The sequence below is a fragment of the Hevea brasiliensis genome, chromosome 6, assembly GCF_030052815.1.
Source record: "Hevea brasiliensis isolate MT/VB/25A 57/8 chromosome 6, ASM3005281v1, whole genome shotgun sequence".
Taxonomy (NCBI): Eukaryota; Viridiplantae; Streptophyta; class Magnoliopsida; order Malpighiales; family Euphorbiaceae; genus Hevea; species Hevea brasiliensis.
Window position 1 is genome coordinate 13,421,382 of NC_079498.1, and position 72,089 is coordinate 13,493,470.

General features: G+C 33.3%; 3 protein-coding genes across 3 annotated transcripts; 1 reads left to right on the top strand and 2 right to left on the bottom strand.

Annotated features, from left to right (window-relative positions):
• The first annotated feature begins 20,016 nt into the window (after nt 1-20,016).
• On the top strand, nt 20,017-43,437 carry LOC110634170 (plant UBX domain-containing protein 11). Its single transcript, XM_021783103.2, has 10 exons — nt 20,017-20,181; nt 20,541-20,640; nt 20,745-20,797; nt 20,907-20,988; nt 21,567-21,632; nt 21,735-21,802; nt 30,553-30,771; nt 30,871-31,390; nt 38,608-38,877; nt 42,820-43,437. Exons 2-10 carry the CDS (start codon nt 20,541-20,543, stop codon nt 43,062-43,064), a joined length of 1,623 nt encoding a protein of 540 aa, XP_021638795.2. The 5' UTR covers nt 20,017-20,181; the 3' UTR covers nt 43,065-43,437.
• Nucleotides 43,438-43,720: 283 nt separating this feature from the next.
• LOC110634171 (isoeugenol synthase 1) lies at nt 43,721-46,416 on the bottom strand. The gene is made up of 5 exons (XM_021783104.2): nt 46,203-46,416; nt 45,978-46,112; nt 45,627-45,855; nt 44,023-44,226; nt 43,721-43,949 (listed from the first exon to the last, which is right to left on the bottom strand). The coding sequence occupies exons 1-5, from the start codon at nt 46,392-46,394 to the stop codon at nt 43,750-43,752; spliced, it is 960 nt and encodes a 319-aa protein (XP_021638796.2). The 5' UTR covers nt 46,395-46,416; the 3' UTR covers nt 43,721-43,749.
• Nucleotides 46,417-57,376: 10,960 nt separating this feature from the next.
• Nucleotides 57,377-59,192, bottom strand: LOC110664249 (isoeugenol synthase 1-like). The gene is made up of 5 exons (XM_058148414.1): nt 58,946-59,192; nt 58,723-58,857; nt 58,372-58,600; nt 57,828-58,031; nt 57,377-57,707 (listed from the first exon to the last, which is right to left on the bottom strand). The coding sequence occupies exons 1-5, from the start codon at nt 59,135-59,137 to the stop codon at nt 57,508-57,510; spliced, it is 960 nt and encodes a 319-aa protein (XP_058004397.1). The 5' UTR covers nt 59,138-59,192; the 3' UTR covers nt 57,377-57,507.
• Between the last annotated feature and the right edge of the window lie 12,897 nt (nt 59,193-72,089).

A 72,089-nucleotide genomic window follows, 5' to 3' on the forward strand; every position in this document is an offset into this window, starting at 1 on the left:
TAAGCGTCTTCATTGTTCAATGTCTAGTTGAAGTGGGTTGGTCTCAAATCAAAATTTGTGTCACTAGGAGCATGTTTGTGAGCTCGGATCATCCGGGTAATGGCTGGAACGGTTCCAATCTAGCTGAAAAGTTGCAATTCCCCCCTTTTTTTTTTCTCTCCTCATTCAGCGTGAATTCAGTGACAATTGGTGATAAGGTTGGTTGAAAAAGCTTCCCCAAGCCAAGGCATGTTAAACGAGATTGGTGGCATGGCCGGACGATGACAGGCACAATCGAAAAATGATTGGATTCTTCCCTGTGGCCAACGTTGGGTTTTGGGGAAAATGGCGCTCTTACGGCATCTAGTGGTTGGGAAGAATGCATCAAAGGTGAGTAAGACTGTCGGAAGTGTTAGCTTATAATGGGTTGGCCCTTGGCCAAAGAAAAATAAATGAAGGGGGAGAGAGAGTTATGCGTGGGGTACTGTTTTCGAAGATTTCATCTTTATATATATAATAAAATAATTAATGTAATATATAAAACTTTAAAATTAATAATTATATATATAAAATCATGTACACATTTAAATAATGTATAATTCACTTATATTTAATCTATTTATATCTAAAATAATCTTATAATAATTCAATTATTTAAACAATGTTTTAAACACTAGAATTTTGATATATATATAATATCATGAATTTAAATTTTAAATAAAAACTAAAATGCTAATTTTTATCCCTTAAAATATTTATTTAAATAATTAAACAATATTGACTTAAATTCCCAAAATAATAATAATATTATTAATATAATGCTGATATTAAAATATTTTATATAAAAATAAATTAGGTTGTTACTCGTGTCGTCCACCTCTGTCATTGTGTGTGCCTTTCTTCTTTCTTCTTCCTTCTTCTCTATTGTTCAATCTGTTCACTGTCTCCTCAACAATTTGACGTGCTTAACTTTAATCTTGGCAATTGACATCTTGATAAGAGCTATTGTACACCACAAGTTGTTAAGGTAGAATCATGTAGGAAATAAGCCACTTAAGCAAAACTCACCCTTGAAAATCAACTTGTAAGGGGAGGGTACACGGGGACTTATTAATCTCTCACCAAAGTTACTCTTTAGAAATGTGGGATTGTAACAATACCCCATACTTGGAGAATCAATATCTTCATTGATCACGATGATGTTGATCACGACTATGAATCATTATGCACCACAAGTTGCCAAGGTTAAACTATGATAGGAATAGGCCACTTAGGTAGAATTTACCATTGAAAATTGGCTTGTAAGAAGAAGGTGTCTAGAGACTTATTAACCTCTTATCAAGGTTATTTTTTAGCAACGTGGGATCATAACACATCTTGACTCTTGTTGTGCGCTTGTGACATGCAATCTAAGCTGGGACTTTCAACAAGAGTGTATTTGTGTTTGTTTCAATTTTTATGCATGTTGAGATTGAATTTAGGATTGATTGAATTTGATCTTTAATGTGAATTTCTGTGGTGCCACTGTGCATATTGTTAATTGCTTATTGCAATTTCTGGGTTGATTTTAATGCTGGATGGAATTGCTAATTAATAAGGATAATTTTTTTTAAAAGGAATAAGGATAATAGTTGATTAGTGATACATTCGAAAACTGATGAATTGAACTAATTTGAAATATTTCGGTTTAATTCAATTGGGTTCATTTAATACTTTACTTTGAATTGATCTATAAATATTAATGATTCAGTTTCTCAATTTTATCAAATCAGACTGATCAATTGCACACTCTTAATTCCATTATATAAATTGGCTTACACATTATTCTTTAAACACCATAATAGCATAAAGAGTTTTAAGTTTAATATTGGACTATAACATATATAATTGTACCTGACAACATCACTATACTTACTGAATTACAATTAACTTTTATTTAAATTAAATAAGTTAAAATTAAAAATAAAATCTCAGAAATTATTCTTTTAATAGATATTTTGCTTCTTAATATTTGTAAAGTCAATAAATAAAAATTGTTAAGCAAAGGAGGATAATTAGGTTTGATGCTTATGATACATTAATTTAAAGAAAAAAAAATTCCACTTAAAACGGTGACTTATTCCATATAATGCTAATAAATTATGGTAAAAACTATATATTTATATCAAAATAATGATTTTAAGTAAAATTATTCTTCTAGGCATGTTAATTTTGTAGAAAATAATTTATATATAAAAAATATTTTTTATAAAATTATTTTTAAATGAAAATATTTTATATTTTTTAACTGTAATGTTGAACTAATGGGATTTATTTATATTATGCATATATGAATATTTTCATATTTTAATAATATTATTAACATATAAAAAATAACATTATCTATTGAAAAGAGAAAGTAATTTTTCTTAAAAATAGCTTAGTTCCTAAGTAGTCATCCAAACATTAAAAAATATAAAAAATATTTTTTAGAAAATATCCATAAATTAGTATATAAATTTATAGGAATTGTAGGAATAAAATTGGAATTACTACGTTATATTCATAATTATTCTTTTAAGGTTGTGTTTAAATTAATGATTTAGATTTAAAATTTAGATTTCAAATATTAGATTTAAAATGTAAAATTTAAAATTTATAAATTTGAAAATACTTTTTCTAATAAAAAGAATCTTAATTTTTAAATTAATATTTTACGACATAAATTTAAATTAAAAATTGTAAAATTTCTTTCTAAGCTTGAAATTGTTAAATTGTCATAACATTTAATTAAAAAAATGATAATTCAATTTAGCATGTCATACTATTGAGGATATTGAGATTTGCTAGATATAAAAAATATATATATATTGAGTGTATAATTATAATTTAATGTAAACATTTTATATTTAGATATATAGATTTTTTTTGGCTTAATTTAAAAAATAATTACGTTAATTTTAATCAATAAAAATATTTTTTTATATAAAATTTCAATTAAAAATAAATATAAGATATATTTTCTTTTTAAATATAAAGTTTAATCAATGAACTAAAAATGTTAAACTACTTTTTAGTTTTTTTATTTTAGTGAAATTAACTAATTGGTTCCTATATTTTGAAAAACATATTTCTAAATAAAAAATAAAAATTTTATTGTGAGAAAACGAAATCTAACTTTACATTTTTTAATTGTTAAAATATAATTTCTTTCAATTCTCTTAGTATTATTTTTGTATTTTCTCTGTTGTAAATAAATTTTCTTAAATTATCACCTTAATTACTTAGAGGTCTAAATCAAGTAATCCTTGATTAAGTATAATTTCCTAATAGAGTAAATATAAAAATAATTTGTAGTGAGTTAAATGAAAATACTTGAAAGATTTTAAAAAAATATATAATTTAGATTTACTCTTCACACACTAAAATTTTTATTTTTTTATCCAAAAATATATATTTTTTTAAAAATAAATGGTTCAGTTAATTAATTTTTATTAAAATTGAGAGACTAAATAGTAGTATTTTTAAAAATACAAGGACCAACCAATTCAATTGATTTATTTCCTTTGTTACCCTTAATTATTTTTTAAATTAAATATTAATATTTATACTTATAAATAACAACTATTTTTAACATATTAAAAATATCTTATGAAAAATTATTATCAATATTATTATTAACATCCAAAAATCTAAATTTTACAAATATTTTGAGTTATTGTTATTGTAAATTTTTTTTTTCCAAAATTAAGAAAAACAACATAATAAATTTCTTAATATCAATTATAAAAATGTCAAATAATAATTTTCGATATTATTAAAATTAAATTCTTAAAAAAAATGACATATGTCATTAAATTATAATTATTATTCTAATTTTTTAATAATTTTTCTATTCTAATTATTAAAATTAAATAAATTATATATATACCTTGCAATATCTTAGTGAAGACTCAAAAAATTTACATATTTTAAAAAATAAAAATGTGATATTTTTGAATCTAATCAGGTGTAACACATGCCCATGTGAGGCGCATGGACCTAACACATGCCGAACTTTTATCCTTGCGGAAAAGACCTCAAAATCCACTCACTAACAAAGACTAATTAATTAATTAATTTTGATATAAAATAATTTTTATTAAAATCATTTCTTATAAAAATCTCATCAAATTTCACCATATTTTTTTTAATCAATTTTCACAAGAAATTAATAAAATTAAATTATTTTATTATTAAAAATTAAGAGATAGAATTCTTGTAATTTTAATTTTCACCCACAAAATCATCCACCACAAATACACCAATTAGATTTCCATTAGACCAAAAAAAAATTGATTAAATTATAATTTTCAAACGGAGGAATAGATTTATTTTTCTATAATCAATTAAAGATTTTCAATATAAAATTTACGGAATTTACCTTAGGCTTCTTTATTATTATTTATATTAAATTTTTATAATTTTAAATTAAACTATATTTACTTTAAATATATTATATAAAAGACTATAAATAGAGCCAACGAAGATTAATTTTAAGACTTAATAAGTGTTTTCGTTAAGTTAAGAGTTCAAATCCTATTAATTATTCTTTTTGGTAAATAATCTATCAACTTTACACTTAAAATTTTTTTTTTTAATTATAAATAAAAGTTATTTGTTTCATTTTTTAGTAATTGAATTTTATATTAATTAGGCTTTAATACCAACTTCAATATCATTATCTTAAAATTTATTTATTTTTATTTATGATACGTTAGTGGTGCCTTATCCTAATCTCTATTTAATTGACTTTTCATCAGGTATTTGGTACGCAGTGAGTTGGAATATACAAGCCTAAGGTTGGTAAGAATACAATGGTGTGGTGCTCGCGGCAACGGATGCATTTATCATCCACTGTCCATTGATGTGATATATGATTTTTCTTTTTTTTTTTTAAAAAAAAACCTATATTATGAACCGATTATTCTATATATGTTTCTCTATACAAAATATTTAATTAGTTATTTTATATAGATAGACGTACATGAAATAATAAGTTAATCATAAAGTAATAATTAAATTGTTTCGAGTTTTGTTAAATTTAATTTTATCTATTTTTTAAAAATATTTATTTTTTCAAAATATAACTATTTTTTTTACTTAATTATCATTTTATGATTAATTTATAATTTTATGTCGACAAAAAATTACAAATGTATTATGTAATTTCTTCATAATTAGAGGAAACATCACAAAAGTGAAAAAGAATGGCAACAAAAAAAAAAATACAATAGAGATTATGTCATTCAAAATGATAAAAATAAGTACAAAAGTGTTACAATCCAAATTTTAGTGTCATGAGCAACATATGATTATTTTTTTTGTTTTTAGTGGAGGAAATATCGAATTGGGTGGCCCAAATTCATTGTGCCTTGCAACCGGAAACAACATATGATTATTGACTGAGATAAGACAACATATTTTAGTTTAGTATCTAGTGAGAGCTTGTTTCTCTTTAGTGAGGGAGTCATCATTCCTCTTTTTTTTTTTTTTTTAGTTCTCTTTATTTTCGATGTTTTCCTCACTAACCAAAGGGTGACGTAGTTGATGTTTTAGAGAATATCTCCAAGGGTTTCCCCCCATTTAGCTAGCAATTCAAGAGAGGTGATGGGTCTGAATGAGATGGAGGTCACCAGTCTCTAGCTATATGAGAATGAGATGCCTAAACTTTGCCATGCTGGTCCTGGTCATCCGACACATCCATTGTTTCTCTTTTTGTCTTTACAATAACTTGATCCTAGCTTACATGCTGTCCAGGGGACGAGATGAGTATAAAGGTTGATTTGGTTGGGCAGGCTATTAGTTTTGATTAGCCCCTAAGACCTTTAAATTGTGCTTTCGGAGCATGTGTAGTTCCCACGGGCAAAAGGCCTTGCAATGCTAACAGCAGCAGGGTGCTATCTAATTCTCCTTTTGCAGGGTCTTGGCTTCAGGTCAAGTACTTGTATGCAACTCTAGGCTTTACAGTTGTTAGGGTCTTGAATCCTTCTTTTGATGGGCTTGGGTTTTATTGATTAGTTCGGTTCTTACAGTTTGGGTTTCCAGTTTGCAACCATGGTTTAAATTTGTGAAATGCATATTCGTTAAAAAAAAAAAAAAAACTCATACCTTTTTTATTCGGCTAATTATCATTGACTAACTAGTGACAATTCTCTTAGGGTCTCTTTGATTTGGCTTCAGTCTTGCATGGCTCTTGTGCTCTTCTCAATGTGTGCAGATCCCTCAAACATTGTCCATTAGAGATATCGAATGTGCTAACTAAGAACACTTGAAAGAAGATGATTATTCATACTTTCATTGAAAAGAATAATTGCAATTTATACAGGAGAAGAATCCTATATAAGGCAAACCTGAATAATATAGAAATACAAACAGGAAGAAAAGATGCTAATTACAGGGATATGACAGCAAACAATTCTGATTAGGAAGATCTTCTCAATAGGAAATACGTGCAAAAGGGAAATATGTTAATTACAGGGATATGATAGAGGATCTCCTTAATACACCCCCTCAAGATGGTGGTTGATCTGAAACACCAATCTTGGAAAGAAAACGCCCAAAGTCAGAGCGTGGAAGAGCTTTAGTAAGCACATCCGCCAATTGATCTTGACTAGAAATATGAGAGACACGAAGTTTACCCAACTGAACTAGTTGACGAACAAAGTGGTAATCGATCTCTAAATGTTTCATACGAGAGTGAAAAATAGGTTTGGTAGTTACATAAGTTGCTCTAAGATTATCACAATAAATGACTGGTGGCTTAGACAATGGAACAGCTAGCTCCAATAGAAGATTGCGAATCCAGCAAAGTTCAAATGCAGTGGCAGAAATGGAGCGATATTCCGCTTCTGTCGATGATTTGGCAACCACACGTTGCTTCTTAGAGCTCCATGAAATAGGATTTTTACCCAAGAAGACAACATAAGCTGAAGTAGAAGACCGGTCATCTTTATCGCCACCCCAGTCAGAATCTGAGAAGGCATGAAGATCCAGAGAAGAATGACGATGAAATTGCAGACCTTTGTCAATGGTGACAATAAGATAGCGAATAACTCTTTTAACTGCAGCCCAATGATTAACAGTAGGAGTAGCAGAAAATTGAGCTAGCTTGTTTACAGCAAAAGCAATATCTAGCCGAGTGAGCCCAAGATACTGTAGAGAGCCAACAATTGTACGATATTCAGAGGGATTATCCAATAAGGCACTGTCATTGAGAGACAAAGAGTTACCGATAGCAAGCGGAGTAGGAACTGGTTTTGCACCAGTCATTAAAGTCCGATCAACTATGTCCTCAATATACTTCCGTTGAGAAAGAAACAAACCACGATCAGTTCTAACAACCTTCACACCCAGAAAGTAATTCAAAGAGCCAAGATCTTTAATAGAAAATCGATGCCCAAGTTTGCTAATAAACTGATTAATAAACTGATTATCATTACCTGTCACAATGAGATCATCAACATAGACAACCAAATAGAGAGTAACACTAGCAGTGGAGTAAATAAATAAGCAATGATCTGAATTGGACATTTTAAAACCCAAAGAGAATAAATAATCTCGTAATTCTGAGTACCAAGCCCGAGGTGCCTGCTTAAGACCATAGATGGCCTTGTGAAGCTTACACACATAATTGGGTCGAGAGACATCAACAAAGCCTTTTGGTTGAGCCATGAAGACATCCTCTATGAGCTGCCCATGAAGGAACGCATTATTAACATCAAGCTGCCGCAAAGGCCAATTAGCAGCCACTGCAATGGACAAGAGTACACGAACAGTAGTATGCTTGGCAACCGAAGAAAATGTTTTAATGTAATCAATTCCAGGCCTCCGAGTGAACCCCTGAGCAACAAGTCTAGCTTTATACTTGTTAAGAGTCCCATCTGAATTTTCTTTAATTCGAAAAATCCACTTAGAACCAATTAAATGCTGAGAGGAATCTGGTGGAACAAGAGACCATGTTCCTTGACGCATTAAAGCTTCATATTCATTTTGCATAGCAGACCTCCAGTCCGGATCATTAAGAGCTTGAGTGACTGTTCTGGGCTCTCTTTTGGTTTTGTGAAAAGGGGAAGTGGTGGTTATTTGAGTGGTTAAGCACATCTTCTGAATTGGTTTTCTAATATTGTTTTTGGCTCTTGTAAGCATGGGATGGTTATTTGTGGGAATGGAGTCACTTGACAAAGGAATTGCAGCTTCAGTGATGGGTAGGGATTGAGACTGTGTAGGAGTAGGAAAAGAAGTGGGTGGTGAATCTGCAAAAGAGGAAACAACATATGGGGAAGAAAGCAAATTAGTGCTCATACCTAATAAATGCTCAGTTGTATCAGAAGAATTATTAATGCTGCTGGGCACCACAGTAGACAGTGAAGGAGTGGAGGAGCTAGCCAAAACAGGTGGTATCGAATGAGAAAAAGGTAGCACATAGTGAGGAACCCAATCTTGCACAACATTTTCATGGACCCAAGGTTGAAAACATGTCAACTGAGCAAATGGAAACTGATCCTCAACAAAGTCCACGTGACGAGAGACAAAAATTTTAGAGGAAGAGGGATCTAGACACAAGTAGGCACTCTGATTTTGAGAGTAACCCAAGAAGACACACGGCCTTGAGCGCGGCTCTAATTTGTGTTTGGAGTATGGCCGGAGCCAAGGGAAACATAGACAACCGAACACACGTAATTTTTGATAATTGGGTAAAGACCCAAAGATGCGCAAATATGGTGAGTCATTATTTAAAATAGGTGTGGGCATACGATTTATAAGATAAACGGCAGTCTGAAATGCATAGGACCAGTAAGAGAGAGGCAATTTTGCATTATGCAACAGGGTAAGTCCTGTTTCTACAATATGTCGGTGACGACGTTCAGCCATACCATTATGTTCAGGAGTGTGTGGTGGGGTAAGGAAATGGGAAATGCCATGTGAAGAAAGAAAATCACGTAGATGAATGAATTCACCCCCATTATCAGAATATAGAGAAATAATTTGACGATTGAAGAATTTTTCAACAGTGGCTTTAAATTTTGGAAAAATAGAAGAAACATCAGACTTGGCCTTTAATGGATATAACCACACATATTTAGTAAAATGATCAACAAAAATTAGGTAGTATTTGTAACCATTGACATCAGAAAGAGGAGCAGGTCCCCACACATCGGAATAAATAAATTCCAAAGGGAATTTTGATTTTATTGAAGACTGACCAAAAGATAGTTTGTGCATTTTATTGCATTTACAAGAACTGCAAACAAAATTGGATGACCTAGAAGGAACAAACACTTCTAAGAATTTCAAAACTTGACGGACAATAGGGGACGATGGATGACCAAGCCGACAGTGCCAAAGAGAGAAATTAGACAATTTTGTAGAGAGTGCAAGAGAACCTTTATTTGAGGAGAAAGAACAATGCTGAAGAGGCCACTCATAAACTCCATCCTTAGGCTTTCCCGTTACTAGAGGTGCTCCCGTGCTGAAATCCTTCACAACAAAAGAACATGGTGAGAATTCAACTGAAACATTATTGGTAGAGCATAATTGATAAACAGAAATAAGGTTCTTTTGCATGTTAGGAACACATAAAACATGTGATAAATGTAGAGGTCTATGAGAAGAGGGTAAGGATGTGGAGCCAGAGTGAGTCACTCTTAAACTTTTACCATCACCAAGCATTATATCTTCGGCTCCATCATATTCTGAGTGAAGGGATAAATTTTGTAGATCATTGGTCACATGATGGGATGCACCAGAGTCAATTAACCAATCAGTTGTATTGTTGGTAGAAGCAAAATTTGCCCGAGGAACATTGGTAGAAGAGGAAGATGGTTGATTCCCAAGCCAAGGAAAGATTGCCTGAAGTTTACGACATTGCTTTACAACATGACCAGGCTTGTCACAGAGTTGACAAACAACCCGACTTGTATTCTGTCTATTGTTGGAACGTTGATTTCCAGACTGAGGTGCACGATTAGAACCAGTAGATTGACCTTGACCATTGGAAGGTCGTGGATTTTTGTTGATGCGAGTAGCAGAGGAATTATTGGAGCGAGTCACTGCATTGACGGTGACTGGACTGGAAACTGAGATGGATTTGCGTTGTAAGTATGCTTCATAATCCACTAGCTTTTCGTAGAGTTCGTCAAATGAGACTGAAGTATCTCGTGTACGAAGAGCATCTGCAATACCATTGTATTCGGAAGGCAAGCCATGGAGCACATGAAGAGTGATATCATCCATGGTTAAGGTAGACCCTGCAGAGTTTAAGGTGGTGACCAAATATTTAATGTTCTGCAAGTAGGAAGTCATGGATTGAGTTCCTTTTTGCGCATTGGCAAGAGATTCCTTTAAGCCAAGTAAACGAGCACGAGATGGCCTTGCATATAAATTATGCAGTGTTTGCCACACTGCATATGTGGTGTCTGATGCTAACACCTGTTGAACAATATCAGATGATAATGAAGCTATAATAGCACTGCGAAGCAGTTGATCTTGACGATTCCAATAATCAGACACCAATTGGTGTGCTATTGGTGGTGAAGTAACATAGGAGGTGAAGCCATAGCCAATTAAAAGAGATCTCCATTGTGTGTACCAAGAGTGATAATTGGTGGAGGTAAGTTTAAGAGGGGCTTGAGCATTAGAATTAATGGATATAAGAGCTGATTCTGGTGTGGTTTGATTTGAGGTTGGGAATGGGACAATTGTGGAGTTACCAGTAGCGTTGGACATTGGGATCTGTTGGGAGACAGAAGTCATTGATGACAGTGGTATGTGGGATAGATGAAGGAGCAAAGCTTATGTTTGAATTGGGTATAGAAAGTTGTGGGAAGAGCTGATGTGATAAAGAGGTTGGAGAGATAATGGATGGTGAAACAGAAGTTGTGACAGCAGTGATTGTCTCGGTGAAGGTGGCAGAAATGGTGGAGGTGTTTGGATTGGATGATGGAGGTTGAGAAGGGTTGATGTTGGCCATGGCTTTGGAAAAAAAAAAATTTGATTGTGCCGTTTGGCTAGAGCTCTGATACCATAAGAACACTTGAAAGAAGATGATTATTCATACTTTCATTGAAAAGAATAATTGCAATTTATACAGGAGAAGAATCCTATATAAGGCAAACCTGAATAATATAGAAATACAAACAGAAAGGAAAGATGCTAATTACAGGGATATGACAGCAAACAATTCTGATTAGGAAGATCTTCTCAATAGGAAATACGTGCAAAAGGGGAATATGTTAATTACAGGGATATGATAGAGGATCTCCTTAATACTAACCTCCTTGCTGCTACCTCCTTGTCTGTTCTTTTGCCCTAGCTGGGGGGTTGTTGGGGTTAGGCTTAGGCTATTTGATAAGCTAGGTGTTTAGGATCTTTTGTTTTGAGCGTTGAGGTTGGGATAGTTTGTAGGCTTGGATTTCATTAGTTAATTTGTGCCTTTGTGCCTACTGATTAGGCTTTGATACTAAGCGTTTTGTAACTAGGTTGTAGTCCATATATTGTTTTCTTATTCTAATGAATGCACTACCTTTGATTAAAAAAAAAAATTAAATTCAACCCTCTATCCATTCCCAATTCCACTAAACTTATGCACACAAGTGTGTGTACATATATAGTGTAACTTTGTGAAACATTTTAAGGTCCTGTTTGGTATTCAGTTTCAAAGTCTGAAACTGCATTTCTGAATAAAAGCACTATTTTAGATGCTGTTGAGAAAAACAGTTTGAAAAAAGCTGTTTTGTTATTTTAGTGTTCTTATGACTAAAATTGATCAAATTTAATTTTTAATTATTTTTTAACACTCTCTAACTAGTATATTTAAAAAAAGTGATTTTCTCAACAGCAGTTTCAACAGTAATGCTAAACAGGTCCTAAAAAATTATATATGTAAACAGGAGCGGAGCTAGTAAATTGAATCAGTGGGGTCAAAAAAAAATTATTTTGATTAATTTAGAGGAAAAGACACTATTGTATATAATAACAAACTATCTAATGATAAAAAAAAATGTAATAATATATATAAATATGTAACAATAATTGAGCAAAAAAATCATAAAATAATAAATTTGCGCTATAATCTTAAATTTACAATTGTTTTCCATGATTTCTCATTTTATGAAAGTATTGCTTGATTGCTTTATTATTAATGATATAAAAAAACATCTTTCAATATGTGTAATCAAATATCAACAACTGATCTGTCACTTGATTATGCAACGAGTCTTCACAATTTTCATTATTGAAAATACTCTCTAATACTTGCAATAATTGTAACAGGTAATATCAATGCCAATTTTACTAGCCAACAAACTAACAATATATTAGATTTTTTATATATTTAGATTTTTTAATATATTAAATTTCAATTATTAAAACAATAAGTAGAATAATTATTAATCTAAATGCTAATTATTATTATATAATAAGTACATTAATTATTAGAACAATATTAGAATGATATTAAGTCTAAATTTATTAAATATAATAATATTTTAAATATTTTGAATGGGATAAAAATTATTTTAATGAATTTGCGGGCAATTTTAGTTATATATATATATAAAAGAATTTAAAAAAAAAATTGAGTGAGTCAATTGACACCACTCATTACCGAGCAGATTAGTCCTTGCATGTTAATATAGTCTAACATACAAAAATAAAATGTTCATTTCGATAGGGAAAGGTAAGAATTATACTATTAAGAAAGTCAATTTTAATATTCTTAAAATTTGAAAATTGCATGTGAAAATAATACTAGAATTTTTTTAAAATTGTGTGAATTTGGACTTAGACTTGGGTGTCATTATATTTGAAAATTAATTTTAATGACTTTTGGTTTATAGGTTTTGATTCATGAGATAGGCAAAAGCAAGAGAGCTTGGCGAGGAGGGAGGGAAGGAACTTGTCATTCGTGGATCGCATTTTTGAGATTGTTAAGTTTGTTTTAGTCAAATCATCATGGAAGAGAGAGGGAGGTGAGAATAAGAAAGAGATACCAAAAAGGATAAATTTTAGGATCTAATACTCCATTTATTGAAAAATAATTTATATATAAAAAAATATTTTCTTTGAATGTATTTTTTATTATTTAATTGTAATGTTAAATTAATAATACGTATTTATATCATATAAATATAAATATTTTTATATTTTAATAATATTATCAAAGTTTAAAAATTAACTTTCTCTTTTAAAAATAAAAAGTTATTTTTCTTAAAAATGATTTAGTTTTCCTTTAACAAAAAGAATATTTTATATTGATCTATTTTCTTGAGTGTCCCAAACACTAAAAAACTAGTTATTTTACCAACGCATTGCTTGACTTATTTATTTTTTATTTTAATATATAATTTAATATTTATTTTTATAAAATTTTATATTCCAAAATCATACAGTAAATTTTTGTTAATGATAAAATTCTTAGCTAATTGTATTAAATACAATTAAAATTTTGAATAATTATATCCTATTAAAATTAAATTTTATTTTTGTTTCTAAAATAATTATCAACTATTTTCTCTAAATATTCTTTCATAAAAATATAACAATATAATATTTTTAGAGTATAATTGCATTTAAAAAAACCATATATTATTAGAAATAGTTGCCCATATAATAACTATAATGACAAATATGCTAAAAAAATCTTAATAATAATAATAATAATAATATTATTATTATTATTATTATTATTATTATTATTATTATGTCAAACAATTTCTTAATTTATAATTTGTTTTTTATTCTTCTCTCTTTTTTTTGAGATCTTAAGTTTGTTCTTCAAAAATTGAATTTTTTTATATTTCTCAGCAATTATTAATCTTTATTGTTTAATTTTCCTATATAATATTTTGTTTTAAATTTTTTTTATATAAATCATTGAAAAGTTATCCAATTAATGTTATATTTCTTTATTCTAGTCGTTTGATTTTCAAACTCCATATCCTTTATAAGAATGTTTATTTTTTAAAATATTGTTTATAATTACGCACACAACAAAAAAATTTGAAAAATAGTTTATTATTATAAACATAAACATAAGGGATTTGAAAAATAAAACATAATAAATAATTATAAAAATAATTATAAAAATTTAAGAAAATATAAAATAATAAAATTATCAATATAAGAAGGTAAAAAAGTGAAAGATTTTAATAAGTCATATACTTAATATTCAAAAGAAATGATGATAACTCAGGATATGGTAGGCATACAAGATGTTGACAGCTTTGGATTAATGGGAATAGTTGGGTAAACATTGGCTTAGCACGACTAATTTACTATTGCAAGATTTTGGGATGGCATCCTCTAGAAAGGATCTATTGAGACATAATGTGGGTTAGGTAAAATTCGATCTTCTTATTGGAGGATGACTCGCATTTATAGAATTGGAGGATGACTCGCATTTATAGAATTAGAAGGCCAATATTTACTTGACATGTGTAAAACTCCCAAAATGGCCAATCTAAATCATGGATATTCGTTTCGAAGTCAAATTAGGTGTCTCTATAGTACTGATAGTGCTAACATGCTAGGGTTGATAGTGACTAATTAATTAATCAAGCCAGCATGTTTGCCTATCCAACCTATTTGAGTGAGATAGGCATATCTGACGACTTGTTAATATAGTTGATTTTCCTTCTAACTAGTCGGAGGGTCAAAGGCTTAGAAGTTAGGTCCCACTCTGATTTCAATTATATCTTTTCGAATTTAGTATCAGTCTTTATGGACTTGGTGATTTAGAGTGCCCTTACAACATGATTAATTCTGAAGTTCAAGCAGGTCCATAGTTCGACCTCTTCATGACTCATGACCTTACTATGCCCGTCTCGATAAGTGTTCAAGGTCTCCTACCTCTTTGGCCAAAGTTCGAGTACTACTACATCCCCTTTTCTAGTACCGAGTTTCCTTTCAACTTCTTACACAAAATATACATGTGTCACCTAATTAGGGACTCTCTTATGCTTTGATCTATCAAATAAGGAATAAATTTATTTTCTAGTATTAATAAATAAATTATTTAATAGCAACTTATATAAATACCATTTAATTTTGAATTTTAAATTTTGATAAATAATTTGTATTATATTTTAAATTAGTTCATGTTACCAATCAAAGGATAAAAAAAAGAAAAAAAATAAAAATGTTACAACTTTGTACGAAGTAAAATGAATATACAGAAAAAGAAAAATGAAGACTTAAATTTTAAAATTAAAGATGATAAATTAAATTTTGAAGTAATCATATTTATGCAAAGTATATATTATTTGACAAATCATTAAGCTATGTAGATTACACAATGTGATATATGATAAGTTTTTAAGTACATTAATAAGCCTATACAATATTTTGCATTTTTTTAAAACAACATTTATTTTTTTTTTATATATAAATCATTAAAAAGTTATATGGTTAATGGTATATCTCTTTACTCTATTTATTTGATTTTGAAACTCTATATATTTTATAGGAATATTTATTTTTTGAAGTATAGTCTATAATTAAGCGCACAATAAAAAAATTTAAAAAATAGTTTATTATTATAAATATAAACATAATAAATTTGAAAAATAAAATATAATAAGTAATTAAAAAATAATTATACAAATTAAAAAATATAAAACAATTAAATTATCAATATAAGCGAGTAAAAATATAAGAGATTTTAATAATTCATATCCTCAAAATTTAAAAGAAATGAGAAATAAATTTATTTTTTAGTATTAATAAATAAATAAATAATTTAATAACAACTAATATAAATATCATTTAATTTTAAATTTTGATAAATAATTTGTATTATATTTTAAATTAATTTATGTATATCAATCAAAGGATAAAAAAAAGTAGAAATAAAATGTTATAACTTTAAAAGAAGTAAAATGGACAAAAAGAAAAAGAAAAATGAAGATTTAAATTTTAAAATTGAGGAGGACATATTGAGTTTTAAAATAATCAATATTATGTTATTTATTAAATTATAAGTTATGTGAATTATAAAAGGTGACTCATGACAAATTTTAAAATATATTAACTAGTCAAAAGGCTTAATATATATATATATAAAACAATCAACATTTCATAACTTAGAGATACAATTAGCTGCCTCTTCCTGGCTTTCCCATGATGAAAAATTATACAGTGAAATAGTGATATTATATCAATATTTTTTATGGAATGAAAAAGCAATAAGAGATTGACAAATATACAAATATAGTTAGTAAAATTTTTTTAAAAAAATAACTACGTGGTGGTTGCAATTTTGTAAGACTCACCACGTATATATGTTTATTCACTATTAATTTACCATTCCATGTCGGCTATATTACTTGGAACAACCAATGTACCGTATAATCTCTCATGATAATGGGCGTTTCAAAAATATTGATGACACAGATGAGCATTCCAGTAGCCCACATGGAACTGTATCTCTGTATCTGAATGTGATTCGGTTTCAAACAATGGGAGTTGCTTTAGTGAGTCTGAAAAAGAGAAGACAGCCAATTCTGCCCTCTCCTCCCCCTCTAAAACCCTTTTTCAGCTAAACCCTACCTAAGGTAATGGATGCAAAGATCGATGAGAAAAGGAATGAAGAACCAAATCGCTAGCAGGTGATAATACTATTGACGATTTCATATATGCTTGTTATGTTTCATCAGTTTCTTTCTCTCTTTTTCAAAGAGAACAATAAATGAGAGAGTAGCTTAGCTATGCCATAGAACTGCAAAAAAATTAGTAACCCAAAAGAATGTGACGAGTCTATTTGTTTGACCAATAGAAAAAAAAATTCAAGAATTGAGCTACTTAATTTACCATGGCTTTGATATTTTTTTCCTTTGTGGCAAAAACTAGTTTGTTTACCTTTAGATGATTTCTTGACATTTATCTGGTGATATGGTGAAATGAAACCCAACTTCTTATGCTTCTCTTCAATGTTAATCATGATTAGGTGAGCACTATTCGGTTTGAACTGAATAAATCGAACAGAATCATCTTAATTCGATAATTTGGTTTGATTTTTAAAGTAATTTGGTTCAGTTTGGTTTTAAATTTTAAAAATTTCGGTTATTTCGATTTGATTTGGTTTTGAAAAGAAAAAAATTGGTTGAACCGAACCAAACTGAATTATTTTATTGATTTTTAAATTATTTTATTTTTATAGGAAATTTATGTATTATATGTATTATTATTGTTATATATAAATTGTTTAATTTCATTGATTAATGGTTATTAGGTTCAAATCAAAATCAAAATCAAACCAAATAACTTAAAAATTCAGTCTAAACAAAAAAATAATCAAAATAAAAAAACCAATCAGTTCGAACAGAACCAAACCAAATTAGGAAGATTCGGTTTGGTTTGATTTTTTTATACAATTCGATTCGGTTTGATTTTTAAAATATAATAATTCAGTTAATTAGGTTTTATTGGTTCAGTTTCGTTCGATTTGAACCGAATGCTTAGCTCTCATGATATTTGGATGCTCTTATGGGTCATATAATGTATAATGTTTAATTAGAATGTATGAAAATAGATATGTGAATTATCCCTGAGCAAATCAAAAACTGTAAACATGGAACCAAATTATGTTATAATATTCAAAGTTTGTGTGTTTCTACTTGTGGGTTTGAAAAGTTATGTAAGGTTTGATCCTTAAATGAAGAGTTATAATATTCTTTTGTCCTTGGATGCATTAAAATCAAGTAATTATGTTTTCGAACTGAATCAATAACTTACTATTAAGGGTCTGTTCTCGGGCATATTTCCTATCAGAAAGGGAAAATTCCTTTTTCTTAAGAGCAGTTTCTATTTACAAATTCCTTGTTTTGAGATTATATTTGCATGGGCATGTTTTAATTTATTATGTATAAGACTACATTGATTTGATTGCCAGATGCCACTGAGTTCTCAGCCTTTTGGTTTTCATGCTTGCATCAGTTTAGCTCAATCCAAACTTCACTGGGATTCCTTGTCTGTGTTAGATAATAGGCTACAGAACAATGATATACTAGGTAATGATATTTGACACTATATCTGTCACGTAAGGAATCTATGAAGCAATGATTAAACAAGGACATTTTTGGTATGCTTGGAAGTGCAATGCGAAGAGGTGACAGGTTGTCCAATGATTTGTTTCGTTGGGCGTTATTTCAAGTTTAGTAGTAGATCTTGAGTTAAATTGAGATTGATAATCACTGCAGGTCTCGGATCTAAAATAAGTATATATATCAATGGGGTTTTTCCTATTTTCGCGGCACTGTTGAGAGACAGCAAACAACTCTCCCCTCATCAGCTCCACCTCTCATTTTTGCTGGATGTTTAATGTGTAGGTGTGTAAGATTGAAAGAAATCTCTGTAAGTCAATGAGTCGATGAGTTTTAGTTCAGTAGTTCTTGAATCGCCTTTGAGTTCTACTATTTGAAAACATATATAATATGTGTCTCAATTAATTATAAAAATAAATATAAAAATTGAAATGTGAGAGTAAAAAAAAATATATATATTCTATGTCTCAAAGGTTCTATGAATTAACCTTACATCTTCCTTCTCAATTTGGATTTAGTAAACCCTCCATGGTTTTTTTTTATATATATATTTTTACTTATTATTTGAATGTTGTTGCTTATTTTTTGAGTATGGGAATATCAGAATATATATTAATTAATTATTTGCATAAATAATAAGTTAAATTGAAAGAAATAAAAAAGATATATATATATATATATATATATATATATATATATATAAACTAAATAATATAAATAAGTTCACAAAATAAGTCACGTGTTTAATAAATTAATTTAAAATTTTATCATTTGTCATTTTCTTAGTACCATTGTTTCTAACATCTGCTTACATATATGCAACTTGGCAAAAAAAATTATCTATTTAAGTTGATTTTATTGAAAAATATAAAATATTTAGAATTTAAATAGAATAAAATATTTAAATTTTTATTTTAATTAACTTTTTATTTTCTTTTAATTATTAGTTATAAAAAAATATTTATTGAACAAGAAAATGATTAGATAAGACTTAATTAGTTGAAATTTTATTTTAATTTATCTTTTTTAATTATAAATTTAATTATTAGTGTTATATAATATTTGACTTAATAATTTTATTTCAATAATTATTGATATTAGATTAAAAAACATATTTACCCAAAAAATAAGGTAATAAAAGTTTCCATGGGATACCCATTACCAATTTGAATTATAAAATCCAATATGTTATTAGATTTTCTTTTTACTAAAGAAAATAAACTAAAGATAAATTATTTCAATAATACAATATAAAGGTTATAATATAATACAATTAAAGAAAATTATTGGTTGGATCAAGTGCATGTACATTTTTACTCACATAGATATGAATCCCAATTTTAATAGCTAGACTATGCAAGTAATTTTTTTTAAATATTATTAATAATAAAATTAGCTTGCTCATTAAAAAAACTACATTTTTATGAGTATTCGATGCATTATTTAAAATGTATTATTTAATTTACTTATATTATTTATATATATATATATATATACAAAGTAGAAATATTTTCGATTTGTGCTGTCACATAGCGTTTTAAGAAAAGAGCTTGCTTCTCTTTGGCAAAGAAATATTTGGAACCTATTTGCTTGCACTAGAAGCATATGCTTCTTCTGGAACTCCCTCACCTTTGTCCTTAGATAGCAATTGCCGTCAATGATTTTGAAGAGGTTGTTCATAAGCAAGGTGAAGAAGCCCTCCATTTCTTTTTGTCTAGCTAGGCTCATTGCCTTCATAAAAGGGAAGGAGAATAAATGTAAAATTGATGGGCTTAATTAGATTTAAAAAATTTTAAGAATTTATATAACTACTATAAAATATGTAGTAGGAGATTATTAAAGAATAATTATTATATTTACTTTTTAATTTTTTTTATTAATATTATTTAAATATAAAATTAAATTAATTTTTATTTTGTTAATATTACTATTTATGTGAGAGAAACTAAATTAATAACTACTCTCTCTAAAAGTGTTATAACCGATAAGAGTAAATTTAAGCTTGATTTTTAAACCTTCTACTGTTATACCTTTTGATTTACAATTTCTCCTCTTTTCTTCTCTATATACAAACAGAGGTTGTACTCTCTCTCTCTCTCTCTCGCAGATTTCAGAAACAGATTCCATTTCTAAATCGAGCAAGGTGGGAACCGCATATAAATTCTTAACTAAGAATTTTGAAAATAATCGATTGCTTGAGGGTTTTGAAGTTATGGTTTTTTTACTTGAAAGTTCATGATGTAGGGTTTTATATTCTCTGATTGTGTCCATTGAATTGATTGGGATATGCGTTTCGAATTCTAGTCATCATTTGATTGGTTGCAATTGGAATTTTATGATTTATTTTGTTTTCTTCGATGTATTACTATTTGTTAAAGTGAATTCCTCTGTTACAGTGAACGATACTTGCTTCTAGTCGTGGAAGCTTTGGTTTTACGTTATACAGTAATTGTTTATTCACTTTAATTTAGCTGAAATTGATCTTTGTGTCGTGTTATATAGATGGAACATTCGTTATCTGCGCTTGTATACAAAGGTTCTATTCCTAAAGCCATTCTTGAATCCAAGAAGCAGAAGAAGCTCTTTGTTGTCTATATTTCTGGTAAATTCTCTTTAATTTGGAATTTAATTTCTTTTTTTTTTCTGGGTTAATAGCAATTTTCATTTTTTATTGTTTGTTTTTGTTTTCCCGTTTTTGGTTTTCAGGTTCAGATGAAAAGTCAGTTGAATTGGAAAAATCCACATGGACTGATTCAAAAGTAATCAATACAGTTATATGCTTTTTGTCTTTCTAATCTGACCTCATTTTTTCTACATGCCATATCTGTGTCCTTTTTGGCTGGTTCTTATTTTGTGTGTTGCAATCAGGTGGCAGAGTCACTGTCAAACTACTGCATTTTCTTGCATATCCCAGAATCAAGCACTGATGCTGCAAATTTTCGTGCAATATGTATCCTCTGTTGAATTGTTCCTACTTTTTTCAAACCCTGGTCATTCTTCCTCAGATGCTAATATGTTTTATGGTGATCTAAGAACTAAGATTGAGCTGTGCCAATAATAGTAACTTGCCTGCTTGTCTTTTTAGTCACATTATGTTGTACTTCTTCATGCTATTTGGATGTGAAATCTCTTCCAATTATGTTTTACTCATGTGATGTATGGACAAGTTAGATGAGTAATTAGGCATAGTAACTATAGACAAGACATCACCAATAAGAGCGAGGACATTGCCTAGGGCAACATAGGTATGAGTTTCGAGTTTGAGAAAACTCATTGAAGTGGTTCTCTGAAGCACCCAAGTACAATTTCATATTATCCCCATTGCCATTTTTCTGAGGTAATGGCATCTTTGCACATCATTTCTTTTTTCAGAAGTAAGTTTGGCATGGTACTTCTTTTATACATTTCCTTAGCATGTCAATTTACACCAACTGATACTGTGCTGTCATTATTCTATTTTACTTGTTTAGAACGTAGTTTTTTCAATCTTTGAAAGCAAGAAGGTATCCTTACACAAACTTGTTACAGATCCACAGAAATCTGTCCCTTCTATAGCAGCTATTGGGTACAATGGAGTTCAACTTTGGCAAAATGGTATGATATTTATATTATAACCTATGTTTTAAGCAAACATAGGATCTGGCACATGACAATATCCCAGAAATTTAATTATTTTATTTTTGTGTAATCCTTCAGAAGGAATTGTTAGTGCTGAAGTTCTGGCTTCCAGCTTAGAGAAGGCATGGTTGGGTCTTCATATCCAGGTATACCAGTATTGGTTTCTCTTAATTCACATGCACCTACCATGAACTCTCTGTAATGCTTAAGGAGCCAAACCTTATTTGGATACTATAGAAATGTTCAAATGTTAAGCAAAGGTTCTTTCACCTAAACCACCATTCCAGGGGTTTGAGGGAATTGCAAAGATATTGTGTGACTTTGCCATAGCGTGTTGCATTCACTAGTATCTAGTTGTTTTGATTTTATTTTTATTTTTATTTTTTTTAGAGATTGATCTTCCCTTAGTTAAGTTTCCTTGTTATTTATTTTTCAATTTGTTTAATAATAAGTTATAACATCCCTTAGTCTAAAAACTATTGCACCCTTTTGAATGTTAAGAATTTAAGAATTAGAAGAATAAGAGAAAGGAAAACCATGAAGACTACATCTTTACTATCTTTTCATCTATTTTTGATGGAATAGAATGTCACATATTTATATACAAAAATCCCTAAAATCATTCCAACTAATCTCTAAAATTATACTCTTTAGTTATACTTTACTAATTAGGAATAGAAATCTCTACCTATTCAGGAATATAAATCTTACACTAAATAGGAATATAATATATTGAAGCTTATGTAACTCTCACTAATAAAATTGTGAGTATTAGAAGTCTTGTCTCTATGACATGAAGGTTTTCTCTTGTTTTCTTTTGACGAGTTTTCCTTGTTTTGGTCTTATTTCTTCTCATATTTTCCTATGGATCATCTGCACCTTTCTAATCGCCTGACAGAGGAGGCCTACGAGAATATGTCCATAGCGGGGGATCCAGAAGTTATTTTGGATCTTGATGAGTTTGAAAAGAAGGAGCCTGTAGAGGGTGTTTGTTGGATATTGGTGGGACGTTTTCTCACAAACAAGCCTATCAATTTTTTTGCTATGAAAAATCAAATGGCATCACTTTGGAGTCCGGTGAAAGGATTGAGTGTGAAGGAACTTGGGAATAATCTTTTCATTTTTCAATTATTTCATGAGCTCGATTTTGAAAATGTGTTGAAGGGAGGTCCTTGGACGTTCTCTCAACATCTGTTGATTATGAAGGAGTTGAAGAAGGGGGAGAAGGCTACAAACGTTCAATTGAATACTGTGGACATGTGGGTGCAAGTGTATGATGTCCCAAATGGTTTCATGACTGAGAGATTGGGAAAAGTAATTGGTAATCATATTGGGACTTTTATTGAATCTAATCCGTGCAATTTTTTTTGGAATGTCGAAATTACATGAGGGTCAGGGTCTCTTTGGATGTTCGGAAGCCAATCAAAAAGTCCATGAAACTTGCCCATGGAAGTGTGGAAATTGGAGAACTCAATTTCAAATATGAGAGACTTCCCACCTTTTGCTTTTTCTGTGGTATCATAGGTCATTCTGATAGATCTTGTGAATGCTATTTTGATGCAAAACCAGAGCATCGGATCAAAACCTATGGCACTTGGTTACGTGCTCAGTTTCCTAAACAGAAAGTCATCGGTGAGAAGTGGCTGCGATATGAGCCACCGGAGCTAGAGGAGGATGGAAGCTCTGGTGTTGGCGAGGAGATGGAAGCAGAGCAATTCTCGGGAGATAATCAAGTGCAATCTAAGGGAAGGGATAAGGAATGCAATCTGTCAAATGTTAAGCGCGAAATTTGTTTTTCAAATCTTGGTACTCAATATGGTAAGTTTGTTAACAAGAGTAAGTATGTTATCCTGGGAGGTGAGAACGTTATTATTATGCGTGGTCCCACATTTCAAAATGACGATATCGTCCTTGAGGCCCAAAACAGTGATGTTATGATGATCTTGTTTCTCTTGATGGTATGGAATTAATCCAGCATGCAGACTCTGAAATGGTTTTGGGGGCTCAATCTGACTTATTTTCAAAAAACGTGGATGTGGCGGGTACTAGTGGTTCCCTGGCCCACTAGGAGCCTTGAGTACCTTATTGTGGAATTGTTGGGGGCTTGGGAACCAACGAACAATTCAAGTTCTGAAGGACCTTGTGTCTTCTAAGCATCCCAACTTTATTTTTCTCATAGAAACTATGGTTTTAAGAAGTCGAATAGAGGAAGTGAGGAAAGTTTTGAATTTTGAGGGTCTTTTCATAGTGGATCAAATGGGGCATAGTGGAGGTTTAGCTTTGTTGCGGAGGGAGCGACGAATAGCTAGTTTGTTTGGTTTTTCGAACATTTTTATTGATGTTGCTGTTAATGTAGATGGTTTCGCTCCTTGGAGGTTGACGGGATACTAAGGTTTTCCTGAAAGGCATCGTAGAAGACAATCTTGGGATCTTTTGCGGCAATTAAAAACTATATCTTGGCTTCTTTGGTGTGTCTTAGGTGATTTTAATGATATTCTTGCTCTTCATGAGAAGCAAGGAAATATTGCCCATCCAAATTGGTTGATAGCAGGCTTTAGAAGTGCTATTCATGATTGTGGTCTTTGTGATTTAGGTATGGTTGGGTATGCTTTTACATGGGAACGGAGTAGGGGCCTGCCGAATTGGGTTCAAGAGCCCCTTGATAGGGTTCTTGGATCGCATGATTGGTGTAATTTATTTCTATCAACAACAGTTTATAATTTGGAAGGCAGTACGTTTGATCACTCACCTATTTACCTTCATCTTAATGCAGTTGCGCAAGTTTATCGAGCCAAGCGTTTTAAGTTTCAAAATAAATGGCTTGAGGAACCTGAATGTAAAGATATGGTGGCTTCTAGTTGGGCGAAAGGTGTGGGGCTTGATATTTTCTCCAGAATTCGTGTTTGTACAGAAGAGTTGAGTAATTGGGGCATTCAAATGTCGTAGCAGTTTTGGGAGCAGATTCAAGACTGCAAAAATAAATTAAAGACGCTGCGAGGTAAGAGGGATGATGAGTCAGTGAAGTTATATATGGAGGCTAATTCCTTGTATCAAAATCTCTTGAATAATCAAGAGATTTTTTGGAAGCAATCGGTTAAGCAACATTGGCTTCAAGCTGAAGATAAAAATTAAAAATTCTTTCATGTTATGGCTTCTGCTAGGCGTAAGAAGAACACGATTCACACTTTGAAGGATTCTGGAGGCATTTGGAAAACTTGGGATGATGGTTTGGATGTTGTTGTCGTGGAGTACTTCCAAACGTTGTTTGCATCGAATGGTTGTCTTGGAGATGAGGTTTTGAATTGTATTGATGTGTTTATCACTCCTATACAATTGGAGATGTTGGCTCAGCCTTATGATGCCGAAGAAATTAAGGCTACTATTTTTTCTATGCACCCAGACAAGGCTCCAGGGCCAGATCGTCTAAATCCGGCTTTCTTCCAGAGATTTTGGTCAGTGGTTGGGTGTGATGTAACTACTGCTTGTCTTCATTATTTGCATGCAGGATATGTTCCCTAGGAGATTAATGAGACTTCTATTGTTTTGATTCCGAAAAAGAAAAATCCGAAAGCAGTCGCTGATCTGAGGCCTATAGCTTTGTGTAATGTGATTTACAAGATTATTAGCCAAGTTATTGCTAATAGGCTTAAGGTGGCCCTCCTTACTTTGATTTTAGATGCTCAAAGTGCGTTTGTTTTGGGTAGAATGATTATAGATAACATTCTTCTTGCGTATGAGACTATGCATTTTCTTAAGAGGAAGACTCAAGGGAAGGATGGATGGGTAGCTTTAAAGCTAGATATGAGCAAAGTCTAAGACAGACTTGAATGGGGTTTCTTGCGGCAATTGCTGCATAAATTGGGGTTCAGTCGTACCTGGGTGGAGGTTGTAATGTCTTGTGTTTCTTCGGTTTGCTATACGGTGATTAATGGCAGTCATGAGATAGGCCCTTTTGTTCTGGAGCGGGGTTAGCGGCAAGGTGACCCTTTATCACCTTACCATTTCATTATTTTTGCAGAGGGTTTGTCATCTTTTCTTCGCAAAAATGAATCCGAAGGCTTAATTCATGGGTGCCGTGTTGCAAGGGGAGGTCCTTCGATCACTCATTTATTTTTTTGCAGATGACAGCCTCCTCTTTTTTAAGACCAAGAAAGGAGAAGCTTTGTGTATTAAATAGTGCTTAGAATCGTACAAAAAAGCCTCGGGTCAAGTGGTGAATTTCAAAAAATCCTTAATTTCTTTCAGCTCGAGTACTTGTCATGATCGAGTTGTGGAAATTTGTAATGCTCTCCATATTACTCATAAGGAAGATTATGGTTCTTATTTGGGCCTTCCTTCGCATGTTGGTAGGAATCATAGAGTTGTATTTGAATCTGTTAAAGATAGAGTTTGGAAGCGCTTTCAGGGGTTGGAAAGAAATCTTTTGTCGAGAGCGGGGAAAGAAGTGCTTCTAAAGTCGGTGGTTCAATCAATACTGACCTATGTCATGAGTGTTGTCAAGCTACCGAATGATATTGTTTCTGATATAGAGAAGATGATGAATTCATTCTGGTGGGGAAGTAGAGATGGCCAATGTTTGGGAATTAGATGGATGGCTTGGGATAAGATGTGTGCTAGTAAGTTTGTGGTTGGCTTGGGTTTTCGTAGACTCTCTCATTTTAATATGGCATTATTATTCAAACAAGCCTGGTGCTTTATCACTCGCCTGGATTCATAGGTAACAAGAGTCTATGCAGCTCGTTACTTCCCAAACGGTTCTTTTTTTGACTCTATTATTGAGAGTAATCCAAGCTATAGTTGGCGTGGTATTTTTGCGGCGAAATTTTTGATTATGAAAGGGTGCAAATTGTGGATTGGGAATGGATGGAAAATTCTTGTCTGGGATGATCCATGGATTCTGGGACAAGATAACAGTGTTGTTACGTCTGATTGTTTAGTAGGCATGGAGGACATTCGAGTGGCAAATCTTTTCAAGCTGAACGAGTTGTCTTGGGATGAAGATATCGTGCAGGATGTTTTTAATGATCATGATGCCTCAAAAATATTAAGATTCCTCTTCTTGTGACATCTCGAGCAGATGTTATATATTGGGAGCTAGAAAAGCAGGGTATGTATTCGGTTCGTAGTGCGTACTGGTTGCTCAATTCTGAAGTTAACAGTGCAAATGTCAATTTTGGTTTGTGGAAGAAATATGGAATGCTTTTGTTCCTTCAAAAGTCAAAATCTTTATCTGGCGTGCTTGTACAAATACGCTTCCTACTATGTCTAATTTGCGGACGAAGAGGGTTGAAGTTGTAGATATTTGCCCAACATGTAACTCTGAAAATGAGACGGTGGTCCATTGCTTGTTTAACTGTAACTTTGCCCGAGAATGTCGGAGGACGTCGTGTTGTGCTTTCTGGATGAATCATGTTCGTAATGTGCTTGAATGGTTGCAGAATTTGTTTGCTGTGTGTGATCAGACTCAAGTTTCTCAAGCTCTTATGCTAGTTTGGAGTATTTGGGAGACTCGAAACAAGTTGATATGGAAACAATTGCGTCAACATCCAAATCAAGTAAATTCTTAGGAGTTGCATTGTTTCAATGAGTGGTCTACAGCTCAAATGAAGTCTAATGTATCAATTTCTGATCTAATAGCATCATTTGTTCGATGGAGAAGTCTGTTGCAAGGAATGTTGAAACTAAATATTAATGCAGCTATTAATTCTGCTCAAGGAAAAGTTGGTTTTGGGTGGATTCTTCGTAATCATGCGGGAGGTGTTTTAGCAGTAAGGGTTGTTCCTTTATCGGGTCAAATGACTGCTTACTGAGCAGAAATCATGAGTTTCAGAGAGGCTTTATCTTGGGCGAAGATGCATGTATGGCAGAAAATAATTTTTGAGTCTGATTCTATGTTGCTAGTGCATGCCATGGCAAATATGAGTATAAATTTTTTTATTGAGGGTTCTCTTTTGATTGATTGCCGATTATTAATGTAGGATATTCTAAATTGTAACCTGCAATATATTCGTAAATCGGTGAACCAGTGTGCTTATCTCCTAGCTAGAGCAACTGTTTCTTTGTCTGATTCGAATGAATGGGTTCATTCTTACCCATCATTCATTGAGGATGTAATTCTTTTTGATATGATTAGTGAATAAATCTTCATAATTTATTTTCAATATATATATATATATATATATATATATATATATATATATATATATTGACTTTCCATAACACTCCCTCTTACGTTGGAGTATAGAATCTCGCCAATTCTAACACTTTCCCTTGGTGAGATTCTTATTGAAGCCAATAAGTCTCACAACAGCTCACAAATGGCACAACCAACAGCTCACAAGGCAGATTCAGAAACACCTATACAAAGGGCACCAACTAAAAGCACCAAAACACAACGACACTTCCTCTCCAAAGACGGCACTGGCGAGGGAAAAAAGGAAACAATAGGTGGATCTTTACCCAATGGCTCACAGGGCTGTGATACAATGGCTATTCAAACTTCAAATGCCCACAAGATCCCACTTCAAAACACCTATACGAAGGCAAAGTAGCTCACTAGGTTGCACAAGCAAATGGTCACCAAAACCTAGACAAATAGAGTCACAAGACCCAAACATAAAAACACCTGCAAGCAAGAAGACTCTCAGAGTAGAAATAGCGGAGATATGTTACAAGACTGTGACTTAGCTTAGAATCACCCAAAAACACCCTTAAAACAGTCCTTGCAGCAATCACTGTAGCTTCTAGGTGTAATGGCAACCACCAAGAAGCTCCAAAACACAAAGCACATGCTACCACAGCAACTCAGCTCCTTCCCATGACTACCATAAACACAAGAGTTCGGTAGCATGCCTCCAATAGAGCACCTTCTAGGAGGCACCAAATCACATATTAGTTCATAGGAATGCATTATACACCTTGAGGTGACACTGTTGGAAGAAAGTGAGATGCCAATGATCGTCCGATGCCCTTCCACGCATCGGTGCATAGGGAGGCACTAGAAAACTGATGTGGTTGGGAGTCCAATAATTAGACTAAAAATGTTAGACCCATTAGAGCTTAGTAGCGTGCCTCCAATATAGCACCTTCTGGGAGGCACCAAATCACATATTAGTTCATAGGAATGCATTATACAACTTAAGGTGACACTGTCGGAAGAAAGCGAGACGCCAGTGACTGTTGGATGCCCCTCCATGCACTAGTGCATGGGGAGGCGTTAGAAAAATTGATGTGGTGCGTGGAGGCCACTCGTTGGGAGTCCAATAACCAGACTTTCTGGCTAGGTTGATCGGCAGTTGGGTAACCTTCCTAGGGGGCGGTGAGAAAGAAAAGTCACTCTACTAGGGTGACCTAAAATCTCAATAGGTTTAGCTCAAGAACAAACAGGAAGCGGACACAAAAATTTCAAATTTCTTACTCTGATATCATTTTAAGATTTTAAGAATTAGAAGAATAAGAAAGAAAGAAAGAAAGGGAAGAGAACCACAAAGACTACATTTTTATTATCTTAAAGAAAGGGAAGAGAACCACAAAGATTACATTTTTATAATCTTTTCTTCTATTTTTGATAGAATAGAAGATCACATATTTATATACAAACATTCCTAAAATCATTCTAATTAATCCCTAAAATTATGCTCTACTAATTAGGAATATAAATCTCTGCCAATTTAGGAACATAAATCCTACATTAAATAGATTTATGTATAATATATTGACTTTCCATAACACTACCTCTTAAGTGGAGTATGGAATCTCATCAAATAAAATTTCCAGCTATGTTCTTTTTATCCTCTTGTTAATTTTTTTCCCTTTTTGTTGTTTTTCTAATTTCTTTTTTGTATTTTCTACCCTTGTTTATGATAAGATAAATGTAATTTGAAGTGCACTGCCATTTGAGTGCTTGGAAGCCTTGCATTGGCCAGATAAAATACTTAAATCCATATTTAGTGCAACTATATCATAGCACATCCCGATATTCTGCCACGCTATATTGTCATTCCAGCCTACAACTGCACCTCTGCCCCCGTCACCATCTCCAACCCAACTTAATAGAAATGGCTTTTCATTAACGTGTTGTTCATGGTCATTACTTTTACTGTGCCAGCTTCTCTAAAACAATTTTGTAGTTTCAGTCATACTTGCTTAAAGCATACCTTGGAGTGCTCAAAGCTCAAAAGCAAAACTTTAAGCGGGAAGTTCTTTTTTATTCTAAAGTTAGGCTCATTAATGAAGTGCAACCTAAGAGTGGGCTTTTCCCTCTTTTATTATTCTACAATTTTCAATCCTTGAATCCGTGATCAATATCTAAACAAGAGTGGCAACTGATTATTAGGTGATATTCTGTGCCAAACATGAGATTTCATGTGCATGCAGTGCTCACTCTCTCTCTCTCTCTTCCCAACACGTGTATAGACACTGAGGATCTTCAGAATCTAGAGGCAACTCCTTTTTGTAGTTGCTTCCTTAGTGGAATTTTCCAAATTCTGGAAAAGTCCTTATAAGGTAGCAACATAACAACATAACATCTTATGTGTTCAAGGGATGTCCTTATTTCTGTGCAAGTCTTTATGGGTAGTTGGTATACTTGTAGAAAGAGATGATTCTCCTTAATTTCAATTAATCTGTACTTGGGTATATATATACAATTGATTCCTATAATTGTGTTCTATAAATAGAAAAAAAAAAAAAAAAAAAAAAAAATAGAATACAGAATACAAAATATACAGAGAAATAATATAGTGATTGACTTTCCATAACAATACTCTAGGCTTCTATGTGCTGACATACATATGCAAGGTGTTCTTACCTTATTCAAAGATTCGATGCTTTGATGTCTCACATTCATTTTTGAATATAGTGTTTTTCCATTGAAATGTCTGATCACTAATTGCAGGAAACAACTGCAACTGTCCTAACTGCAACACTTGCTTCAAATAAACCTGAACTATCTACTGCTGGATCTTCTGATATTAGCTCATCTGGGCAAGGGAGTTCTTCAGGTACAGTTGTTCCACCAGCTTCAGTGGACAAACATGTACAATCCTCGGATGTTGGACCACCAGATGCTTCTAAGACGATAGAAGAAAACAACAGTCATGAACATATTGTTGAGGTCAGTATAAGTTGTCTATTGCGTCCTTGGGTGTGTTTAACATTTTTATAACTGTATTTTGAATTGTATGCTTGGTTGGTTTGTCAATTATATGAACAGGTCAATGGTACTAGCTGTGATGACAAGGCATCTTCAAAATCATCTAATGCTGATAATTCATTAAGTATTGAGTCTGAGCAATCCACTGCTCTTAGTGATGAAGCCAAGGAATTACCTAGTCCTCCAAGGCTAGACCCAAACATTTCTGTTGCAGATGTCATGTCTTCTAGCGTTGAAGATGAGCATCCTGCTGAAGAAAAGATTATTAACAAGTATTCAGGTGTTCCTGGTGGAGATTCACATTTAGTTACTACTGAAACAAATAAAGCTGTGCAAAATGAAAGGGACAAATGTGTTGATGATATGAAGGCTTACAGATTAGACAATAATAAGAGTGTTAATGCATTAAGTGAGGTTCATTTAAATATCAGATTGCCAAGTGGTGTTAGCCTACAAGACAAATTTTCTGTGACAAGCACTTTAGGAATGATCAAAGACTATGTGGACAGAAACCAAGCTAGTGGCATTGGCCCATATGATCTTGCTATTCCTTATCCTCGCAAGGTGTTCAGCAATCAAGGTAAGAATAAATGGTTTAGCTTGTTCAGATTCTTCTTGAATGTTGTTAATAGGGCTATGCATGATTCTTGGGGGTCCCAAACCAAAGAACCTTACTAAATAGACAAGAATTGCACCGAACTGAATTTATTTTGATGCTTTGATTCAGTTTAGGTTCTTCACTAAGAACCAAATTGGAACCATACTGAAACCAAATTGGAACTATACCGAACTGGAACTGAACCGAGAACCGAATATATATATATATATATATATATATATTCTTTTTAGATGTATTATATACCTTCAATATAATATTATGTGTGTGTGTGTGTGTGTGTGTGTGCATATATGTACAATTATAGGCTAAATACAACATAATATTATATTTTATTTCTCTATATTTTCTTAATAATTTTAGTTATAAATATAGTAAATTATCTTATAATTCTTGATTATAAGTGTACATTATACTATGTATATGCTTAATTCATTATTATATTTAAACATTACATAATTAATAGATAGTTAAAGCCTAAAAGGTATATTATATGATATAGTTAAATTACTGTTTCATATGATATACTTAATTTTAAATTATATATGTACCTTATAGTTAAAAATAATATAATTTAGAAATAAAGAAAAGATATATTATGTAATATATTATGTATTTGTTATAGAAAGTCAATCTTATAATTATGTACATAATATTCTTTATTAATTAGTTAGCATGATTATTGGAATCTCTTCCCAATTAGAATACTTAATTATAGGACTCTTTGTATATAAATACCTTGTATCTCATTCAAGAAAATACATAGAAAATATTCTCTTCATGGTATCAGAGCCTAGGTTCCCTAGCCTGAAATTTTTTTGAAATATATATCTTTTTTCTCTGGTTCTTCTCCTCTGAGAAGTGCTGTCTTCTAGGAGAACTCAATAGAGTTATCACAGTGTCTCACCACCCATCTCAGGAGAAGGGCCAGGTGCCAATCGGCCACCCTTGGAAGTCCGGTGACCGGACTTGAGGTGCGTAGCCTTCGCGCTCCATTCTTAAGTTCTGAGCCCTATTCCACACGTCGGCGTGTGAACGCACGTGTGCCCTCCTTCGGTGACGTCCGACAGTCGCGTCTCTTGTCCCAGGGTCGCCTCGACTTTGTGATTCCAGTTCCGTGGTTCATTGTTTAGTTTGGGGCATTTCTTTTGGATCTCAAATATTTCTCTCCTTCGGGCAGTTCACTGTTGAGCAATTTCAGGTTCTGTTTTTATGGAATTCTTTTGTTTCTAAGTTTTATTGAATTTGTTTGAAGATTGGGACAGAATTGGTTATTAATCTGTGTTAGAATATTGTTAATTTCATCTAATGGCGGACAATAAGGCTATTATTTCTGATGTGATTCCAATGATGACTAAAATCACGGAACACAAACTTAATGGTTCAAATTACCTGGAGTGGAGTAAGACCGTCAAGGTCTATTTACGAAGTATTGACAAGGATGATCATCTGACTAAAGATTCACCTACTGATGATACAAAGCAAGCTTGGCTTAGGAAAGATGCTTGGTTGTTTTTGCAACTTCGAAATTTGATTCATAGTGAGGTAATTAGTTTAATTAATCACTGTGAATTTGTTAAGGAATTGATGGATTACTTAGATTTCCTGTATTCTGGTAAATGAAATATTTCTCGTATTTATGATGTGTGCAAAGCATTCTATCGTGCTGAGAAGCAGGATAAGTCTTTCACGGCTTATTTTATGGAATTTAAGAAAGTATATGAAGAACTTAATGTCTTGTTGCCTTTTAACCCTGATGTGAGTCCAGCAGGCTCAACGAGAGCAGATGACTGTTATGAGTTTTCTTGCAGGTCTTCCTTCAGAATATGAGACTGCTAAATCTCAAATCCTATCTAGCTCTGAAATTTCCTCTCTACATGATACATTCACACGTGTCCTTCGTACAGAAAGTACCCAACTTCCACAAACTACTAGTGGTGCTCTTGTTAGTCGAAATATGAATGGACAACAGAGAAATAAAGGAGGAAATTCAAGCAATAGAAGTAATCAGTGTAATGGGGAAACCAATTCTAATATGGACTCGAAAGGAGTTATTTGTTATTATTGTTATGAGCCTGGTCATACAAAATACAATTGTCTAAAGTTTCAAAGGAAGAATCAGCGGTCTCAGATGGCAAACATGGCAATAGATGAGTCTACAGTTGCACCCTCATATGAGAAAATTGTCTTAATATCTACAGAGGAATATGCATAATTTTTCCAATATCAGGCATCTCTAAAAGCCTCTAATTCCCCTGTCACTGCTATCGTTGAGTCAGGTAAATACACTACATGCCTTGTATCTTCCTTATCCAAATGGGTCATTGATTCTGGTGCTACAGATCATATGACAGGTAATTCTAGTCTTCTATCATCTTTTCAGTCTCATCCTCCCTCCTCTACAGTTACTTTAGCTGATGGTTTTACTTCTTGTGTCATGGGTTCTGGTACTGCAAACTCAACGCAATCTATTTCTTTATCATCTGTTTTATGTCTACCTAAATTTTCATTTAATTTGCTTTCAGTTAGTAAACTTACTCGTGCCTTACATTGTTCGGTTTCCTTTTTTCCTGATTATTGTTTGTTTCAGGATCTTACGACGAAACAGATTATTGGTAGAGGATATGAGTCCGGTGGTCTCTACATCCTGAATAAATATGTACCGCGATCTCTTACTTGCTCCAGCACCTTAACTCCGCTCGAAATTCATTGTCGTTTGGCCATCCCTTCTTGGCTACCTTGAAGAAATTATGTCCTCAATTTCAGTCTTTGTCTGTCTTAGAGTGTGAGTTATGTCAATTTGCTAAGCACCATCGTTTACCTTCTACACCTAGAGTCAATAAACGGGCTTCGTCCCCTTTTGAGTTAGTTCATTCTGATATTTGGGGTCCTTGTTCTATTACTTCTAAAACTGGTTTCAAGTATTTTGTTACATTTGTTGATGATTATTCCCGTGTTACTTGGTTGTTTTTAATGAAGAATCGTTCAGAATTATTTTCTATTTTTTGTGCCTTTTGTGCTGAGATTCAAACTCAATTTAATACTTCTGTGCGTATATTGAGAAGTGATAATACTAAGGAATATATTTTTGGCAATTTTCGAGCCTATATGTCACAAAAGGGCATACTTCATCAAACATCTTGTGTTGATACTCCATCCCAGAATGGGGTTGCTGAAAGAAAAAATAGACATCTTCTTGAGATAGCAGGGCCACTCTTTTTTCAAATGAAGGTCCCTAAACAATTTTGGGATGATGCAGTTTCTACAGCTTGTTTCCTGATTAATCGTATGCCATCATCTGTGCTTGATGGTGACATTCCTTATACCATTTTGTTTCCTTCTAAATCTTTGTTTTCTATTGAACCTCGTATTTTTGGTAGTACTTGTTTTGTGAGAGATGTTCGTCCACAGGTTACTAAATTGGATCCCAAGTCTCTCAAGTGTCTCTTCCTTGGCTATTCTCGACTTCAAAAAGGGTATAAATGTTTTTCTCCAACCCTTAATCGTTATATTGTGTCTGCTGATGTTACCTTTTTTGAATCTACTCCATTCTTTCCTCCCTCTCCTAGTTATGAGAGTCAGGGGGAGGAAGATGATCTCTTAGTCTATTCTGTCCATCCAGTGTCAAGTCCTCAGAATCCTCCTGCACCAGCACCTGCTCGACCTCATCGCCCACCTGTTGTTCATGTTTATTCCAGGAGATTGGAGACTCTTGACTCAGATCCTCAACCAGCTTCTTTGTCAGAAGATCCAGTTTCATCCAATGCTCCTCAGTCTGACTTACATTTTTCAATTGCTCTTCGCAAAGGTAAGCGTCAATGTACTTATCCTATCTCTTCCTTTGTATGTTATGATCAATTGTCTCCTTCATCTCGTTGTTTTGTTAGTTCTCTAGACACTATTTCCATTCCTAAAACTGTTGCTGAGGCATTGTCACATTCTGATAGGTGTGCGGCAATGGAAGAGGAAATGGTGGCTTTAGATACTAACTGTACTTGGGAATTGATGCTTTTGCCTCCAGATAAGAAAGCTATTGGATGTAAATGGGTTTTTACAGTGAAAATGAACCCCGATGGTACTGTGGCTCGTCTCAAGGCTCGCCTTGTAGCTAAATGATATGCTTAGACTTATGGGACTGACTACTCTGACACTTTTTGACCTATTGCTAAACTAGCTTCTGTTCGCTTATTTGTTTCCTTGGCAGCTAGATATGATTGGCCTTTACATCAGTTGGATATCAAAAATGCTTTCCTTCATGGTGATCTCCAGGAGGAAGTTTATATAGAGCAACCACTAGGATTTGTTGCTCAGGGGGAGTTAGGCAAAGTTTGTAGACTTTGAAAATCCCTTTATGGCTTGAAACAGAGTCCTCGAGCTTGGTTTGGCAGGTTTAGTGAGGTAGTTCAGCAGTTTGGTATGCAAAAGAGCAAGTCTGATCATTCGGTGTTTTTTAGACATTCTAAAGCTGGACTAATCCTACTTATAGTATATGTTGATGATATTGTCATTACTGGAAATGACTCTGCAGGCATTTCTTCACTCAAGTCATTTCTTCAGACTCAGTTTCAAACAAAAGATTTGGGTTTATTGAAATATTTTTTAGGCATTGAAGTTTCAAGGTATAAGAAAGGCATCTTCTTATCTCAGAGGAAGTATGTCATTGATTTATTGGCAGAAACAGGTAAATTAGGTGCCAAACCATGTAGTGCACCAATGACTCCCAATCTTTAGCTCACAGCAGGGGATGTTGAACTATTTGAGGACACTGAGATGTATAGAAGATTGGTTGGCAAGCTTAATTATCTCGCAGTAACTCGTCCAGATATTGCATATTTAGGTAGTATTGTAAGTCAATTTATGTCTTCTCCTACTGTTACCCATTGGAAAGCTTTGGGGCAAATTTTATGTTACTTGAAGGGTGCTCCAGGTCGTGGTCTCTTATATAACAATCATGGGCACTTAAATATTGAGTACTTTTCAGATGCAGATTGGGCAGGTTCAAAGATTGATAGAAGATCCATTACAGGATATTGTATCTTTGTTGGAGGAAACTTAGTATCTTGGAGAAGTAAGAAACAGACTGTAATTTCTCGTTCGAGTGCTGAATCAGAATATCGAGCTGTGGCCTAAGCTGTGTGTGAAGTTATGTAGACACATCAGTTACTGGAAGAAGTGGGTCTTGAGACCTCATCTCCTGCCAAACTATGGTGTGACAATTAAGCTGCTCTTCATATCGCCTCAAATCCAGTATTTCATGAGTGTACTAAGTATATTGAAATTGATTGTCATTTCCTTCGAGAAAAGATTCAACAGAAGATCATCTCAACAGGGCATGTCAAAACCGGGGAGCAATTAGGAGATATCTTCACAAAAGCTTTGAATAGGGTTCGGGTTGACTACATTTGTAACAAGTTGAGCATGATTAATATCTATGCTCCAACTTGAGGGGGAGTGTTATAGAAAGTCAATCCTATAATTATGTACATAATATTCTTTATTAAATAGTTAGCATGTTTATTGGGATCTCTTCCCAATTAGAATACTTAATTATAGGACTCTTTGTATATAAACACCTTGTAACTCATTCAAGAAAATACATAGAAAATATTCTCTTCAGTAGTAATAACCTACTTTAAAATTTAAATACTAATTTAATTATGACTTTTTGTGGAAATAATTTAATAAAATTGTTTCAAGACCGAGAACCAAACAAGAATCGTAATGAATCTAATTGAAATTAAAGAACTGAGAACTGTATTGAATCGGAACTGAAACAATAAAGAACTGAATCGGAACCATACCAAAATTTTAGTTCGGTTTCGATTTTAGTTTGATTCATAAGCAGACCCCGAATCGGAATCGGAATCGCACACCCCTAATTGTTAGTGTTGAACATGTGAGAACCTGTTTTGGATTGATTTTCTTACGCATGTTGCTACAATTATTTGAATTTTTATAGGTTTGTGGTGGTCACAATACTTTAACCATAAAACTTTAGGGTCTGTTTGGTGTTGCTGTTGAAACTGCTATTGAGAAAAATACTTTTTAAAATATATTAGTTCGAGAGCATTGAAAAATGATTTAAAATTATATTTGATAAGTTTTAGTTATTAGAATACTAAAATAGCAAAACAACTCTTTTTTCAAATTGTTTTTTTTTAACATCTAAAATGGTGTTTTTTTTTTCTAAAAAATAGTTTTGACCTTGAAACCTCAATGTAAACAGGCATTAGTCAGTGCAACTTAGAGTGTTCTCTTATTTGCATTAAAGAAATGTAACCCAGTGAAGATTCCCCATGCTACATTGTCCAATAAAATTTGACTTTTAAGTGTGACCATCACGAAAGAAGTTGAATGGGGCTTGGCCTAGTTAAGTGTAATTGTTGGTACTTTGTGGCCAAACTGGTTATGCATGTACATCATTTTTTTTTTTTATATCAAATAAAAATATGAAATTAGATTTGCTCAGGAAGCCATGTCCATGATTCTAGATGATGAACTTGATTAACTTTTAGATATATCTTTTATGTACTGTGGATGATAAAGATGATAATTATATGTCTGGCTTATCTGCTTATGTCAATCACTTGTGATCCTTAACTGAATACTTTTGAATGCTATTTTATTTGCCTACAAAGATATGAATCTACAACGGATGGTTCATACTTTTCATGTTTGCCACACTTCTTTGTTTTTGGCAAGAATATTCAGTGGTCCACATTGGGAAACTGGGAAAGTTGTGGATGTTGAATATTGCTCAAGTCCTTTCATGCTTGCTAATAGATTAAAGTATAACGACTTTTCCCTCATTACTGTTGTGGCCTTAGTCCTGTCTTAATTTTTCAGTTTTTTTTTTCTTTTCTGTATTTCTATATTGCATGTGGCAGCATAAGTCCTATAACTTCTAGCTTTTTATTTTTATCAATTGATATTGTTGCTCATTTCGTAGTTTGAATTCACATTCTATATGTTTTTGAATTCATTTCATTAAGAAAAAAGGTTACAAACTAAATAGTTTTCTTCTTAACTTGATTTAATCCTTATTTTCTTTATTTCATCTTTTCCTTTTCCTTTTCCTTTTTATAGATATCTGACACATATATCTCTACATCTTTTTGATGGAAAGGGGTTACTGCATCAAATCTTTGCCATTCATAAATTTGCCTTTAAATCATACGCAGATTTAAGCAAATCATTGTCAGAGCTGGGTCTGTTCAATAGACAAGCATTGATAGTAGTCCCTCGTCAAAGAGCCACAAATAACCACAGAGGAGGTTCTTCGTCCGACCAAACTGCTACTATAGTTGACACTGATTCATCAATTGTGCATAATGGGGGATATTTTGCCTACGTCAAAACGATGTTATCATATATCAATCCACTTTCCTATCTTGGTGGTAGTACAAGTTCATCAAGTTCTGGACAAGCTCAAACTGGCATGTGGGAGTACAGTAAGTGATAATAGCTTATTCTAAAGTCAATGATGTTTTATTTCTAACATCTGAGATGAACAGGTCTCTATTAAGGCCTCTTTTTGTTGAGGCATTTATAGCTGCAATCAAGTTTGTGTGCACACACACACATGATAAAACCTTTAAGATTTGCATATATACCTAGGGCTAATGTTGTAGATGTGCTTGATCTAATGATTTGGCAAATAAACTGTTTTACAAAAAAAACTTTTTTTTTCCTTGTATTAAAATGCTCACTTAGACTCTCTTCCAATATTTTCATATAGCTTTTACAAATAGAGAGAAAAGTTGGTGGCCCATGGGTTCAGTGGGGCTTTGACATTTTTGCTAAAAAGTAATATAGTTGCCTTTTTTTTCCCTTCTAAATCTCATCAATTAGCTTCATTGATGTGAGCTTTGTTTTTGCTCATGTTTGTTGTTCAGACATGCACCCATGTCTGATGCCACTTGCTTGTTTACTTGGAGGATTATTCCCAAGTACCTATATACCCAAGAACCCATGTACGCTATTAATTCAATGCATTTGACATCAGTATGTTAGGATTCAATGAAGAGTTGAAGTAAAAGGTTTCTATTGAATCAAATGGGTGCTCAATGGAAAATAGTGTTGAGCAGACTGGTTTTTGAGTATATATTATTGTATTTTTCAGTATGAATATGCTTTACACACTCTTCCTATTTATACACAACAAATCTAGATACAACAGGAATTCTAGACTTACTAGGAAACTAAAGGAAGAAGATAACTGAAAGAAATAAAACTTCTACACAAATAAGGACTTTAACAAACGTATTCCAACACTCCCTCTCAAGTTGGTTAATGTATATAACACATGCCTGACTTGAAAACTAGAGTATGGAATATCTTGCTGCTTAATCCTTTAGTGAACACGTCGGCTATTTGTTCCTTCAAAGTCACATGCGAGACACTTAAAAGACCGATCCAGTATTTTCTCCTTTATGAAATATCGATCAATCTTTATATGCTTGGTCCGATCATGTTAATCTGAATTATGAACTATACTGATGGTAATTTTGTTGTCTCAAAATAAGGACAAATTGTTTGCTTCTAATAGTCTCATTTCCACCATCAATTTCTGCACCCATGACAGCTCGCAAATACCCTGTGCCATAGCTCTGTATTTTGCCTTTATACTAGATCTTGCTATTATATTCTGCTTTTTACTGCTCCAAGTGACTAAATAGCCACCAACAAAGGTATAATAACCTGATGTTGACTTCCTATCATCAAAAGATTTACCCCAATCTGCATTTGTAAAGGCTTTTATCTGAAAGTGGCCATACTTTGAAAAAAGAAGTTTCTTTTCAGGTGTAGCTTTTAAATATCTTAAAATGCGGAAGATAGCATCTAAGTGAGGTTCTTGGGGACCGTGCGTATACTGGCTCACCAAGCTTACAGTATAAGCTATTTTAGGTCTAGTATGAGAAAGATAAATCAATCTTCCAACCAACTTCTAATATCTTCCTATGTCAACTGGTTCCCCAACTTTTGCTTGCAGCTTTTGATTCTCTTCAATAGGAGATTCTGCTAATTTACAACCCGATATGTTAGTCTCATCTAGGAGATCCAATGTGTACTTCTTTTGAGAAATAAAAATTTCTCTGTTTGATCTGGCGACTTCTATTCCAATGAAGTACTTTAACTTACCCAAGTCTTTAATCTCAAATTCCTAGGCCAAACGGTCCTTAAGATGGGCGATCTCTTCTTTATCATCTCCTGTCACAACTATGTCATTAACATAGACAATAAGCGGTGTAATCTTACCTTTACGATGTTTCATAAATAGGGTATAATCAACATTGCTTTGATGGAAACCAAAGGAAATCATGGCCTTACTGAATCTGTTAAACCATGCTCTTGGTGACTGCTCCAAATCATATAATGCCTTCTTTAATCTACAGACTTTCCCTTTGGTCTTTTCATCCTCAAATCCTTGAGGAATCTCCATATACACACCTCTTCTAAATCCCATATGTACCTCCTCTTCTAAATCTCCATGCAAAAAAGTATTTTTAACATCAAACTGCTGTAGGTCCCATTCAAGGTTTATAGCACATGATAGTAAGATCCTGATAGTATTCATATTTGCAACAGGTGCAAAAGTCTCCTGATAATCTACCTCATATGTCTGAGTAAAGTCTTTTCCCATCAGCCTGGCCTTATACCTCTTAATGGATCCATCTGCTCTATGCTTCACTGTAAATACCCATTTGCATCTAACTACTTTCTTCCCCAATGGAAGAGTAACAAGATCTCATATTTCATTTTTTGCCAATGCCTTCATTTCCTTTACCATGACTGCCTACCATTTTGGATTAAGATATGTTCTCTTCCAATCCTGTGGGATAGAAATAGAAGAAATAGATAAAACAAATGCTTTATACGAGGGAGATAAGGAATCATAGGAAACAAACTTGAATATAGGATGTTTAGTGCAAGTTCTAACATGGGATCCCTACCAAGTATTTGGATTCGAATCTGATCATACTCTATCTTCAACCTAGCAAGAAAGTCATAAATTCGCTCTTTTTCAATCTGTTTCTAGAACTTAACAGAATCGGCAGTACATGTGGCTTGAAAATCCTGATAGTAGTCCAATTCTTGCCATAAAACACTTAATTTTGCAAAGTATTAAGCAATGATTATCTCACCTTGTTTCGTATTATGAAACTTGTGTTGTATTATGAACCTTGTTCTGAAGCTCATAAATTTGTGCATCATTGCGCATCTGAGATTAGGTTTGGGAAATTGCATTCCAAATAGCTGTTGTACTATTCAACAGCAAATATCCACGTACTATCTGAGGTTGCATCGAATTAATAAGCCAAGACATAATAGGGGAATTCTCCGATTCCCACTGGCTATAAGTGGTACTTTCAGTTTCCAATTTTGATTTATCTCCGGTGACGTATCCTTGCAGTCCTCCAGCCTGAATGAACAATGAACAGGATCTTAATCACGCAAGATAATTAGTACCGTGAAGCTTTATGGGACTGATTTGTAAAGAATGATTGTCAGTTATATTACCCATCTTAGTTTTTGAAATCTCCTTTTTCCTCCCAGACATTTTTAATAAAAAAGGAATATTGGTACTGAAAAATCTATAGAGTAACAGTACCCCAAAAAAAATTACAGAACTTGTTCAAAAACAATATGTCTAGGTAACAAAGAGCTAACTAGATGCAGGAAACTTGCTAAGTGGAGGCGCAACTCTTAGGGAAGGCCGTCGGAAAAGAGAACGGCCAGAAAAAATCTCTGGACAATGTTTCACGCACTGGCGTGTGGGAATGACGCCGGAACTTGCAGTGGCGCATGAGGTCACTCGTGTAACCAGATGACGGCAAATCTCCGGGGACAGAGAGGTAGGCAGTGTACTTCAACTCCCCTTGTAGATGTCGCCTAGAAGCTTGACCCAAGCAAGCCCTAACCCTAACTCTGATTGCTCACACCAATGAAAGATGGCAGAGCTTTGATAGTATGTTGAACAGACTGGTTTTTGAGGAAAATTAGTATATATTATTGTATTCAATATGAATATGCTTTACACACTCTTCCTATTTATACACGAGAAATCTAGATACAACAAGAATTCTAGACTAACTAGGAAAAGGAAGAAGATAACTAAAAGAAATAAAACTTAATAGAAACAGGGACTTTAATAAGCGTATTCCAACAAATAGAATCCAGGCAAAGTGCTCAAAATTAGGGAAGGTCTCTTTAATTAGCTTCACAAATAAATATCCTTTATTTTTAGTATTGCATAGATTTAAAATTGTGTTCAGGAAAACCATGGAAATAGTTTAATTTTGAAACAAACTGGCTTTCTGGAAAACTGTGTCAGCAAATTGCTATCATGAGACATTCTTCTTAATTGCCTCATCCTGTTTTTGATATTGTAGGTCCAAATCCAGCACTGCAGAACAACTTAGCAAGAACAGAGAGGCCATACTCCGCTTACTCATCAAACCAAAGCACTTCGGCAACTGGCAGAAATGATAACGGGAGCGGGCAACCAACGTCATCCCGATTTGGAAGCAATATTCACACATTGAAACATGATGAAGACGATAGCCAGTTCGGCGATAGAAATCCCTATTGGAATGGCAATTCAACTCAGTATGGTGGCAACAGCGATGGTAAATAAGGCTCCTGCCAGAGTTTCGTAGTCCGATCACTGCTGAGTATGAGCTTTTTATCTCTGGGAGTTTCTTTTTCCACCAGTTACAGACTTAAATTAATCCGACTATAATAGTACAGACCAAGAAGGAAAGCAAACGATAAATCCTTAAGGGAAATAGAAGTCCCTGAAGTTACCTTGTGGTTGTAAATTTCTACCTTTCGCCTTTCGAATTTGAACTCGATAATCTAGTTGAGTTAAAAGTGTATTCTTAGCTGAAAAAGCCTGCTTTTATGCCCTTTCCTTTTCTCCTCTTATTTTAATTTTTTTTATACAATTGACTCTGTTTAGGACTTGAACTCAAAATTTCATAGCTTTAGATACGGCTTTATTATCACTATTCTCTTCTCCTTTTGAATTTATATTTATATATATTTTTTGTCATAAGCAATACTAATCTGCATTTTTTTTACAAAGTCAAAGTCATCGATTGTTTTCCTAGCAACGTATTGCAGATTAATGGTCAATAATAATAATAATAATATTAATAATAATAAGAATAATAATTATTATTATTTTTAGCATTATTGCGACCATACAACATTCATGTACTAGCCTAATGGCACTAAAAAAAAAACAAAAAAAAAAAAACTTTTTTTGAGTTTGTAGTATTGTTGCGACCATCAAGAACTTGGAAGTAAGATTAGAAGTCTCATGCAAATACTGCTCGTTTGGGCTTAGGGGGATTAATCAAGCAAAGATCGAGGAGGCTATCAACTGGAGTGTACTTGTGGTCAGGATACAACTTGGAGGCCTCCAGATCGTCTTCTGTGAGTTCAAAGCTCGTCTGATCACCTTTGATGAATATGTTGTGCAGGATTGATACTGGGATGTTGTCTGGGAATGATAGAGCTGCAGCCAGTTCAAGAATTTCAATTTCTCTATATGAATCAGGAAACAAAGTTTCTTGATTAACAGATCTTACTCTCAGAAAGCTTGACAATTTCCTCCTCAGCAACATGAATCTTTTTGAAAGTTCGTCCAGTCTTTTTCTCCCAAGAAGATACTAAATCTAACTGAGACACAATATTTCCTGGTGGCCTGCAGATTATGACACGGTTGGCCACTCTTGGATCTATTGCTGCTCTCACTGTATAAGCTGCAACATCTTCCTCATAATTCAACACAGCTTCATGCCAAGGGAAAAACCAAGATGTTATAGCGTACATATAAATTAATATGCCAAATATGTTTTAATTTTGATAGGCTTGTGAAGCTTCGAATTCATTGTTATTTGTCTCTACGGGGTTAGCTCATGAGTTTAAACCAATCAGTGAAACCTTATATAGTTATTCTGAGTTTTCTTTTCTTATCAGCAACCTTAGAAGAAAACAAAGTTAAAATGGCTGAAAGTATCCTTTTTACTCAGAACTTTATTTAAAAAGTCGCTTGTCATCTCCACCTTCAGTTTTATTTCATTTAACACCTGAATTTTATGCACTTAAAGGTTTCATTATAGTGTTATAAAGTTCAAGTACAAGGATGGCAATGGGTCCCCTTTTTGCACGGGTTTGAGTAATATATAATCAGGTTTGAGACAAGTTTGAGTTTGAAATTTAATGCTTGTGATGAGTTCGAGTCGAGTTCAGGTTTTACATGTTAGGTATTCGTTACCCAAACTCGTTTATATAAATATTTAATTAAATATAAATATATTTTTTTTACACTAATATTTCTAAAATTTTATATATTTTATTTTATATAAAATAAAATTGAAATATTTTATGAAATTATTAAATTTTTAAAATATAAATTACTAATAAAAATATTTTTTATGTAGATTTTTAATTAAAATATATAAAATTAGATAGATTTAAGTATTTTTCGGGTGATGTTTAGATAGTTGAAAATAAATTTTAATTGGAGTTCGGAATTTGAAAATATTAATCGGATTTGAATTTAAATAGGATGATTTTCGTGGGAACCTTCCAATTCAGCTATCAAATGAATGCAATTAAAGATAAGAATACAATTAAAGATAGGCTAATTATTAGATGCACTCAGAGCATTAAAAAATAGTGCTTGCTCTCTCACAGAAAAGTGGGCCCTTCCTACAATATAGAGAGTGATTCCCACATGATTGTGAGAGATGGTGCATGTACACCGGATGCACCTAATAATTTCTCTTAAGGCTAATCATTAGGAGAAATTATTAGGTGCACCTGGTTCACATGCACTATCTCTGATAATCACGTGGGACTCACTCTCTATATTGTAAGAAGGACTCACTTTTCTGTGAGAGAGGGAATACTATTTTTTAGTGCTTTGGGTACATCTAATAACCCGGAGCCACTATCTCTGATAATCATGTGGGACCCACTCTCTATATATTGTAGGAAGGGCTCACTTTTCTGTGAGAGAGGGAGCACTATTTTTTAGTGCTCCGGGTGCATCTAATATCCCAGAACACTAATTTTTTAGTGCTTTCTCTCTCACAGAAAAGTGAACCATTCTTACAATATAGATGAGGATGGTAAGTGACTTATGCTTTTGGCCAAATAAGAAAGATTGAGGCAGGTGGCAGCTCACCCTTAGCATCACCTCTGCCATAAACAGCAAGCTGGTCGAGCTTTTCATGTGGATGTAGGAGGTAATCAATAAAATATGCAGCAAATGAGTTTGCAGATATGCAAGTGTATGGCACTCCTGCCGCTTCCGTTGCCCTTCTGATTCTCCGCTTATTGGCGAGGATAGCTTCAAATGGAGGCAGCCCACTCACTCTGTCCACTTCGTTACCAAATTCTGAAGGAACAAACCTCTGAACATATATATTTTGTACACATGATGAATTAAGATCATTTCATCAATTTGTGCAGATAGATTATGTATTTGAATCATGGTTGGAAATCAACAAAAACAAAAAATAATAATAAAAAAAACCTTTATATTGCCAGCTTCTTTCATGGCAGAGATAATTTTGAGCTGGTCAAGGTGTTGAGGAACAGCAAGAGTAGAAATCACCACATCTACTTGTTTAAGTACTGAAACAAGCTTCTCATGCTCCTCCAATTCTCCCTGTAATTAAGTTATTTTTTTGCATAAATTAGATTAAACATGCCAAAATCATATAAATAAAAGGTAGAGAATTAATTAATGGTTATATACTTGAAAGAAAGTGACTCCCAGGGACTGGAATTGCTGGTGAAGTTGTAGCTTTGAAGAAAGAGTATCATTTGATCTGAGTGGGCGAACATAAGCATAGGTAGGATGACCCATGGATATGCTTGCCTTCACCATGTATTCTCCTAGATACCCAGTTGCTCCAAATATCAGGATCTTGCTTTTCTCTGAATCCATTGGTTCCTTCGTTGAACTTAATTAAACTTTTAATTTATAGATTTAAAAGTTTGAGTAATTAATTTTTAATTAAATTTTATATTTCTTTAATGAAATCAAGTAATTTTAATATTTCAATTTAGATCATAATATATAAATTATAAATTATTAGGATGAATTAAAAAATTTGAGAGGGTCAATTAAAAAAATAAAAATTTACTATACTTATTTATTTTTTTTATAAATATTTAAGAGAGATTATTAAAAACTTTCAGAGATTAATTAATAAAAAATTAAAATTAGTATACCTATTAAAATGTTTGAAAACATTTGGATGGCAAACAACTAAAATAAGCTAAATAAACTTTTTTTTTTTGTTTAAATATAAATACAATAAACGAAGAAATGATTGAAGAAATGATTGAGGGCCAGTTGAAGAAATAATTGAGGGCTAGTGCCCCCCACTAGCCCCTTTCCTCCGCCCCTCACTAAGGATATCGTGTGGAGCAGGTGCTTGAATAATTTCTCCCTCATGATAAGGATTACTTTCGCCTTTTCTTTTTTATTTATTTTTTAAAATTTACTTGTTAAGTAGCTCCTTAAAAAATTAAAGTTTTAATAATTTTTATTTTTAAAAAATTTTAATTTTAGTAATTAATTTTATTAATGTCACTAAAAAATTTCTTCTAATTTTTTTATAATAATTTTATGAAATTTAATATTTAAAATTAATTTTACCACTAATTCTGAAAATAAATTAAATATTAAAACTAAAAAATCTATTTTCTTGGCATAAGAAATTGTATCATTTATTTTATTTGTATAGAGTTACTATTTATTGTAATAATTATAAATTGTTTGTATAAAATAATAATTAATTTAAAAATAACTCTACACACACTTAAAATCTTAAAACCTAAATTTAGTTTTTTTATATTACATTTTAACTCTTTAATAGAATATTACAAAGTTGACATATTTTCAATGCTATGTTTCACTCAATTTCTTGTACAATAAGTTTAATGATCATATATATGATAGAATTACTTATTTTTAGTTCAGCTTTATATGCAAAGAAATGCATGCATCATTCAAAATTAAATGACATTTGCAAATTAAAGATAAATTTCTCTTCGACGACTTGCTGTTATATATTGAAAAAAAAATATTTTTATATTTTACTGTAATTCACTTATAAATAATTTTCATAACATAAAAAAAAAAATTAAACACTCTATTTTAATATGTTATAAATGATAATGAAAATAGTATTGATATTTAAATGTTGGCTCCCCTTCATATCTGTTCGTGTGTCTACTCTAAACTCTTGTCGTAATTCTTAATTAACAAATATAAAAATTTAAGTCTAATAATATATTATTAATTCTTGTATAAAATACTTATTTATATATGTATGTAATCATAGTTATATGTAAACATTAAAAGGATTTGTATATATTTTTTATGATATTAAAAAGCTTAATTATTCACTAAAGCAATTAAGATAAAAAAATAAACACACACACAAACACTAACAATCTGAAAACAAAAGAAGAAAAAAAATTAATCATATCATAACTTAATCAGACAACTAATTTTTAATTAAGTAAAATTTTATTTAATATAATTTCTTAAATGATGAGAAAATTTATAAATTAACAATATAAAAATTTAGAGAGGTAAATTAATTATTAGTCAAACATAATTACATGTTAATTCTTAATTAATAAATATAAAAATCTAAATCTAATAATAAGCTATTACTTTTACGAATTAGCTATTCTAGGTTGTGTAATTTCTACAGTTCAATTCAATGTAATTATCTATCGCAATATTGGAAGCGAATATCATGCTCATATTGCTGCCTTAAATCTGCGACCAGAACTTGTTTTCTTTTCTGAATTGCATGGGCATCTAATTGCTCATGAGATTCCATAGAAAAGCTTGCATGTGTTGAAGACTGATTCAAAATTAAAGCTAAGTATTTGATTTGATCTTTGTTTGTTAGCTAGCAAATATCTCGTTTTCCCATTTTTTCTACCAAATTTTTCTCTGTTAGTGACTTGATTTTGTCTGTTTTTTTAGCTTTTCTGTTATCATGTAAGCCTATAAATAGGCACCTTCAATTATAGACTAAATATAAGTCTTTCTCTACATATGTCTTCCATTTTTCCTTTGTTGATATCTCTTAGTCTTTGTCATTTTTTCCAACAATTGTGGTATCAGAGCATTGGTTCTTGTTATTGCTCCAAGTGTTTGTTAAAAGTCCTAAGAGAAATTTCCATGGTTGCAAATGGGAATAGCATGAATGTTACTCAGCCCCTCATTCCTGTCTTCAAAGGGGACTCTTATGAGTTTTGGAGCATCAAAATGAAGACGTTGTTCAAGTCTCAAGACCTCTGGGATCTTGTGGAGAATGGGTACGCTGATCCTGATGAAGAGAGTAAGCCGAGAGAAAATAGGAGGAGGGACTCAAAGGCATTGTTCTTCATCTAGTAAGTTGTTCATGAGACAGTTTTTTCAAGGATTGCAACTACCTCTACGTCAAAGGAAGCATGGGAAACACTAAAGAAAGAGTTTCAAGGCTCAACAAAGGTAATTACAGTGAAACTCCAATATCTTCGCCGTAATTTTAAAACTTTATTTATGAAAAATAATGAGTCTATGCAAGATTTTCTATCTAGAGTGGTAGAAATTATTAGTCAAATAAGATCTTTTGGTGAGAAACTCAATGATCAAACAGTTGTAGAAAAAGTTTTGAGGAGTTTGACTCCTAAATTTGATCATGTCGTTGCTGCCATTGAGGAATCTAAGGATCTTTCTAATTTTTCATTTGATGAACTAATGGGTTTTTTACAAGCTCATGAAGCTAGGCTGAATAGATCATTTGAAAAGAGTGAAGAGAAGGCATTTTAGGTGAAGGGTGAGGCAACTTCACATAATGAGGAGTTAAGAAAAGTAGCAAGTGGAGGGGGATATCATGGTAGAGGCCACTGTAGAGGCAGAAGCAGTGGCAGATCCAATGGGCAAGCCTATTAGGGGCAATCTTCTAGTGAACAACAAGGCTATAAAAGTGGTATTCAGTGCCACTATTGCAAGAAGTTTGGGCATGTGAAGGCAGAATGCTGGAAGCTTAAGTTATGTTAAGGAAGACGAAGAAGAAGACAAGTTGTTTATGGCCCATGAAGTTAAGCGTGATGTACCAAGTGCAAGTGAAATCTGGTTCCTGGACAGCGGTTGTTCAAGTCATATGACGGGCATGAAATCAGTGTTCAAAGAGCTTGATGAGTCTCAAAAGACAAGAGTTAGACTTGGAGATGGTAGGCCACTTCAAGCTGAAGGAAAAGGCACAGTTGCTATCAATACTAGTAATGGTAAAGTTAAGCTTCTTCATGATGTGTTTTTTATTCCTAGTTTATCACACAACTTATTGAGTGTTAGGCAATTAATGGCTAGTGGATATTCTGTGTTATTTGATGATACTTCTTGCATTATCAGAGATAAAAAAATTAGGAGAAATTATAGTCAATGTTAGAATGACAACAAATAAAATGTTTCCCTTAGAAATCAATAATTTAGAAAGTCATGCCCTTATTGCTAGTAGCAAGAAAAATGAGTCTGAGTTGTGGCATTTATGGTATGGGCATTTAAATGTCAAGGGGCTAAAATTATTCAGTCAAAGGGAAATGGTTTATGGGTTGCCTACAATTGAGTCTATAGAAGTATGTGAAGGGTGTATTTATGGGAAACAAAATAGAAAGCCATTTCCTATAGGAAATCTTGGAGGGCATTAAATTGTCTTAAAATTGTACATGCTGATTTATGTAGGCCTATGAATACAAAATCACTTGGTGGCAGTAGATATTTTTTGCTATTTACCGATGATTACAATTGCATGAGTTGGGTGTATCTCTTGAAGTATAAATCAGAAACCTTTGAAAGCTTTTGAAAGTTCAAGGCGCTTATTGAGAAGCAAAATGAAGGATGCATAAAGATTCTTCGCATGGACAAGGGTGGTGGGTTTTTATCTAATGAATTTAACGTTTTTTTTATGAAGAAAATGGCATTTGAAGGGATTTGACAGCACCATACACACCAGAGCAAAACGGTGTAGCTGAACGAAAGAACTGCACAGTTGTAGAAGTGGCAAGAAGCTTATTGTAAGCAAGGGGGCTGCCAAATGATTTCTGGGCAGAAGCAATCACTACAACAGTCTATTTGCTTAATATTTCACCCACAAAAGCTATTCCAAATCAAACCCCTTATGAAGTTTGGTTAGGTATGAAGCCTCGGGTAAGCCACTTGAAAGTTTTTGGTTGTATTGCCTATGCTTTGGTTGATAAACAAAACCATCAAAAGTTAGATGGCAAATCTGAAAAATGTATTTTTGTTGGTTATTTTTTACAATCCAAAGCATATAGGTTATATTACCCTATTAGTGGCAAAGTGATTATTAGCAGGAATGTGGTGTTTGATGGAAATTCAAGCTAGAATTGGGGCAAATCAGAAGGAATTTCAGTAGCTAATTCTCCAACCATAGCAGTGGATGCAACTTTTACTTCCACTTCAATAATACCAAACACTGGCAGCCTTTCATCTTCATCTCCAAGTAGAAGTGGATCATCATCTTCTAGTGAATCTTCTGATGAATCTCCACTAAGAAAATTTAGATCTCTTGAACATATTTATGCTACCACATATGCCTTGTTAGTAGCTGAACCAATAAGCTTTGAAGAAGCAGCAAAAAAAGAGGAGTGGTGCAATGCAATGAAGGAAGAACTTGCGGTAATTGAAAAGAATGAGACATGTGAGTTAATAGACTTGCCAGATGGGAAACATGTAATTGGTCTTAAATGGGTATTTAAGATCAAGTATTATACTGATGGGAGCATTCAAAAGCATAAGGCAAGACTTGTAGCCAAGGGGTATTCACAGCAGCCTTTCACTTCTACTTCTACTTCGATAATACCAAACACTGGCAGCCTTTCATCTTCATCTCCAAGTAGAAGTGGATCATCATCTTCTAGTGAATCTTTTGATGAATCTCCACTAAGAAAATTCAGATCTCTTGAACATATTTATGCTACCACATATGCCTTGTTAGTAGCTGAACCAACCAGCTTTGGAGAAGCAGCAAAAAAAGAGGAGTGGTGCAATGCAATGAAGGAAGAACTTGCGGTAATTGAAAAGAATGAGACATGTGAGTTAATAGACTTGTCAGATGGGAAACATGTAATTGGTCTTAAATGGGTATTTAAGATCAAGTATTATACTGATGGGAGCATTCAAAAGCATAAGGCAAGACTTGTAGCCAAGGGGTATTCACAGTAGCAAGGTATAGACTTTAAAGACACATTTTCTTCTATTGCTCATTTTGAAATTGTGAGAACCTTCTTAGTCTTAGCTGCTCAATTTAATTGGTTTGTTTATCAATTAGATGTTAAGTCTGCTTTTTTGAATGGTGAGTTGGAGGAAGATGGTTATGTCACACAGCCTGAGGGTTTTATAATCTAAGGAAGAGAAGGTGTACAAATTGAAGAAAGCCCTTTATGGGCTAAAGCAGGCTCCGTGGGCGTGGTACAACAAAATTGACTCATATTTTCTTCAAAATGGATTTGAGAGAAGCAATAATGAGCCAACTCTCTACTTGAAGAAGAAAGGTACAAATGAATGTCTTGTTGTGCGTCTTTATGTTGATGATATAATATACATGGGGTCATGTCAATCTCTTATAGCTGAATTTAAAGATTTTATAATGAGAAGATTTGAAATGACAGACTTGAATTTATTACACTATTTTCTTAGGTTGGAAGTGAATCAAAGTAAAAGGCGGATTTTCATTTCACAAAGAAAATATGCCACCGATCTTCTTAAAAAGTTTGGTATGAGTAATTGTAATGCAACAGTCATACCTATGAATGTGAATGAAAAGTTACAAGTTGAAGATGACACTGAAAAAGGAGATGTAAGCTGTAACACCCTAGGCAAATCCCACATCGGCAAAACACGGGAGAGATGCTGGGTTTATAAGTTGGTGGTTCGTAACCCCTAATGACGCGTTTTAAAACCGTGAGGGCTTCGGTCCAGAGCGGACAATATCACTAGTGGGCCGGGCCGTTACATTTGTGGTATCAGAGCCGCTCCGCGTGCAACCTTGAACGATGGTGGGGCAAACCTCAGCGAGGACGCTGAGTCCCATAAGGGGGGTGGATTGTAACACCCTAGGCAAATCCCACATCAGCAAAACGCGGGAGAGATGCTGAGTTTATAAGTTGGTGGTTCGTAACCTCTAATGACGTGTTTTAAAACCGTGAGGGCTTCGGCCTAGAGCGGACAATATCACTAGTGGGCCGGGCCGGTACATTTGAATTTCTATACATAGAATACATGTTTTAAATGACATCAAAAGTTTACAATAGTTATGATAAAACAAGATAGGGTGGTCCTGCATCGAATGTGGCACTTCTTGCTCGGCTATACGGTAGACGGGTAAGGGGCGTCGCATTTAGTGGTATCAGAGCTGCTCCGCGTGCAACCTTGAACGATGGTGGGGCAAACCTCAGCGAGGACGCTGAGTCCCATAAGGGGGGTGGATTGTAACACCCTAGGCAAATCCCACATCGGCAAAACACGAGAGAGATGCTGAGTTTATAAGTTGGTGGTTCGTAACCCCTAATGACACGTTTTAAAACCGTGAGGGCTTCGGTCCAGAGCGAACAATATCACTAATGGGCCGGGCCGTTACATAAGCTATTATAGAAGTCTAGTAGGAGGGTTAATTTATCTAACTCATACTAGACTAGATATAACATTTTCTATTAGTGTTGTTTCCAGATTTGTGCACACTTCTACAAAGCATCACCTTGGAGCAGCAAAGAGGATTTTGCGCTACATTGCTGGAACATTGGAATATGGGATTTGGTACTCTCAAAATTTAGCATGCAAGTTATTTGGTTACTCAGATAGTGATTAGGGAGTTTGTTTGGATGGCAGAAAAAGCATTTCTAGAAATGTGTTTAGTCTTGGGTCTTGAGCTGTCACATGGAGTTCAAAGAAGCAAGCAACTACAACTCTTTCTTTATCCAAGGCAGAATATGTGGCTACCACTTTTGTAGCGTGTCAAGCAGTTTGGATGCGAAGATTACTTACAGATTTTGGCCAAGAATAGAAAATTGCAATTGAAATCTTCTGTGACAATAATGTTGCAATTACAATGGCTAAGAACCCAACATTTCATGGAAGAAAAAAGCACATAGACTTGCATCACCACTTCATCCAAGATCTAATTGCAAGTGGTGAAATCTCTCTAAAATTCTACAGTACAAATAAGTAGGTGGCAGACATATTAACCAAGGCACTTCTTTATGAGAAATATATTTACTTTAGATCTCAACTTAGCGTATGTAATTTTGAATCAAGGGGGAATGTTGAAGATTGATTCAAAATTACAGCTAAGTATTTGATTTGATCTTGGCTAGTTAGTTAGCAAGTATATCATTTTCCTACTTTTTCTACCGTATTTTTCTCTATTAGTGGCTTGATTTTGTTTGTTTTTTAGCTTTTTGTTATCATGTAAGCCTATAAATAGGCACCTTCAATTTCAAACTAAATATAAGTCTTTCTCTACATATGTCTTTCATTTTTCCTTTGTTGATGTCTCTTAGTGTGCTTTATTTGTCATTTTTTCCAATAGCATGAACATTCAAGTCCACTTGCCAATGTTGTTTATAAAATGGACACTCCGGGACCTTTTCCAACTCTAACTCGATCCACTGTACCTTTTGGTTGATTGCAGTAGACTCACAATGGCTATTATAAAAATAAAGGGCCATGCCAAATTTATGGGTATCATAATTACACTGCTGATAGATGCCAAAGATGTTATGCTCCACATAAATTAAAGAATTCCCATGCTAATTTTGTCTAGTCTAGTCCAATACATGGGCAGTCTATGCCTTCTTTCAGAACTAGTAATCAATTTTGGTATTTGGACACTAGTGTTACACACCATATTACCCCAGATATTGCCAATTTAAGCATTGCGAATGATTAAAAAGGAGGTGATCAAATCCGCGTAGGCAACGGTGATGGATTGCACATTTCGCATACTGGTAGTTCTGTTCCATCCTTTCCTTTAAAATCCTTTTCCTTAAATGATGTTTTACTTGTTCCTAAAATAACTAAATCTCTTCTTTCTGTTCAAAAATTTGCCACTGATAACTCGTGTTTCTTTGAATTTTGGCCTTTTTATTTTCTTATTAAGGACCAGGTGAGCTGTATGTTATGCCTTCTGAAATAAAGCAAGCTTGATTAGAGAAATTGATTCTTTTGAAACATGGCATGCTTGATTTGACCATCCTAAAAAATGTACCAACTCCATGATTCTTGAAAACAATGCCTTGCCACATTCTTCACCTTCTTTGTTTAATCATTGCTCTTTTTTGTTTAGGAAATTGGCTAGGTTGCCTTTGGCCTCAGTAGAACATAGGAGTATTGAATCTTTTGAAATAATACATTCTGATGTTTGGGGACCTTCCCTTATTGTTTCTAATTTGAGCTATAAGTATTTCTTTTTGTTTATTGATGACTTTACCAGATATATCTGGATTTACTTTTTCAAAAACAAAAGTAATGTCTATTCAGTCTTTCTTACTTTTGAGTCCTATGTTTCATGACAATTCAATAAAAAGATTAAGGTATTTCATTCAGATTGGGGAGAAGAGAATAAAAAATTTAACTCATATTTTTGTACCATTGGAATTGTTCATCATCTGGCTTGTCCTTATATAGGGAGTTCAGCAAACCATAGTGGTCATCTTTGTCTTGATACTGAAAGTGGCAAAGTATATGTTGTAAGACTTGCCAAATTTGATGAGTATTATTTTCCATTTAAGTCTTCCATCGTGTTTCAGGCTCCATCAATTCCTCAATCAATCTCCAATCCTTGGCTAAGCATATCCACTGCAGTCCACAATCACTCGACTTCTCAACTAGGTATGCCTTTATCCCCTATTTTATCTAATTCTTCTTCAATTACACCTTCATAGTCCACTTCGACACTAACACCACCATTATATTCTTATCCCATCTACCCTACCAATTTAATTTCGATTGAAGCACCAATATCCTCAGAGTCTTGGTCTCCCATAAATACTACCTTCTCTCCTACTCAGCTAAGCCTTCAATTAATTGTTGATCTTAGTAACTATCCAACAGAAAATATGCTTACACATACTCAAACCTGCTAGCCATCATTACCACCCAAACTCATCCCATGCAACTTCACCCTCCAACCATGACAACAGGCCAACCTCTCCACCAAAGTCAATTCATAGTCCCATTCAATAGATTACCCTACTCGTGAACCCCAAACATTCAATCAAGCCAACCCTTATAAGAATGGCAATAGGCTATGCAAGAGATTTGTGCCCTTCATGCCAATGTCACATGGAGACTGGTTCCTTGTCCTTCCAATGCCAACATTATTGGTAACAAATGGGTATATCGCATCAAAAGGTTTTTGGATGGCATCATAGACCGTTACAAAGTGTGTCTTGTCTCAAAAGGCTATGCGCAGCAATCAGGAGTAGATTATAATGAGAATTTCAGTCATGTGATTAAAGCCACTACCATTCGGCTTATCCTTGCTATTGCTGCCACTAAAGTTGGTGTATCAAACAATTAGATGTCTCGAACACTTTCTTACATGGAACATTGACTGAGGAAATCTTCATGGAGTAGCTGAAGGGATTTGTTAATTCTCAATTTCCTTCGCATGTGTGTCATCTTCAACAGTCTCTCCATAGCCTCAAACAAGCTCCACGGGCATGGTTCTCTTGGCTAAGTGATTTTCTTATTAATTTTGGGTTCACCCCATCGAAAGCAGATACTTCTTTATTTATATTTTCTGATGGCTCTGTTCAGTTGATTATTCTTATTCATGTTGATGACTTGATTGTGATAGGTCCTTCCTCGCAACAAGTAAAACATTTTATTACTTAAATGCAGAAGGAGATCAGACTTTCATCCACATGAGGACTCTCGTGAACTCCTAGTTCCGCTCAACTGCAAACTCCTAATCCTAACAGAAATCTATATCAAAACCTATATAAGGGCCATCAGGTATGTGTGCTAACTAGTTTTACCCATCCATTCTATAGTCCAACCATTACTGATTTAGGCATCGGAGCGGTGGTCAACTAACCTACCTGGTGCTCTCTTTCTTATCTTGCACATCTAATACTTAAATTCAGCATCCATAACCTGTGAAAGAGGAGGACAACATCATGTAAATTCAATTCATGAACAATATCATTATAAGGAATAAATTTGAGAAAGGATCGGTGAAATTTGCTTTAGAAATTATAACTATATGGAATTCCTGATGCATGTGAAATAAAATAATTTATATATTCGATAATCATGCTTGCATCAAACTTATATATAATGTATACGAAATTCAAATTTAACTTTTTATTTTGATTATGAGTTTGTTATGTTATTAGTAGCATGATTTCGCTTATTTTTATTGTATGTCATTGGAATTGTAATAAAAAAAATTCTCATGAGTTTTAAGATAGCAAGAGAGTAATTAATAGCAATTGTGAAATATATATTTTGATACATGCTTTTTTTTTCTCAAATTTTTATTTTTGTATTTTTTTTGTTGCATTTATTTTTTTTTAATTTTTCCTAGATGAACATTTCAATAATATAAAAAAATTAAATTAATTACTTCAATAAATTCACTTCAAAAAGATAAAATAAAATAAAATAAAATCATAATATTTCAAAAAACTTGCATAAAACCTTATTTCAATGATAATGTACAAATCCACAATGATATAATATATAGATAATATCATAATTTTATTCTATAAACTTAACAGCCACCCAATGCCCACATTAACCGAAACCACATCCACTGCTGCACACCACAATTTGGAGGCTTCCATTTGACAATATGGGAAACAGGTGAAACACTAGAAGGATCAAGCGGACAATGAGCCAATTTCCAATCATGCAAGTCACAATCTTATTCAACATCCATGTAATGGCACTAAAAAAAAACACAGTTTTTTCGGTTTGTATTATCGTTGCGACGATCAAGAACTTAGTAGTAAGATTTTAAGCCTCATGCAAATGCTGCTCGTTTGGGCTTAGGGGGATTAATCAAGCATAGATCGAGGAGGCTATCAACTGGAGTGTACTTGTGATCAGGATATAACTTGGAGGCCTCCAGATCGTCTTCTGTGAGTTCAAAGCTCATCTGATCACCTTTGATGAATATGTTGTGCAGGATTGATACTGGGATGTTTTCTGGGAAAGTTAGGGCTGCAACCAATGAAACAGTTAATGATCATTTAGTTACTATATTCAGGCAAAAAAACAGTTCAAAAATTTCAGTTTCTGTATATCCATCAGAAACAAAGTTTCTTGATTAATAGATCTTACTCTCAGAAAGCTTGACAATTTCTTCCTCAGGAACATGAATCTTTTCGAAAGTTCGTCCAATCTTTTCCCCCCAAGAAGATATTAAATCTAACTGAGACACAATATTTCCTGGTGGCCGGTAGATTATAACACGGTTGGCCACCCTTGGATCTGTTGCTGCTCTCACTGTATAAGCTGCAACATCTTCCTCATAATTCAACACAGCTTCATGCCAAGGCAAAACCAAGATGTTTTAGTGTACACATAGATTAATATGCCAAATATGTTTTAATTTTGATAGGCTAAAGCTTCAAATTCTTGTAGTTGTTCCTGGTATATAGGTGTTCCATTGTTATCAGTCTCTATTTTAGCTCAGGAGTTTGAACCAATCAGTGAAACCTTGCATAGTTATTATTATTTTTTTTGGTACATATGGCCCTGACAACTCTAATACCATTGAAGTATTGTTATCTTATATAGTTATTATGATTTTCTTTTCTTATCAGAAACCTTGGAAAGAAAACAAAATAAAAATAGTAAAAGACTGAGGCAGATTGCTACTCACCCTTAGCGTCACCTCTGCCATAAACAACAAGCTGGTCGGGCTTTTCATGTGGATGTAGGAGGTAATCGATAAAATATGCAGCAAATGAGTTCGCAGATACGAAAGTGTATGGCACTCCTGCCGCTTCCGTTGCCCTTCTGATTCTCCTCTTATTGGCGAGGACAGCTTCAAATGGAGGCAGCCCACTCACTCGGTCCACTTCGTTACCAAATTCTGAAGGAACAAACCTCTGAACATATATATTTTGTACACATAGTGAATTAATGATCATTTCATCAATTTGTGCAGATAGATTATGTATTTGAACAACGGTTGGAAATCAACAAAAACAAAAAAATAATAAAAAAAAACCTTTATATTGCCTGCTTCTGTCATGGCAGAGATAATTTTGAGCTGGTCAAGGTGTTGAGGAACAGCAAGAGTGGAAATCACCACATCTACTTGTTTAAGTACTGAAACAAGCTTCTCATGCTCCCCCAATTCTCCCTGTAATTAAGTTGCTTTTTGCATAAATTAGATTAAACATGTCAAATCATATAAATAAAATGTAGAGAATTAATTAATGGATATATACTTGAAATACAGTGACTCCCAGGGACTGGAATTGCTTGTGAATTTGTAGCTTTGAAGAAAAAGTATGATTTCGTTTGAGTGGGCGAACATAAGCATAGGTAGAATGACCCATGGATAAGCTTGCCTTCACCATGTATTCTCCTAGATACCCAGTTGCTCCAAATATCAGAATCTTGCTTTTCTCTGAATCCATTGCCTTCCTTCCTTGTACTTAATTAAGCTATGTACATATGCATGCAGAACTTTTATTTGACCCTTCTATACATGCAGAAGCAGAACAGCCTCGTAGAAGAAATTTATAATATATTTCTGTAGCACTAAAAAATATCACTTCTCACATAGATACAAAATTACAGTTGTTAAGGAGGAGTGGGATTCATGTATCGTGTGGATTTCACTAAAACTTATTTCACATGGCATCAAAGCCTTTTTGCCTTACGATCATTTGTCCCAAAATATCTTCTAGGCAGATGTTATTTCACACATACTAGGGGACCAATTTCTTTTTGCAAGAAACACCACATATGTATGATTCTTTGATTTGGAATGTACCCTTACCCAACAATGTGCACACCTAACTACTTTATTCATTTCTTGCACATGTTTATGTACATATATAAACAAAACTTGATTTATATGTGTGAACTCTCTCTCTCTATTGCTTTCATTCTATGTCTAGTCAAACCGGCTTCATATAAATAAAATGCAGCATTTTTAAGCATATGAAATAATCATTCTATATAATATACTAGCTAATTGTTTGTGTTGTGCATAATATATTTAAAATTTTATTTTTTATAATATTATTTTAAATTATTTTATTAATTTTAAAATAGATTATTTTTAAATTGTTATAATGAAATGAAGTGAAATATTAAAAAAAATTTTAAAACGTTAAATAAGAATTTTTTTTATAAAAAATTAACAATTAAATAAATACTTCTAACATTTTAGTCACATCCATATATATATATATATATATATTAAATAAAAAAATTAATTATAATTTTGTTTAATTATCTCATTTTAAATTATATTATCAATTCCTCGAAAAAATTGGTTCAACAAATTATGATTCAACAAATTATCATTAGTGAAAATCTATTCATCAATTTTATAATGTATAACATTTAGTGAACATATTAAGGAGTTGCAATAAAAATGATCCATGATAAAAATGCATGCATATTTATGAAATGTATGAGTATGAAAGAAAAAGAATATTATTACTATTTTTGATAAACCAAAAAAAAAAATTTTAAAAATAACTTAATTATGGAGGCTTAAGATTTGACAATAATTGTTAAAGAAAATAATCATTTAATCATGAAAATTGATGTAACAATGGCAAAAATAAAGATACTTAAAAGAAAAATAAACTTAGAATAAAAAATTATAACTACTATAATTATAAAACATGACAATTTCTACGTGACAATATTAAGAGAAAATATATCTACATGACAATATTAAGAGAAAATATGCCTACTTTATATATATATATATATATAATAGATAGATATGGGAAAAAAAAACTTACCTATACATAGGTTATTACAAAAACAACTTTATTACAAAAACACTTATTTTATATGTGAATCATATTATACATATTGTATTTTGAACCTGAATTAGATGTAAACAAGAATATATATATATATAAAATAAGTTTGGGCTTAATACTTAGATTGTGAACTCAACATACAAATATGTGAGATTTATATATTTAATAGATAAATCTCACTATACATTTTGTGTCTACTGAATTTCAGCAAAAAAAAAAATCTAATAATATTGGAAAAAAAAAACCTTCGAACATCAATAAAAATAATTAATTAATCTCTCAAAGCTAAGGGGTTGAGGTTCTATCCAGTAATATTGAAATAATTTTTAGAGTTATTTCACGAGCTTGAACTTCAATTGAAGCTGAATTTTAAAAATAAAAGTTTTAATAACTATATTTTATTTATTTACTCTTATGTTTAATAGATACCCATAAAAATTTATATTTTTCAATGGATATATATACCTTATTCAATTATATATTTTTTATGAGTTAAATACTTTCTTTTCAAAAAAAAAAAATGTATTAGAAGAGAAAAATATATCACAACCTAAATTATGTATTAATTTATTGTAAGAGTACATCGCAGTTAATAATTATAGACTTTTTTTTTTAATTTTTTTTACAATTAGATATTCTTGAGGTAGCTTTTCACTAAAAAAACAGGATGCCAGCGACGGAAAATTCCATCGCTGATACTCTTTTTTTTGTCACTAAAGGTTTCAGTGACGGATTTCTGACGTACAACAGCCTGTCTTTGATACCCTCGTCATTAATTTTTTTGATGGAAATTTGTTGCCGTCACTAAAGTTAGCAATGGAATTACTAACACCATGTCACCGTTGCTATTATTACTGACGATTAAAGACTATCAGTAATTCCATTGGTATACAACAATGACCATCGAACAATTTGCCGTCAGCAATCCCATCACTAAAACGCTGTCATAAAATTTGTAACTAATCCATCAAAAAACTGTCATTAATTCATTGCTAATTTATTAAAAATTTTATTTATTTTTTAACATAATCTGTCACAAATCTGTTGCAACCCTTACATTATCTATCATTAATTTTTTTTTTAAATATCTTTTATTATTCCTAAAAATTTATTGTGACAATCCATGAATAAATACAATAAGCCAATTACAATATTCTTAATCAACATAATTAAAATGTATATAATAATAAAGTTAATAAAATCCATAAAAATACCTAATATAGATTAAAAATGTGAAATGAAATACGATCCCATCCATAAAAAGTACTATAATTTCATACATAATAAGATCTCTAAATTCAAAGATAAATAACGTAATCAATGAACTGGATCATCTTGTGAAGTTGTAAAGCCTGAAGTGGTTGGCTGTGAAGATGCTACAGGATGAGTCCCATATGTGGACATAAACTCCTTTCGCACCTCCACCATTATCTTAGCCCTCATTTTGGCTTGAATTTCTTCTATCATTTGCCTCATTCTAGTTTGATTTTCTTCTAACAACTGTTGAACTTGCTCCATGGGTATCACACGCTAAGAAGACTCAGGATGAGCTAATGTGCACAAGTAAAAGGTAGATGATCTGGGAAGTTAAGACTTTCCAATCTCAGAATATCCAAAACCATAGACTCTACTCTTATTAAGGCACTAGATACCTCACATAGTCACAGATAGAAAGCAACATACTTTGTATTGTATTGATAGCTAAAATATATACAACGGTACAAATAGAGTTTGTTAAGGATAAGAGTATACAAGTTATCATTAGCTGGTTGTTATACAAGATATATACAGATAAGGATCTGCTATCATGCCCTCGCAATTCTAAGCAGGAGAGGTTAGAATTGTTAATTTGTCCCGAAGATGTTAGAAGTATGGCTGAGAGACTGCTTAGGTGAATGTATCAGCAAGCTGATCTTTTGTTGATATGTAGTGAACATGAAGCTCCTTCTTTGACACCTTATCCCGGACAAAATGAAAGTCCACTTCAATGTGCTTCATACATGCATGGAAGAGTGGATTTGCTATTAAGCAAGTGGCTCCAATGTTGTTGCCCCAAAGCTTAGGAATAGTGAGAGGGATGATAGCTAGCTCTGGAAGAAGTGATTGCACCATGTAAGCTTAGTCACAATAACTGCTAGAGAATGATATTCTACCTCAGTTGAGGACTTAGCAAATGTGGATTGCTTTTTCGTGCCTAGGAGATGAGATTCTGCTCTATATAGATTGCGAAGCTTGTTGTTGATTTATGATCGTCAACGCTACAGGCCCAATTACCGTCGGTGTAAGCATGGAAGTCAAAATTAGGAGACTTAGAAATGTGCAGGCCATGGTTCTGAGTAAGCTTAAGATAGCACAAAATTTTGTTCACAACAGTTCAATGTTGCTCAAGTGGATGATGGAAAATTAGGAGACCCAGTAGACAACATAGCAAATGTCGGGGCGAGTAATAGAAAGGTATTGAAGACCATCAACTACTGTTCTACATAAAGTGGGGTCTTTAGTTGGTGATCCATGCATGGAACTTAGTTTCTTACCTGATGATGTGGGAGTGGAGATGCCATTAGCATCTTACATGTGGGCTTTAGTTAACAAATCCTGAATATATTTTGACTGCTTGAGAAGAAGACTAGTGTTGGTGGAAGTCATTTTGACACCAAGAAAATAATAAGGACCCAAGATCTTTAATCATAAACTCTGCTTGAAGGCTTCTAATAACATCTTGTAAATGATTATTATTGCTAACTGTCAACAATATATTGTCAACATAAATTAAACAGAAAGCATGGGTGCTACCTTGATGATAATAAAATGGTGAACAGTCAGCATAGGAAGCTTGGAAGCCAATATAGAGTAAACTGATGAGAGCCAAAACCATTGTTTGGGTGCCTGATGAAGGCCATAAAGAGAATGTCTTAGTTTACAAGCATAAGTAGATTTGTCAGGATCCATAAAACCTGGTGGTTGATCCATGTAAACTGTGTCTTTGCGAGTCCCATAAAGGAAAGCATTAGAAACATCCAACTGCTTAATAGTCCATGCTTTGGATACTGCAAAGGAAAGAATAATCCAAATTGTCATTGTTTTGACAATGGGTGAGAATGTTTCAACAAAGTCAATTCCCAATCGCTAATGAAAGCCCTTTGTTTATAGCAATCAGTGGACCCATCGGGTTTTTCCTTAATCTAAAATACCCATTTACAGTTTTTTTTTTTTTTTTTTTGGGGTGGGGCGCCAATTTACTGTAAGGCATTGATTTCTTGCTCCATGGCTTCTCGCCATTCTTTATGCTGTCCAGCCTTAGAGTAACAAGTCGGTATGTGGGAGGAAGAGGCAATGTAAATTTTAGGCTTAAGGCTTCCTATTTGGGCTCTAGTAGTCATAGGATGAGTCCTCAAAGGCTGAGATGGTTCATCGTGGGATGTAGTGAAATTACTAACTAGAGATAGACCATCACTTATTAGTGGGCTAGTGGTATGATCATGAGATAGGCTTATGGTAACAATAGCGGTTGGGTTTTGTGATTTTGTAGTGTTGGATGGACTTATGGCATATAGTGGGGCTGATGTAGATAATTCTTGGTGGACTATGTGATGGACATGGTGATGATGAAATGGACTTTAATGGTGTTAGACTCGGTATGATGTCCCAAAATATGTCCAAGAGGGGAGTGAATTGGACTTTAAAAATAATTTTCGGTTCTTGCTCAAAACCTTTGAAAATTGCAGCTAGGTTCAACTCAATTGACTAATGTGAAATATGAACAATACAGCTCTATTGACAAGTTGATTCAAAGTTAGGCTATATACAATCAGTATACTGATCTAATAAATTTTATAATCATTCAATAGAGATATCAGTAATCTGGATAAGTTTTTAACACAACAACCAGAGCAGTATACTAGATATACTAACTGACAGCAGATCAAACAGCAAGCAGATTAAATCAGATATAAGCAGATTTAGCAGTAAACTGATTTTCTCAGATTGCAGCAAGATTACCAGCAAATGGCCTCAACTTTCATATCAGCAAAATCATATCAATCATAAAGTTAAATTGCATAAATGTAAAGAGCAAGGGTTGAGAGAATGAACACTGAAATTTTTATAGTGGTTCGGCTCAACTAGCCTACATCCACTCTCCCAAAGATCCCACTTTGAGTTTTCACTTCACTATTCTTCTCTTTTAAAGGCAAGAGACAAAAGCCCTTTACAAATCTTCTCACCAAAACTTTTACAAGTAGCTTCACACTTCTACCAAGTGTTATCTCAAACACTTTATCACAATCAAGCTTCAATAGGTGCTTGAATGACCTCTCATAAATGATAACAATGTGTTTAAAACTCACTCTCACTCAATACAACAGAATCTATAAAGAAGAGTTGAGTAAATAAGCCAATGATGAGCAATAAAACACTTTGAGCACTTTGAATGAAAGCTTTTATGATTTTGAACAGTGGAGAGACTTTTATTAAGTGCAAAATGGCCAAAGGTGGGTGTATTTATAGCTTTGGAATGTTTTTTACCGTTGGAGAACTCATTTGAACGTTACAGATACGAATTTCAAGAAAATAGCCGTTATTTTGTTATTTTCTGCGATGTTGTGCAGAGTTGAGACAGTTAGCATACTTGAGAAAATAGCAAACCAGTTAGCATACTAAAATAAGTAGCAAACCAGTTAGCATACCAGGAAAACTTTTCTGCATAACTTTCAAAACTATAAAACTTTACACCAAATCATAATCAAATACTTTTAGGCCAATAATGATTTTTAAAGGAAAATCTTTTGAGGGATTGAAAATAAGTATCATTGACTTCTACTCCTCAATTCTTTTCACAAGCAATCCTAATAATAAAACTTAACTTCTAAACTATATGTACCTTCAATTCTGATTTTCAATGCAGCCTTAGAAGGTAGCCTTTTCTCCTTTTAGCTCCTTTGATTCGTCCTGTGTTATCTTTAGAATATCATCCTTTCTTCAGAAGCACGAATCCATCATAAAATCCTTGTGTCTTTTCCTTTTGTTCTTTTGAGAAGCACAACACTTAAAACAATGTTAGTTTGATTCTAGTTGAGTTTTGGTATCATCAAAATCTATGCTCCTTTGAGCTTGTGGGGTCAACACGATAGTTGAGTTAGTCCAAGAATGCCTTTGGAAGTGAATTGGTCCAAATTAGTAGGATGTGGTAGAATTAAGATAATCCAATTTGTATGGCAGGACCTATTCATAAAATAATACATGGTGTGAGATAAATATTTTTCCAGTAGAAATATCCAAGCAATGATACCCCTTGTGTAGATACTGTAACACAAGAAAATGCATTTATTTGATTTTAGGGCTAACTTATGGTGTGCATAAGGTTTGAGCCAGGATAATATAAACATCCAAAAACCCAAAGATCATTATAATTAGGGGTACTATGATATAGAATTTCAAAAGGTGTGAGAGGCTTGGTATGAACAGAAGGTATTTGATTTATAGTGTAAACTGCAATTTCAAAAGCAAATGTCCACTATTTATATGAAACAGATGCAAGATGCAATAAAGCACGCCTTGTCTCAACACTGTGCTTGTGTTTTCGTTCAACACAACCATTTTATTTGGGTGTGTAAGGACAAGATACTCATTGAGTGATACCATTATCAAGAAGGTGTGTTACTAATGCTTGGAATTCGCCCCACCCCCACCCCCCAACCCCATAATATAAACATCCAAAAACCCAAAGATCATTATAATATGGGGTACTATGATATAGAATTTCAAAAGGTGTGAGAGGCTTGGTATGAATAGAAGGTATTTGATTTATAGTGTAAACTGCAATTTCAAAAGCAAATGTCCAGTATTTATATGAAACAGATGTAACATGTAATAAAAGCACGCCTTGTCTAAACACTGTGCTTGTGTTTTCATTCAAGACAACCATTTTATTTGGGTGTGTAAGGACAAGATACTTATTGAGTGATACCATTATCGTAAAGGTGTGTTACTAATGCTTGAATTCACCCCCGACCACCACCGCACTTCGCCCGCCTCCCCACCAACCCATAATATAAACGTCCAAAAACCCAAATATCATTATAATTTGGGGTACTATGATATAGAATTTCAAAAGGTGTGAGAGGCTTGGTATGAACAGAAGGTATTTGATTTATAGTGTAAACTGCAATTTCAAAAGCAAATGTCCAGTATTTATATGAAACAGATGCAAGATGCAATAAAGCACGCCTTGTCTCAACACTGTGCTTGTGTTTTCATTCAACACAACCATTTTATTCCGGTGTGTAAGGACAAGATACTCATTGAGTGATACCATTATCATGAAGGCATGTTACAAATGCTTGGAATGGTGCGCGATCATCAGCATGACCATCAAGATGGGCATGCCATGTACGAAACTCAATAATATGGCGCTTGTGGTGAAACGAAACAATGTAGGTGAGGCAGCATAGTGTATAGACCTCCATCATTTTGGCCTGTGAACAACACCTGTTTCGTGTGGATATCCTTAACAAGATTGTCCTCTGAAAAAGGAGACTGCAAAACACCAAGCTGATCAGCAATAGTTTTTGAACATTTCGTATACATGTCAATAAAATTAGTGCCCCTGGATAAGTGTTTGAGTTATTTGTGAAGTTGCAACGCCTGGTGCGAGTGCAAGAAGCAAAAATGTGGGGTAATTTATACCAAACATCCTTTACAGATGACAAACCAATGACCTGAGGAAGCAGAGTCTTAGAGATAGAAGAGAGTAGCCAACTCATGACAAGTTGGTCTTGGCGAAGCCAATATGTGGAAGTTGGAGGTGAAGACAAGTTGGATCATTATTGTCCAAAGTACGTGGAGGTGAAGTTGAGGTGTCATCAACGTGAATAGCTAGATTATAACCATGCAGCAATGGTAGCAACTGTGCTCTCCATAATAGGTAATTTGAGGAAGTTAACTTAATAGAGAAAAACTATGTAGGATTCGGAAGAGGAGTTGAGGTGTTATTGGCTACAACGATCTAATTATCTGCCATATTGCTTAGTAGTGAACCATATAGGATCTGATGCCATATAGTCATAATAGAAAGTAGCATACTTTGTATTGTATTGTATTGATAGCTGAAATATATACAATGGCGCAGATAGAGTTTGTTAAGGATAAGAGTATACAAGTTATCATTAGTTGGTTGTTTTACAACATATATATAGATAAGGATTTGCTATCATTATCACTATCACCTCAACCCACTTATCCACATCAAATATAGGCTGCGATTCAGAATTAGACTCATATTTTTCTATAATGGCACTTGAATAATCTCACTAAATAGAAGTGATACAATAATATTTTATTATATATGAATAGCAAACACACTTATGCCTTATAATCCAATACAACTTAATGAAAATGTAAAAGGAATGAAAAAATATTGTGTTGAAATTAATATTTAGAAATTTACTTAAATCGACTTGTCATGATTTTCCATCAATAAATACACCTTTATTTCCCTTTTAGTGTGAGTTGCTTGAAACACTAAAATCCGATTTGGTGGACTACCTAACTTATTTGTCTACAAAATAAAAATGAACATATCATGTAACCAACAAAATATGTGCTTAACATTTATGTAACCAACAATATGCATAACTACAAATAAAATAGTAAATTAATTTTTTTAAAATTATACCAGTCAATCCTCATGTGTGACGCCCTTTACCCGTCTACTGTATAGTTGAGCAAGAAGTGTCACATTCGGTGCCGGAGCACCCTATCTTGTTTTATCATATTTATTGTAAACTTTTGATGTCATTTAAAACATGTATTCTATGTATAGATTTTTTTTTTTATCTTATTTATGTGGAGACCCGGACAGAGCCTCCCCTGTTTTATTAGCATCTGGTGGGTTTCCACTAATCACCTGTTAATATGTCCATATTCATTTCACACATTTCCATATCATATTCTCTTTTATCATATCATTCACAACTATTTATGAGATCTCAAATTGAGGTATCATCTATTGCATTCATATGAAAATTCATAGATAATAATTTACAAGTTTTCATTTCAATCTCAAAGTTTAATTACAAGTCCAAAATGAAACACATCATGACTAGACATAATTAACCAAAATACTAGTCTATACATGGGTCCTACCAAAATACAAAAGACCGGTGAGGTGACTGCCGATGGCGTGATCCGGTCGAGCTCTGTCGCTGCACTCATCGTGCCGCTTGCGGGCTATGCATCGACTAATCTCCAGTACCTACACGATGGAAAACCAACGCGCTAAGCATAACGCTTAGTGGTGCATAATTTATAATAACAATAATTTAACAATTGAAATAATATTTGCAAATCATAATTTCTGGGTCTTTTATATTTTTATTGCTCTTTGGAAGCAATTAACATTATCGGGATCTTTTATGATTACTTATTGTATTTTAAGTCTTAATTAATTTTTATTAGTGCTCAAGAAACCTATAACAAATTATAAAAGCTGGATACACGGGTGTATACTGGTTAGACAGCCATATGTCTATCCAAAGATATCGTCTGTCGTGCACGAGGTCACCGTCGAGCACGAAACTCAGTCGAGCTTGTAAAGCCAGAAATAAAGTAGGCACAATGGTCAGTAGGTAGGCATATAGCCTATAGAACAATCATACCAGACATATATTGTTAGTTCATGATTTGCTTTGTAAGCAGTACTGTAACACCCTCCCTGTACCAACTCTGTACATTCTACTGTTCCGGTGACCAGTGTCGGTCCGGACAGCTAGAACGTCCGGAAAAATATTTAAACTAAAGTGAGGAACCATAATTAACTCAAATATTAATAAGAAAAATTTAGGAAAAATTTTAGAAATAAAATACAACCAAGTTAAATGAGCCGGTGCCCTAGCGATGGGTAACCCAGTGGGAAGTTGCGATTCTCGTAACTAGGAGCCCTAGACCCGGGGGAAAATTCATATAATGATTTTTGGGGCTCCAGAGAAGAGTCATTGAGGTTTCTATGACATTAGAATGCCAAGAAAATGCTTAAAAAAGTTTTTCAATCGGTGCAGACTATTTTGGCTCAATAAGCCAAACGGAGGGCATTTTGGTCATTTCGTCTTCAGAGATGATTTTTTGCCGACTTGTCCAGTTAAGTAAATAATTATTATGACATAAAATATAAATAAATATTGCTAAAAATTTAATAGAAAATGAGTAGAAAAGAAAAAGGAAAGAAAATGGATTTAATGGGAATTTTGACATCATTATGATGTTATTAAAACCCCAATGACCAATCACATTATGACACATGTCCTTAACCCATTTAAAATGAATAAAATGGGCAGAAAATGAAAGAAAAAAAAAGATTCCTTCTTCTTCCCATTTCCAGCCGTGACCCATCTCTCCCTCCATTAAAATTCCTTTCATTTTCTCTCTTCCAAACCTTGAATTCTCACCACTAAACCCTAAGTTCTCTTCATTAAAAATTGTTCTTACCTCTTGGGAAGGTGTTTGGTAGCCAAAAAAATCAAGAAAAGTGAAGTTTAAGCTTAGGAAAAATTATGCTCAAAGAGGTTAGTGTCCAATCTCCTATCTCTTTTACTTAATTCATGTTTATTGGCATGAGATAAGTGGGAAAGTGTAAGAAAAACAAAATAAAACTTATGTATATTCATCCCTACAATTTGGGCAGCCTAGGGATGGTTAGGGTTTGATGAATTTACTTGAAGTAAAGTGTTTATGAGCTGCCATAGCATGAGATGAGTGATTGAACATGTAAGAGTAAGTAAAATGCAAGTGTGATGCATGAATGAACCTTGAAAATGTGGACACTTGAACAACATTAGGGTTTGCTCATGTAATGGTTCATTAACCTTATAATGGTCAATTAGTGACCATTTGAATGTGTATGATGAGGAAATGAAGTGAGTTGAGGCTTGGCATTTGTGTATGGGTGAGCTGCCTTGGCTGACCTGCAGGACTGAGCATGAGTCCAGTAGGTTTGGGTAGCTATAAATGGAGTTGTAGAGGTTCAATTGGTGCAAGGCCAATTGGACATGAAACTAGACACATAATGGCACAACTTTGGTGAAGAAACCCTGCCCAGAAAACCAAACCAAGTTGACCTAAAAATTGCCCTAATCCGGGTGACTTGCATTCTGCCTGGGAAAAATGACCAAATGAACAATATTTATTCATTTGGTCATAACTCAGTGTAGAAAGGTCCAATTGACCTAAAATTTTACCAGCAGCAAGCTGAGATACAGATCTACGACTTTCATGGAGAAACCTAGCTCAAATTTTGACCATAACATGTTCAAAAAGTGACCTGCAGTCACTGCATAAAACATCAGAGATTTGGTCATCCGTAAAACTGAAAGTTTGCAATCCGGCCAGTTATGGTGTTTAGGCCATAACTTGAGCTACAAAACTCCAAATGTAGTAATACAAAAAAAGATATGTAACTAGACACAATAAGGAACAACTTTCATGTTGACAATTTTACCAAATTCCTACTTAAAAAATGACCAATGGAACAGTAAACACAAGGCTTGAAATCTGAAAATTTTGAACAACTAACACTAAGCTTAGAAATGGTATTGGCAACCAATACTAACAACTTTAGAATGCAAAATGTGGTATGTTGGGAGTATTAGAACCAATGTACCTATTATCTATGCAAAAGTCAACATTTTAGTTGACTAATGAAATGAATAGTAACACCTAAACTTAAATTTCAAGAATTGTAAAATTTAAAAGTGTAACATGCCCTAGTACACCTAGCAAGATTGGTATGGATAGGTTGGCATGCCAATAGGGTTCAGTTAGCAGTACTGCACATGGCATTATGCCATTCTGTGATTTTATGGCTTTTAGCCATTCTGACATTATGTTGATACTTGGCCTTGTGCCTAATATTATTACAGCTTATTAGCTGTTCAGTTGCACACCAGGAGATACATATGTGACCAATGGTGTGACGGCCCAAGGTACTTGATACCCAGTGTCGGTTCACCCGTTTATCCAGTCCAGTCGTCCAGTATAGGTTACTTGGGCAACCAAAAATGAAAGTGGATAAATTTAATGCAATTATGAATATAACAAGTACAAAATAAATAAGATTACCAGTAATGATCGAAAATTTGTTTGCATAAGACATCAGGACATGCACTGCATATTTATTTTTTGTTATTTCTTTTATTTTATTATTGGCACTATTAAGCATTATTGATTAGCGCGTTGCTTTTTGCCACGCGTAGGTTTTGGAGAGACTGACCGAGAGCCCAGTAGACCACAGACTGGATGAGACCTTCTGCAGATCTGCATAGTGTCCGTGTCACCTCACTGTCATCAGTGCATTGGTAGGACACTAGGTTTCATTTTGGGTATTTTTTAATTAACTTTTATTTTCTCATATGAAATTGAGACTCATGAAATGTATTTTGTTATCAATGTAAATAGTGGAAATTATGTTTATGATTGAAAAAGTGAATATTTATTTATGATTTGTACATGAATATCCTATGAAATGAATGAATGAGAATTGGAAGTATATTTGAGAAATATTGAGATTTGGTTGATAAAATGGAGTTTGGGA

What these genes read in the sequence shown, in the direction of transcription:
- LOC110664249 (XM_058148414.1), bottom strand. Translation starts at nt 59,137, where the DNA reads ATGGATTCAGAGAAAAGCAAGATTCTGATATTTGGAGCAACTGGGTAT. An exon ending in TGGCAGAGGTGACGCTAAGG is followed by an intron (nt 58,032 to 58,371) that starts GTGAGTAGCAAT and finishes CTTGGCATGAAG; the next exon opens with CTGTGTTGAATTATGAGGAA. An exon ending in AATTGTCAAGCTTTCTGAGA is followed by an intron (nt 57,708 to 57,827) that starts GTAAGATCTATT and finishes CATTGGTTGCAG; the next exon opens with CCCTAACTTTCCCAGAAAAC.
- LOC110634170 (XM_021783103.2), top strand. Translation starts at nt 20,541, where the DNA reads ATGGAACATTCGTTATCTGCGCTTGTATACAAAGGTTCTATTCCTAAA. An exon ending in GTCATGAACATATTGTTGAG is followed by an intron (nt 30,772 to 30,870) that starts GTCAGTATAAGT and finishes TTATATGAACAG; the next exon opens with GTCAATGGTACTAGCTGTGA. An exon ending in CAAGGTGTTCAGCAATCAAG is followed by an intron (nt 31,391 to 38,607) that starts GTAAGAATAAAT and finishes AATCATACGCAG; the next exon opens with ATTTAAGCAAATCATTGTCA.
- LOC110634171 (XM_021783104.2), bottom strand. Translation starts at nt 46,394, where the DNA reads ATGGATTCAGAGAAAAGCAAGATCCTGATATTTGGAGCAACTGGGTAT. An exon ending in TGGGAGTCACTTTCTTTCAA is followed by an intron (nt 46,113 to 46,202) that starts GTATATAACCAT and finishes ACTTAATTACAG; the next exon opens with GGAGAATTGGAGGAGCATGA. An exon ending in TGGCAGAGGTGATGCTAAGG is followed by an intron (nt 44,227 to 45,626) that starts GTGAGCTGCCAC and finishes CTTGGCATGAAG; the next exon opens with CTGTGTTGAATTATGAGGAA.